The 53,707-nt window shown below is 44.9% G+C and overlaps 2 protein-coding genes, 1 non-coding gene and 1 pseudogene across 3 annotated transcripts; 2 read left to right on the plus strand and 2 right to left on the minus strand.

Moving 5' to 3' along the window:
* Positions 1 to 787: 787 nt before the first annotated feature.
* Positions 788 to 38,880, minus strand: AVL9 (AVL9 cell migration associated). The gene is made up of 16 exons (XM_040965146.1): positions 38,626 to 38,880; positions 27,052 to 27,172; positions 26,142 to 26,227; positions 24,400 to 24,471; positions 22,285 to 22,374; positions 21,464 to 21,530; positions 20,315 to 20,355; positions 19,236 to 19,274; positions 18,302 to 18,371; positions 17,475 to 18,010; positions 14,497 to 14,631; positions 13,152 to 13,371; positions 10,981 to 11,098; positions 8,486 to 8,539; positions 7,899 to 7,987; positions 788 to 4,952 (listed from the first exon to the last, which is right to left on the minus strand). Exons 1-16 carry the CDS (start codon positions 38,716 to 38,718, stop codon positions 4,837 to 4,839), a joined length of 1,947 nt encoding a protein of 648 aa, XP_040821080.1. The 5' UTR covers positions 38,719 to 38,880; the 3' UTR covers positions 788 to 4,836.
* On the plus strand, positions 22,621 to 22,982 carry LOC121145928 (annotated as a pseudogene).
* LOC121145943 lies at positions 32,366 to 32,506 on the minus strand. The gene has a single exon (XR_005882105.1). It is a non-coding gene; the product is annotated as a U4 spliceosomal RNA (small nuclear RNA).
* Positions 38,881 to 39,892: 1,012 nt separating the features above from the next.
* On the plus strand, positions 39,893 to 42,031 carry LSM5 (LSM5 homolog, U6 small nuclear RNA and mRNA degradation associated). The gene is made up of 5 exons (XM_040964710.1): positions 39,893 to 39,999; positions 40,402 to 40,497; positions 40,785 to 40,812; positions 41,244 to 41,316; positions 41,753 to 42,031. The coding sequence occupies exons 1-5, from the start codon at positions 39,954 to 39,956 to the stop codon at positions 41,783 to 41,785; spliced, it is 276 nt and encodes a 91-aa protein (XP_040820644.1). The 5' UTR covers positions 39,893 to 39,953; the 3' UTR covers positions 41,786 to 42,031.
* The last annotated feature ends 11,676 nt before the right edge of the window (positions 42,032 to 53,707 follow it).

Here is a 53,707-nt window from a genome sequence, read left to right on the forward strand (position 1 = left end):
CCGGCAGGTGCTGTGGCTTGGCCTCTCCCCTGCCCCCCATCCAGTTCCAGCTCACACTGGTGGGTGCTGCCTCCCAACCTGACCCAGCCAGCCCCCGGTCCTGGCCCTAATGTGACTGGATGGTGCTGTGGCCTGACTTGGCCTGTCTTGCACCCTGTCTGGTTCTCAGATCTGCCAGTGGGTGCTGGGACCTGGCCCAGAATGGCCCACCCCGAGACCTGAGCCACAGGAATGTCGGCAGGTACTGTAAAACCTGGCCTGGTCTGGGCTGCTCCTTATCTTGGTTCTTGTGTTCACCTGCAGGGACTGCGTCCCAATAAAGGAGCTCTCCAAGCCAGTGGCAGATCTCACACGGGTGGGTCCTTGGCCCAGGTTTAGTCCACTTCCTGTCCTGGCAGGAACAGTGGCCTTGCCCAATTGGCCCACACCCACTCTGGTTCTTACTGTTGGTTGTTACAGCCCAGCCACACCTGGTCCCCCTGACACAGCTCTTGTGTAGTTCAGTGGGAGCCGAGGCCCAATCCAGTTTGTCCTACACCCTCCCTGGCTCTCATAAGCACCAGTGGGTGTCAGAATCAAGCACAGTCAGAGTCCACACTCATGCCTAGGGACACTGCAGCCATGTCCAGCCCAGATTGCCCCCATTCCCAGACTCCTGGCAAGCCCACATCCCCAGCCTCTCCGAGTGTGCTGCTGGACGGCCCATCGCCAGGAATAAGCCACCCGTGTCAGATTACACGGTTGACATACATGCCTTGAGGACAGATCAGGCACAACTGCACGCAAGTCCAGCAGGGTAATTTTATTCTTTCCTTCTTAAAATAAAGATACAATAGAAGTTTTACAATTCATTGTGATTAGATGTGATTTATAACTTTAACACTTAAAAAAAGACACAACCCGAACTAGTACAAATTATAGGACTATTTAGCGCAAGGGGAAACTACCTTTCTGATCAAAACATGTGCCGCAGCTAAGCTAAACATTCTTAGAAAGGGTCTGTGGAAAACCTTTCATCTCAGGTAGTCACACTGTTTTTGTAACCATTAAATGCCTTCATCAAGTGAGTCAGATGCTTCCTAAACTTAGAAACCTATGCCCTGAAACACCTACATCTTCATCTTGTTTTTCCAGCCATAGAATATTAATAAGAAAGTACCTAAATATTTTCTAAGGACTGAAGCTTTCTGAAAACTTCAATTACCTTTCTTGGCTCAGTACCTGACTGAAATGTTCATACATTTATATTGCACAGAAAAAAATTTGAGCAGCATACTACGTGTGTGTTTAGGCTGATGGAAGATAAGATTGGACAAAAACCCTACGTGATGTTCCATTTACATGATTTAAATATATAGCCTCTATATCTTTAATTGGTAAGTAAAAAGGTAAGCACAGGAATACAAATGTACTTAGAATTTTACAAAATATATTCTACTCCTTAGAGACATGCACAAGCTTTTGATTTCAGATTTATCACCCAGGGAGCTAGTTCACCCTCCTTCATAAGGAAAGTAAGAAGGCATGTGTACAAAATCATTTATATGAAAAAAAGATCCACATTCCTTTTGTCTTAGACAAATATTTATGGAATACTCAAAATAATGGAAGGATTCCCACATGAGGAGGTCCAAAGACTTGGAATGAGTGGCACATTATGCTATGTGGAATGACAACACTCTTCATGTCATCAGGGCGACAGCCTGGCATGTTTCAAGGCTACCACAGGCTGGGTGCGAAAGCCCCACATGCCAGCCACCTTTGGTCAAGGGCCCAGAGCATGCCAGGGGGACGGCCCTCTGGAGCCCCAGTGACTCCCTGTCACAGCACAGGCTACAAGGAGCGGCTGCTTCCCTGCCTCCCCAGTGTTGAAGGGCGCCCTGACTCATCTCAAAGACCACTGGGCTACAACATGCACAGGATGGAAGAATGGCACAGACCTTCCTCCCACACACTGGGCTCTCACTGCCTTCTGAAACCTCCAACCCGTGGAGCAGGTGCCGCGCTTGGGACGCCTGCAGTCAGACTCGGACTTAAAGAGCCTTGATCCTCAGCTGGGCCTGTTACTTCTCTCTCTCATCCCAATCGGCCCCCCCTTCTACCTCCCCCTCGACTTTCCAAAGGCAATTCTTAGAGACAAAGCGTGCTCCCTCCAGCTCCTGGGAAGCCAGCCAAGGCTGGGTGGGGGATCTGCTTCCTAAAGCTCGCCTAGAGAAGTTCCTGAGGCCTTCGGGGCTGGTGATCCCATGGGATCTGGGGTCAGACTGCTAGTGCTGGTCACACACACAAATACTATGAGCAAGCCATTCTACCCATGGAGGCCAGGACTGGGAACTTCCACTTTCTCTTCCTTCCTTCCCCGTGCCACTGTCCTTACTGTGCTTAGGATGAAGTACAGTACACAAGGGCATCTTTCAAACACTCCTTTCCGGCCAGCTGGAAGCAGGGCCACTACCAGCCAGCTACAGCAGGAGTCTGTCACACCCTGGAAGAGGCCAGCTCACCCTCACTTCCTCAAGCCTCAGCCAGAGTGGCTGCTGACACTGCCACCACCCTTGTCATTAGCGATGTCACCGTGGAAGCTGGCCTGGAACCCATTAGCTCAACAAGTGTTGCTTGGAAGGGGACTGCTTCAGAGCTGGTCACCTGAGGTGCCTGGGATGTGAGCACCAGGTGTGTGGGCCCATAGGCCAAGGGGCAGGACTGCCCGTCCCCAATAGTGCTGTCACTTTGGGACCCCTGCCTACCATGGCATGTCCTCCCTGAAAACTCCAACAAACTCCAGGATGGGCAGAAAGAATAGGTACAGCCTTCCAACCCTTTCCAGGACCTAAATTTTAACTTCTGAAATTAGTCATTTTATGCTGAAGGCCAGTTGAGTGACCACTGAATAAGTCAACTAGAAACATTGAGACAGTTCACATGAAAATATATACTACATATTATATATGTCCAAATGGGGGACAAGAAATACTAAAGCAAAGGTGAATTTCATCTATTTTTATTTCAGTGGATTTCAAAGTATGGGTTGAGTGGATATTGAATAGTGAGAGATGGGAGCTTAACCAAACCGCACACCAGGGCCTGTTTCCCTAGCAGTGAGTACTTTGCTGCAAGGAAACGATGCTCCACGAACACACATCATGCTAACGATGTGCCACCAGGAGCCAAGAGGTCAGAATGGCTCCTTCGTGGTCTCAGCACATCTTTATAGTACTTTTTGAGGCTGTGCTGGTATCACTTCCTTTTCTTCAAATATGACTTCCCAAGGTTCACTTTCTTGGCAGCACTGAATTAATGGAGTTCTCTCATTAAACTCTCCAGTTGATCATCACTGAAATCTGATTGATATGCTCAAAGGAAAGTAAGCTTTTGCATTTCCTGCACTTGGGGGAGCCGAGGGTGTGTGGCTGTTGCTCTCTGTTCACTACACATGCCTTACAAGGATTAACTCCTTAGATACACGTCACAAGTGCTCAGTCAAGCATAACCAGCATCCGCTTAATCAAGCCTCTTATTTTCCCAGCACTCTTTCTAGCATTAGGCTCCCAATGTGTATATGTACGTACTTATTTTTAACCACGTGTCCTTTGTGACAGAAAAGACACTCTGTTCACCTTAAATTCTCCCTGAGAACACCCATCTAAAGTCCCCCTGGAAAGCAAACGGGAGCTGCTTATAGCAAACACATCAGGTCCAGCCATGTACAATCGTCAGTAGATGCCACACAAGAGCAGGTGGCTAATGTGAAACCAGACTTCGTCTACACCACAGATGACTGACGGGATGGCTGTGGGCTAAGCTGGGGTCTCCATGGAATACTTACAAATCATCTTGATTCTCTTTACGAGTGTAAAGGGACTGATTTCATATGGACAGGGGCTGATTATAGATGGGTTGGGGGCAGGGTGTTTTCAGTCTGAAGTAGGAAGGCCAAAAGCCTTGAAAAACTTTATGAAGACTACAAAGAAGAGTAGATGAGAAAACAAAAACAAAAAGAACCCTGTATATCTGACACACCGAAGGGAAACTGTTCAAAAGAAGAAACTGAAGGTGCATACATTCAGGGTTAAAAAATGCTGGTAAGAAACTGCAACATGACTGGAGTGGACAGTGACCTCTGAGAGGACGGCTGCACTGACCGGCCTGTGCGTCCCGTGGCTCCCACGCCCACGGACCCAGCTCTGCACCATCTCTGCACATCCACCCCACGGGCGGGGCGGGAAGGAACACAGCGACACTCCTCGATGCCTCCACACTGGCTTTTAAGGATTTGGAAAGAACAAATGAGAAATGTGAAACAGAGCAGTCTTGTCCTGCAGGATCACTGCCCCTGGCGGTCCCATGTCTGGAAAGAAATGAGTTGGCAACTTTTGTGGGTAGAAACAACAAAATCAGCTAATTCACGAAAATAACAAAGGTTGCACATTTTAGGGCCAACTTGAGAGAAATTAAAATAATAATAACTTAATTTTAGCAAATATAAATTACAATGACCGTGTAGCTATTCAAACAGCAAAACAGGATAAAATTCACATAAGTAAAAACCTTTCTAAAGTAAACAAATGTGTCACATCAGGATGTCAAATCCACTAGAAGGTTCAAGGTGTGTTTAATCAGGCTCAGAACGAAACAAAAGCAGTCCATCTCAACCCAAGCTGGACAGCCACTCGTGCTCCGGCTGTGATCCCATCGTTTCAGACAGGGCTCAACTGTCCGTGTAAACAGCTCGACATATTGGTCCCTTGCTCTGGACGCGCGGCCAGTGCACAGTCTGGGAGCAGCACACAGGGAACACTTCTACCTGGGACAGCAATGGCAGCCTGGCCACCTTGCTCAGGGCTTTCCATCCGGGGGCTCCGTCAGACTCTGTGGGGTGGAACTGGTGAAAGTCGAAAGCCACGAAGACATGGCAGTCCTCGCACTGGAAAAGGCGCCCCCAACAGACTGGCCTAGGAGGCAGAGAAAAGGGGAAACGTCTTCACTTGGTTAAGAGACAATGAAAGATCAATGTTGTTTAATACATGTTAACCCACTGGGACACTCCAATACATTCAGTTACTAAAATGCAACGGACATGTCTAGTTTCAAAATGATTCCTTTCCACAGAATATCTATGGGTCTAATTTCTTGGCATTTCTTGTCTATTCTAAGGATTTCGAAATTGCCACAGGGTTGGCAATCCTGGCTATTCATCAGCATCATTTGGAAAGTATAAACAGTAAATTCTGCTCTTCGTGTCTTCATTACCAAGCTGATCATCGGTAACCTCCCGTCTAACGTGACCCAGTGCTGTGAGTGGCACGCTGGAATCTCACACTGCCTGTCAGGACAGGAGCCAGCCTTCCAGGCAGCACACTCACACTGCCTGAGCTCTCGCAGCGTTATCAGCCTGGCTGTCCTGGGTCACAGGGTGGGCATTCAAGGAGCCCTTCTTGGACCTAATGATGGCCCTGCAGGGCAGAGTAGGGATGTTGGTGATTCAGACACACCAAAGATGGCCCATAGCGCCCCCTGCAGGGAAGGGCTGAAGTAAAGGAAGAGACTGTCCAGATAATTTTTATTATGGTATTTACAGTTGCTATTTTATTAATAGTAGTAGTTGTTAATCTCCTACAATGCCCAATTTATAAGTGGAACTTCATCATAGTTATGTTTGTATAGAAAGAAAGTATATATATAGGGTTTGGTATTAACTGTGGTTTCAGGCATCCACTATGGGTCTTGGAACTTATGCCCCCCTGTTTTAACAATTCATATTGTATAAGCATAAATGGAATTTTTATAAATAAAAATGGGTTCAAAATAAGTCAACAGATATTACAGCATGGAAATAAATGCTTACACACCAAATTTCATTACTTTGCAACAAAACAAGCTTCATGGTAGAGCTCCCATGTGTTCCACTGGTTCTAAATATGTGTCCGCCATTATCTGTTCCTCCTAGACCTACAGAATGTTGAAGGTTTAAGCACAGCCAGTCAGACAGCAGCGAGCCCCTGGGCTTCTGAATGGGTCAGTCAACCTATTTCAGGAAGTAGGTTCTATTTTGATATGTTTATGTGACTAAGAAAATGTAAATAACTGGTCAATCAGAGATAACTGTGAGCTCCTGGCACTACTGGCAATGTACTTCCTTAAAATTCTATCAAGGAGAATGGCCTAGAATTGCTCGGTGGGTTTTCGCTGAGCCAAAGTCCCTCTCACAGATTCGACCACTCTCTGAGATAGTGTCTGTGTAACTTGCCCCTTCCACCCAGTGTTAGTGCCACGCCTGAAAAGTTCCCGACTCTGGGACTTCCCTCTGGAGGCAATCGGGGACCTGCACTGAGCCACTCAGCACCCACATCCCCATTTCTGCTGCCAGCAACCATGGCCAAATAAAAGAGCATATAAGGAGACTATATTTTATGGTGTCCAACTGGAACTAAACACAAAGTAGGCATATCTTCAAGAAAAAGTCTCTACTAAGATTTTTCTTCTAAAAGCAATAAAAACAAATTTCCCAAATGCGCAAAAGTTGAGGAAGGAACACAAATGAAATATGATTAAGCATGGCAGAATCATTACCCTAAAGGAAACAAAACACATTAGTACCCAGCCATGACAGGAGACTGATGAAACACCTAAGAAAGAATTAGAAATAATGATTGTCAGGTTATTCAAAGGAACAGAGACACATACTGGCATAAAATGATGACATCAGTAAGGACAAAAGATGTGCAATTCAGCACACAGATAGCAAATGAAAACAAACTAAATGCAAACCAAAACTAGACAGAAATATTAGAAATGGAGAATGCAGTAGGTCAGATTAAAAAAACAAATAAAAACACTGGAAAGCCTTAATAGCAGACTTGATTAGCAGAAGAAAGAACCAAACCTTGAAGACAGATCTTTTGAAATATCTCAACAAGAGAAAACAGCTAAAGGGAACGCAGAGTTGGGGATCTCTGCCACGCTGTCAAATGCACTGATACTCAACTGAAGGAAGGGGGAAGAGTAACAGCTTAGAAAATCTATTCAGTGACATAGCAGTAGCAAACTGGCCCAGTTTGGAGAAAAATACAGACATTCAAGTACAGGAAGCCCTTAGGACCCCGACTAGGCATGATGAGGAAAGAACCTCACCCTGACACATCACAGTCAAACTCTGAACAACACAACACAGCTGATTTTGGAGTTTGCAAGAGAAAAGTGTGAGGTTACTACTTTTCAAAGATTTCTTGTTAGATTTACAGCAGAATCTTCCATAGATGCCTAATAGGCATGAGAAGAATGGAGAACTATAGTCCAGGTTTTGAATTTCTAGAATAGATTTTTTTACTTCTTGGTAATTTGAGTCAAAGAATTACATTTTTAAATCTGTAGGACTCTTATTTGTTTACCATATTCTATTATCCTTTTAATATCTGTGAGATCTATAGGGACATTCCTACTTTGACTCCCAATAGAATAATTTGCCATCTTTATCAATCTATAAAGGTTTTGTGAATATTGCTGATCTTTTCAAAATGTCAACTACTGCTTTTGTGCATTTTCTTCATGATATGATTCTACTTTGGAAGGCAGCAGCTCTTAATGAATGCTGATTCTGCTATTTATACAAATTATGGTCAGTGCAATGAATGGGGTAGAAGTTATCCAAAGAAGCCTAACTCCTAGGAAACAGAAAGATGTTATCAGGAAATTCTGTCACCCTCTGTCAGGTGTGGGAACATTTGTTGAGTTTTTGATATTTTGTGTCACAATTTAACAAACAAGTCAAAAATTTAAAAAACTCTTGAATTATGTGCTCTACAGATCTATATAACTTTGTTTTTTACCAATTACATGTTAAAACTACAAAATACTTCTGTTAGGAGTCCAATCTGTACCCAGCTAACAGCTTGCCTTACCTACAGCTTTTCCTGTTTGTACAACATTCCGGCTCGTTGAGACCATGACATTTCCAATTTTTTTGCCACGTTCACTGTTCTGGACAGAACTGAGTAAAGGAAAGAAGTGTTAAATACAATTAAAAACAAATCCTGCACACATACAACACACGCTGACCTGCTCTGTAGCCACCCCAAATTAGAACTATTAGGAAAAGAAGTTCAATGATTCATTACTTGTTATGAATGAATTAATTTATTCATCTTTCAAACATGTGAACTGTCAAAACATACTAAAGGGACATCCAGATGAACCAAAAAACGGCCAGGATGTAAGGCTGTTACATCTCCCCAGCAGACTCACTTTGTTAATCCTGTTGCTCGGGCCCACCGCTCTGCAGAATGGCGCTCTGTTGGCTTTAAGACACACGCACGCATGCGTGCGCACACACACACACACACACACACACACACACACCACTGAGCTGGAGCATGCTGTGCACGTGCTTGGTTAGTGGTTGAAGCCCAAGTGTGTAAGTAGAGAAGCACAACCCCCAGTTGGCACAACTTCAGACGAGACTCTTCCAGTATTTTCTCTAAGTACTCACTGTGAGAATCTTAACTTCATGTCTGACACGGAGTACTGGCCTTGAAATGGATGGCTGGGAAACAAAGAATAATAATTTTAAAAAGTTATTATCATAGGATACTATTAGGAAACCTCTCGGGGGTGACAGAGCTGGGAGGCAGCACTCTGCTAAAGCTCTCCGCTGGCAGCTGGGAGATGCCCGAGAAACCACTTAGCCCTCTGAGCTCCAGTCCCTTCACTTGAGAAACACAGTGTGTGCGTGTGCGGGGTGTGCTGCGGGAATGCTTCCTGTATTATTTGGTCTATGATGTGACCTAAACCTCAACATTTTTAAGGCTCCCCTGAGTGCTCAGGGCCAGACAGAATTACACTCCAGGCACAGATAGACCTGGTTCCCGGACACCTTGTAACTGTGTGTTACTTCATGATCACGGAGATTGCCGAGGGTCAGCCCACGTATTCTCTGTTAGAAATGCAGGCCTTTGCCTTTCTAAGAAAGTACCCCTTCCTTACTTCCCTATTTCCACAGTACAAATAAAAGCATATGAAAAACCTCAGGCAATGTGACCACAGTTACACTAATAAAAGAGAGGGTCAATAAACATCCCAGTCCTTGGTGCGCCCCGGGCTCCCGCTGTCCGGGTGGGGGAGGGGGAGGCGCTCCCTGCCTCAAACACTGTCTGTGGTTTTCTTAAAGGACAACAAAACTTCTCTGGCTGAAGTGAACAAGGTAACATTTCTTCCATGCCCTGGGTTCTAATCTCAGGGTTGAAAAGCTGCCAGGTGATCAAATCCTTCTCTATGGTTCTGGAAGGCTGTATTTAAGGAGTGCGACATGCCCGCCGTGTGTGAGGAGAGACAGCTGTCATTCCTGATGGTTTCACAATCACCATGCAAGCAGAATCTTTGTAAATGACACATAATAACCTTCAAAGGCTGCTGCTGCTTAGTTTCTATTTGGGGGAAATGTGGAAAATATGCTATCACACTGTTTCCCTACCTACAGGCACTTTCACTTTCTTTTCGATCTGAGTGACCGTAATTTCCTTACGCATCATCCTAAGTACTATTTTATGATCCTTTAAAACTCATCCTCACTGAGCATTTAAGGAGCTGCTTCAAGTCAAAAACCCAGAGGCAGGGCCTGGGAAGACAGCCGACAGTCAGTGCAGGGAAGCCTTCTGGACTTGAACTGGGGCTCAGGTGGGATGCTGATGCCACAGACTGCAGCTTTATCTACTAGGCCACACTGCTGGGCTCTCTGCCCTTCAAATCAATAGATAAGTAAATCAATCTCATAAACGCATTGGCCTAGTAGTGAAGATCCTGGCTGTGGGGTTGGTGTTGTGGTATAGCCAGTTAAACTGCCACCTGGGACACCAACAACCCTTGTTGGACTGCTGGCTGAGTCCTAGTCGCTCTTCCTCCAATCGAGCTCCTTGCTAAGCCTCCTGGGAAAACAGTAGTCGTTGGGTCCTTGCCGCTTGCATGGGAAAACAGAATGGAGTTCTAAGCTCCTGGCTTCGCCCCACCTTTGCCCACTATGGCCATGTGGCCAGTGAAGCAGATGGAAGCAAGATCTCTGCTTTTCAAGTAAATAAATCTTTTATTTTATTTTACTTTATTTTTTTGAGCTGCAAGAAGCCCATGTGGCCCAGGTGGGAGTACCTGGGCTTGAGCCCTGGCTCAGCTTCTGCTCTCACGCCCCTGGGAGGCAGCAGATGGCATCATGTAGTTGTCACTGCTAACCAGACTGGAGACCTTGACTGAGTTTCTGGTTCCTGGCTTTGGCCTGGTCCAGTCAGGGCTGTGGCAGGCATTTTGACAGAGAACCAGGAGATGGAAGCTCTTTTTAATAAATAATTAAAAATTTTAATCTAGAAAGTAATTTTCAGGGAGGGTATACACACTCTATCAGTCGATCTCCTTCAACTCTATCCCATGGTGCTCGCACACAGGTGTTACTCCAGCCCACAGCAAGTCTTCCATGCTCATGTGTATAAGCCCTTAGTCTGATTCAATGTGTCATATAGTTTTTTTTTTTAATTACAGAATCTAATGGGGAAACTTTGAACATACACTGAGGAGTTCATGTATCAATTTTAATTGTTTTTCCACACTTCCTGTCATAAAGCAAGCCTCTTAGCTTGACATGAGCATATTTCCTTCTAGGCTTCTATATTGCTTGGTCATTCTGTTGAAGGGCAAGTTCTGGCTCCAGGGAAAGGCAGAGAACCACCACGCCTGAGCAGCATAGGTGCCCTGCCCTGCCTCTCTGCAGCAAGCATGCATCTGAGAAACAACAGCCCTGCTTGTGCTGACAGGTGCTCCCCACGGGAGGACTCTGAACGGGAGAGCAGTTTCTAAGCTGCTTCTCTCTGTCTGGGAGCTTTATTGTAACCCTCATAAGGAGCCTCTTGAAGATGCAATATCAATGTTGGGGTATGCTTTTCTTTGTATACTTAGCGCACCATTTTATGTCCCAAGTGTCAATCTGCAGAGGGAAGTGCTTACTTCGGATTTATTTCAGCAAGTGCCGGATGCTTGTTGCTATTCCATACCCTATAGTTGTGAGTATTCTTCCACGCTGTAACAAAAGTGGTCCCATAGTCCGACAGTATCTTTTCATTATCTGTCAAGTAAATATATGAAAAAAGTTGAGCTGGACCATAGCCATCCAGAGATGTGAAGACTAACAAGCAAAAAGGGTAAAGGAATGGCTTCAGCCCCCCACCCTCCCACTCTTTTTTTGGGAGATAGCCTACCAGATGCCAGGAAACTTGGATCTAGTTCCAGAAATCCTGTTAAGAAGCTATGTGGCCTTTGGCAAGTCACTTAATCACTCAGAACTTCATTTTCCTAACTGGAAAATAAGAGGGTTGAGCCAGATATTTTCCAAGGTTCCTTATAACTCCAAAATATTTCCATGTTCTCCTTACATTATGAGGCTAGCATTATTTATTAAATAAAAACTATAGACTTGAAGGTGAATAAACAAACTCTTTGCACATATGGAGTGAGTAGGGTATCTTTCTATCTTTTTGTAAATGTAATTTTTTATGAAGAAACTGAGAACACATAAATTGGTTCTATTTTCTCTTCTTTGGGCTTTGTCTATTTAGTGTTTCTTTCTTGAGTTTCTAAGTATCTCAACTGTCAGAAGTACTTGAGATAACAATGGGAGATTTTTCACATTTAATGTAGAAAGTTTCTGGCTTTATCAAGACAATGGGAATGCTTCAATGTGGAATATCTCTCCCACTGTGAAGAACAGAGAAAGGTCTGGAGAACGGACTCCAGTGGGTCTTGCTTCACATTCTAACTGCGTGCCGTCTGCGCTGAAGGGGAACTGCAAGCACCTTGGCTGCTGAGGAAGGAAGAGAAGGAAATACACATCTCATGCAGGTGAAGCCCGAGGAACCTGGAGCTCTCTGGACCTTGTTAATTTAAGACTGTGGCTCTGAGCTGGACTGTTAGGGTTAAAATCTCAGCTCAGCCTCTTTGCTTCTGTAAAATGAAAATGCCTAGGTATCCACCTCCAGAACTGCTGTGAGGATGAAAGGAATTATTAGATGTCAAGGGCATGGACAGGATCCTTCACATGTTAAATGCTGAAAACAAAAAAAAGCAACAACCGAAAAAGGGAGCTCCTATTGTGCAGGACTTAAAGCCTCCTGGACTCCTGAAGCCACATGAATGGCGGAAGACAGGGTGTCCTTTCAAGATAACTCAACAAATCTGGGATTTAGAGGATTTAATTTTTATGTCTCCAGGATGACATTTGCAGAAACAATAAAAAATTTCAAGTGCCCTGTTAACAAATGAAGGCTGTTTGTTAGCTTTCCTTTACAAATGAAAAGCATGTCTGAAGCCTGGTGAGGCGCTAACATGGTGGAGGTAGTATTGATTAAAAAAACAAACTACTGATACAACAATGGGAGCATCCTCAGTGCCACTATGGCACTATGTATTTCACTGCAATAAAACACAGTAATAGAGACAGCTGATGAGGAAGGACACAAGCTCAACACTCTTAATGGCAAATCTACCTGATCCTGCCACATGTCCAGGCGGAAGAACTCATCACAGAGTTCCACTTTCACTTTTTATATATGTATTTTTTTTCTGGCAGGGCAGGGAATGACAGTTTTAGCATGTGGTAACTTTATGTTTACTTGCCCCACTTTAGCCATTTAGTAGGAATGATACTATCTCTTATAATAGCAAATAAGTTTCAATGGTTTCTATTTTTATTATTTCTTTTATTTCCCTTGATACATCCTGAAAATTCCCCCCAAAATATTTATAAACAGCCACAGAATGCTGATATCCCCTTACTGACAATGAACTACTAAGCAAGTGCATAAAGTCATAAGAACTGCATTTACTGACTTCAAATATGTTAATGTTTTCATTGTAAAGAAAAGGTAAATTTCACATGTATGATGGAATCTGTTTCTGTAGAAATACCATCCAAAACACGATAAAACTGGTCTAAAATATATGCACTGACATGTCTGGAAGGATATAAAGTGCTTGAAAAATCGGGATTAGCTATCCCCGTATGAGGCAGCAGCAGGGACTTTCTGTACTGCGTACGTAATTGTGCAACCCAAGCCACCAGAAGGGTAACGGAACGAAAAATGACGACACGAAATACCCGTGTGCTCGGCCTGGCTTCTTACCTAACTGCAGCGTGGCGGCCAGCAGGGCATGGATGTAGACTGCAAACTGGGCCCGGATCCACTCGTCACCTCCCTCCCAGCCCGTGCCATCCAGGAAGACGTCATCCCGGTTCTCAGTGACGTGCCTCACCAGGTAGTCTGCGAACCGGAGGTCGGCGGTGGTCGGGTTAAGCAGCTTCCTGAGTTCTGGGTCATGGATCTGGATCACAGCTTCTTCTACCTAGCGGGGTGCACCCAGGCACAAGTCAGGGGCTGGACAATCATGCAGATGCAGATCAGACATCACTCACGCCACGCCTTAAAGAATAACTACAGGGAAGGTGGCTTTGAAAGTAAAAAAACAGGAGTAAAACAGCATTCTTGACAGTTGAGTCTAAGGAAGGAACCGGTGTTGAATTAAAGTTTTTTTTTGGAACTAAAAAAATGTTCATTTTGGTTTTAGAAAATACATGCATAACTATGTAACTCTGAATTGTAAAAGTAATTCATGAAGGTTTTGGAAAATACAGAAATATAGGTATGGTTAAAAAAAATCATGGTTATCTTGCCATTAGAAATGAACACGCTCAAGTGAACTTCCTTAACATTTTTGCCTTTGAGTACAGATACTTCAGACTACTTTTATTATGAAACATTTTGCATACAAAGAAATTTATGTCACAGGTTAGTTCTGAAGTACAGTAATAAAATATATACTGGCAAGCCCACCAACCAGTTTCCAAACTAGACTATTGTCAAGGATGTCAAAACAATGTCGTGGCCTTCTCACCCACAGCTTTCTGTCCTGGATCGTGTGTGTGTGTGTGTGTGTATTTTTTTCTTCCTCAAAATTGTAATTATGTAAAATCTAGCTCTAAATCTTAAACTGCTCTTTTAGCATAGCCACTCTTCCCTGGAGCATATTCTGATGCTCTGTGTCAGAAACTACAGAAACCTTAGTGCAGTGGCAGTTTCTCTTAGGAATGATTTCACTTAATAAATGATTTAAATTTCTTATATATTGGACAAATTCCTTCAATTATCTAAAGAACGAACACATTTAATAAACCATGAGATCACAGTAGGCCAGACTGCTTGGGTTGGAATCCTAGATCACTCACTCAACTACCTGTTTAATATCATTCACATCATTCAATCTGGTTCCTTGGTTCTGCAGGTAAAAATGCAGGCACTGACAGTAACAGCACCTATCCCACAGGGTCGGCTCGAACACTAAATCTGTTAATATACGTAAAGTGGACAGACGTCTGGCGTACAGTAAGCATTGTCATCATTAATGCAGTTACGGACCGAAGCGGGAACAAAGGGAGCAACAAGCCAAGGACACACTCATACATGAACGTACTTCCACAATGGCATCACTGAGGTGTTTCTGTTGTCGAAAAAGGATGTTAGTAGCTCCAGCAACAAATCCCCGCACTGTGACATCAGACAGAAGATGATGCTGCTGTAATGCCATGTACGGCAAGCACAGATAGCCCTATGAATCGTAAGAGTAACAGACAATATTAGCAAAGTAGAAGGACAGCTACCTTGCTCTTTAAGCCCAGAAATCGAGGGGGGAGGGGACGCTCCCATCCCTAATCAGCTGTCCCTGCTCTGTCCCCAGTGCAGCTGGCCTTGACTTATTCTGCTCACAGTCCAGGGAGCTGCAGGGCTTGCTGCACTCAACTCAGTGACTGATTAGCTAAGCTTCTCCATAAACAGTAAAATCATGCATAGCAGTTTAACATGAAGGATATCTTCATTATTTTGTTCTTAGTTCAACTTAAAAGTCACTTCAGTAATTCATGAGTTGAACTTCTTAAGAAATACAGTATTAAGTGCATTGATAAAACACTGTTTAGTCGAAAGCTATTAAAATTTCAAGTCACAGGGCCTATGCCTATAGCACCACTATCCCATATGGGTGCCAGGTCTGATCCTGCTGCTCCACTTCCAAACCTGATCCCTACTGGTGGCCTGGCAAAGCAGCAGATGGCCTAATGCCTTTGGTCGCTGCACACATATGGGAGACCTGGAAGAAGCTCCTGGCTCCCAGCTTCAGACCTGCCCAGCTCTGGCCACTGGGGAATGAAATCAGTGTATGGAAGATCTCTCTCTGTTTCTCCCTCCATCCATGTAGCTCTAACTTTCAAGTAAAAGGAATACATTAAGAAATAAATAAATGAAGACAATCTAAAGTTGAATAAAAACAAAAAGCAGGGGTTAGCACAGTGGTGGAGGTGGCAAATTAGTGCCAGCATTCCATTTACACGGGCACAGGTTCATGTTCTGGCTGTTGTACTATCAATCCAGCTTCTTGCTAATGGACTCGGAAAGCAGTGGAGGACGGCCCAAGTCCGTGAGCTCCTGCACCCTTATGGGAGATTCGGAACAAACTCCTGGCTCCTGGTTTTGGATTGGCTCAACTCTGGCTGTTGCGGCCATTTGGGAAGTGAGTCAGTGTACAGAAGATCTCTATCTCCCTCTGTAAGTCTTACAAGTAAAATAAATAAATCTTCAAAACCAAACCAAGCCAAACCAAACCAAACCAAACCAAACACCCACCATATTTTATATGAAGGCATTTCATATTTTACAAAAGGTATTAACACAAGTCACTGAAGGCAACTCTGGGATTTCTGTTAAATAAATTTTTAAGAGGTGTCATTTGTATATGATGTCAGGCAGGGAGACTAACTGTGCCCCTGAGCTTATTTTAATCTCAAGTTTTTTGAAAAAAAATTTTTTTAAAGCTTCTCATGCTCCTTAAACACTGGCTTAGGATGATGCCTCTTGTTTCTATCATGAGACAGAGGAGAGGAGGAGCTATTCTTTCTGTAACTTCGTATTCTTCACAGCATCCAGGACAGAGTACTTTGTCCTAACGTAGCAAACTCTTGCACATTTAATAAATAAGAGGGAAGTTTGAAGAGTTGGAATAGAAGTCTAGTAACTGGATTTGATCCTTATTCTTGATGTCTTCACCAATTCAGAAAAACCCTAACGGGAGCAACAAAAACAAATCCATGTCTGCATCATAGAGATATAAGTGGGCAGTGCCTCAAGTCCCAGCTGCTCCTCTTCCTGTATGAACACCGTCCCTGCTAATGAGCCTGGGAGGGCAACAGAAGATGGCTCAAGTGCCTGGGAGACTGACACGGAATGCAGGCGTCTCCAATGGCTAAACACCTCCACCAACAATTTAGATTTTAATCAGTACACAGTAAGCATAGCATGAAAACCTAAACATAACTAACTGATAAATATACACTACACCTTTTAGTTGTTTTAACTTAGTAACATATAAAATCCCCTAGATTCCTCCATAGTTCATTTTCCTCCTGTTATTTCTATAGCACTAATAACTAGAGGGTGGAATCATACAACAGTAAAGGGCTCCAAAAGGCACAGGGAACCACGACAATCACAAAGTCCACAATCTGTGACTGTTTATCAACCTAGCATTCTAGGAAACCTGAGTTTTCCCCCAGGTTCTTAGATTCCACTAACATATCATTGGTTAAAAATTTTCCCTCCCATCTACTTGAAACACAGAGAGACAGAGATTTTCTATCTACTGGATCAATCTTCAAAGGCCCAGCCCTGCTAGGACTGGGTCAGGCAGAAGCCAGGAGTCCAGTATTCCATCCTGGTCTCCAACATGGGGGGCCATCACCTGGCACGTCCTGGGGTGGGCTGCAGGCAGAAGCAAAGCTGGGACTAGAACTCGGGCACAGTGATGGGGGGTGAGCATCCTGAGCAGCATCTTAACAGTGGTGCCAAATACCCGCTCCCTGCTTCCTGTTAAAGCTTTGGGACACATGGGACACTGAGATGGAATTCCTGGCTCCTGACTCTGGCCTGTTCCAGCCACTGCCATTGAGGCATTTAGGGAATGGACCAGTAAGCAGAAAATCTCTTTCTCTTGGCCTCTCTGTTGCTCTGCTTAAAAAAAAAAAAATCAAACCACGCAAAAACTAAAAAGTCATAGAAGGGCAATTAAAATAAGCTTATAAAAAAAGAAACAGTTTTAAAAATTAATATTTAAGGTATTAATTAAATACAATTAAGACTTGATTTCCTCAATCCATTTTTTTTAAAGAGAAATTTTAACAATTAAAAATGCCCAATATATTGGTTGGATATCTCATATCCACTGTTTTCAAAAATGTTTCTAATCAAACCCACTGAATTACCTCCTTATGGTCACACACTATGACTACAGATGCACTACATACTTGGTATGTATTTGGAAAACGTGCTTAACATGGAAATGTGAACCCTAAAAAGGTTTTGTCATGTTCTGTAAGGGACTCCGTGAAGGTCACGGTGCTTTACCTTTGTGAAGATGGCCAGGGGCATGCCGTACTGGTCCTCCTCCAAACCCGAAATGAGCCCTGGAATCAGGACCACTTGCCCTGTATTAGCCTGAGGCTGCACGGTGATTGGAGGGCTGTCGGAGGGCACGGGGTCCTTGGGAAGCAGGTCTGGCTGCTCTGCTCCCACCTGCTCCCTTTCTTTCAAGTTGGAGTCCTCGAGAACACTAGGATCCAACGTCTCCCAGTCACTTTCTGAAGACTCTGGAGAAGGGCGTGATGGAGGTTTCAAATAGTGACTGGTATCAACGATGGCTGGGCCTTTGCTGCGGGCATCTTCTGCTTGGAACAAAGGTACTTCAGTCTTGGCAGCAGTGTCTCCCCCGTGGCTTCCCATGCTCTTCCTGACAGTTCCCAAGTTGGTAACTGATACGTTAGAAGTGGACCCAGAAACAAAATCATCGGCAGGCGGGCTGCTTTCCTGAAGCCCAGCATCTTCTGACATACTCTTCCGGGGTCTGTACTGAGAACAGTCACTGAGACCATGCTCAATCATGCCTACAACATACAAGATTGGAGAACAATCTGGCATATAACGATGCGGGGAAAAAACACAAGCAGTACTCTTACATTTTATTCTATATGATGGCATTCTCCTACAAAGACTTTAAGAAGCTGTATTTACACACTTTTTTAACAGAAAAACAAGAAGAAAAAAAGAAACATGTACTGCCAAAGGAAAACACACCAGAGAAATGGAAATGTTCATCCTAACAAATTTATCCTTGAAAACTTCCATTACTGACATGTGAAGTTAAGAAAACTAAGTAGATACCACTGTCGTCTTACCTGGGAAAAGGGACAACACAGTCATCAGTGCACCCACCAGCTTATTCACTGGAGAAATATAAAAAAGAACCTGAAATGGATTCAACCAAAATCACATTAGAAGGTCCAGGAGCTAATACTAATACTACAAAGGGGGCAGGGGAAGGAGAGGACAAAGAAAAGTTCTTCATCACAGGAGAATAACAGGGAACGCTAAAGCAATGACAGAAAATTACATTTAGCATCCAACCATTATTTAGGTAAAAAGGAACAATGGATGGTAAAACTACTTGTGGAAGGCCGCTGGACAATATCTCCTCACGATCAGCCTCCTGCAGATTGCCTGCCATGGCATAGAAGGCTAAGCTTCCCGTGTGGTGCCAATATCCCATATAGGTGTCAGTTTGTGTTCCCTCTGTTCCCCCTATGATCCAGTTTCCTGCTTACAGCCCTGGAAAGCAGCAGAGGATGGCTTAAGTCCTTGGGCCCTGCACTCATGTGGGAGAGCTAGAGGTTCCTGGTTCCTGGCTTCAGCCTGCCCCGGCCTGGCCCTTGCAGCTGCTGGGGGAGCGAACCAGTGGATGGAAGATTTTCTCTCTTTCCTTCTGTCTCTGTAACTCTCTCGAATAGATTAAAAAAAATCTTTAAAAAAAGAAAGACGACATTATGATATCTGGAGAAATTTGAAACATACTATATATCATTCTGTGAATGATAAACTTCTTGAATGTGAGCTTCAAATTGGGTTTTACCTATGGCGAAAACCATCCAAAACATCAATGAATGTCAAATTGCCTCCAGAAAGACTACACATTTATACTTCCAGGGTAATGAAACAGAAAATGTGCTTCAGCTCGCCACAATCTGATAGGCAAGTCTTTAATACTTTACCATTAATTAAGTTCAACACAGAAGTTAAACAGCTCATCCTTCCTTTCATCTCTATAAATCTCACCTTTTTTTCAAGAAGAATTAATTTAAACAGGATCAAGACCTGAAAAAAGAAATCCTGTATTACCGTTAGCAAATCAACCCTATTATTCATTTACCTTTCCTCTCCTCAAACATAACCACATATCATTTATCAATAGTAAATGGTAGTGTTACAAAAACACATGAAAAGTTACAAAATTACACTCTGAAATTAACTATCTATGTGCTATAAAAACATGAGTATCATTTATATCTCTAAGTGAAAAGATCTTTCTTTTTGAGAGGGTTGGTGTCATTTCTGTTTAAAAGGTTTACAAGCTTTTAAAAAATGCAGTAAGTGTTCATTGATTTTTAGATGTCTAGAACTATCATATTGCAGGTCCTCAATAAAAGTGTTCAAGGAATGATCAATGTGTGTATGTCCTCGTCAAGTGTATGCTTTACATCAATGTAGGTGTTTTACTTCCATTCCACCAGGACATGTGTTAATATTCTATAAGTGGAGGGGGTTTGGTCCAGTGAGTGAGCTGTTACTTGAAATAAGCACATGCCACATCACAGTGCTTGATTCGAATCTTAACTCCTCTTATTCTAATCCAGCTTCCTGTTAAGGTACATCATGGGGGGCAGATGATGGGGGAGCAGTTAGGTTCCTGCCACTCCTGTGAGAGACCTGGAAGGAGTTCTGGTCATCCTGGCTAGAGTGTGACCCAACTTTGGCTGTGGTGTACATTTGGGGAGTCAATCAATGGATGGATCATCTCCCTCTTTCTGCCTTTCAAATAAGAGGAAAATAAACAAAAATTATACCAGATCAAAATGTTTCTTTGTGTTCTAATTTCACAATAGCCAAAATCCCAAAGAAGACAGACACAAAAAATCTGCACTGCAGACAAGTAAAAAGACATATCCATACGCTTGAACATATTTCTGCAACAAGCCACCAATATCTCACCTTTGTATAGTTAGGAGACCAAGTATTGTCTTAGAAGAAGAAAACATGGGTCATGCCACTTGATGTAGCACAATGAGTCACTCAGCTAAATGGACGCAAAACGTTTCCCATTTTAGAACATTCTCAAGTTAAGTAAGTTGTCATACCTTGTGTCGAAAATGAAGGACAAGATCTCGAGGAGACAGACCTACAATGTTAACAGAAATGCTAATCTGTGAGCACAAACTACTGTTTTGTTCAAAGTTTACTTTCCTTTCAAAGGAAAGAGATATATAAAAATGAAAGTAAGACTATGAAAATACTGTGCAAATACTAAAATAGAAGAGGTCTTCAACAGGCTCATGAAAAATGCTGATCAGTTGATTTTGCTTTTTCATATTTTTTTCTGAAGTGTCATAATATTTACATAATAGTTTGTTAAACACATATATGCTTAGAAATATCACTTTCTGATATAATTTCCTACAAGGATGACAGTGTTCTAAACATGTCCTATCCAACACAGTAGCCAAATATGACTTACTGAATACCTGAAATATGGTAAATACAATAGAGAAATATTTACATTTTACTTAATCTGTGTTCACTTAACATCTAAATGTAGATGCTACATGTGGCCATCGGCTATTGTTTTAGACAGTGTTGGCTTAATACTTCCCTCTAGTCTGTAACGCTAAACTACACAAGTTTAGAAATTATCAAGTTCATACTACAGTGACAATCAATCATTTAAATAGTTTTTGGTCATTGAACTTTATGTTAGTGTTTGTGAATCTCAGCCTTCTTTCTCATGTGCCTCCAACATAACAGTAGGGGAGAAGGGAAAGATACATCCTTGGCTTCTCCCTCTCTGTAACTCTGCCTTTCAAATCAATAAAATTAATCATAAAAAGAAAGGAGACAGTATAAATGAAACCAAATCTCCAACTTGTAGAATGTTAGAATAAGGAAAAACTGAGAAACACTCTCTCTCCTACTCTCCTTCTCTGATAAGACAGAGAACTGAACTGGCCAGCCTAAATATAAGGGAAAAAAGCCAACCAATCATTATTATTTTGAAAAACAGAAATCCACCTTGTATAATTACAGTGGTAAACCCAGCTATGAGCATGTTATGATAAGCCTTCTCAGTGTGAATCCTGGTGAAGAAAATATTTCAGGAAGATACAACAGCAAACACTGAAGGCCTCAGGTCCCATACGGAGGGTTAATTCTGATCATGAAGTTTTACATGCAACTCAATCTGCCAAACAAGAAAAGAGGTTATCTGTTCTAATTGTAAAAAAGTCTCTTACCAAGATACACTTGGGATCCTTCTAATGAAGTTCCTCCCAGGGAACTATTCATATGCTCATAGAGCTCCTATAAAACACAGGATGCATTTACAATATTGTACTATCATTTTAGACAGTGAATTAGAAATATCAGAAAAATGCTGCTTCCTCAACACTGGCATTCAACTTGGAAATAACACATTGCCGAAATCTTGTCCATTTCCAGCACTCACTCCTTCTCTTCCACAAATGAGCAATATCAGAAGAGATCTGGGCAGAAAGCGTGCAAAGCTACTCAGAGTATTCGTTTTCTTCACATTTCAGAGTCTGAATCATCTGCGTGGTGATATAAATTATAAGGACAAAAGCCCTTAGGGTTATTTTGTTTTCTGGCTGAATACCTAGCTGTCTTAACCTTCCCAGGCTGCAGGAGACACATGTCCAAGCATTGAGGGCAGGCTTGAGAAAAACACACTATCCATTTCAACAAAATAACCATGTCTTTTTCTGGCTTATATCATTGCAAGGTAAGAACCAGAGCCTGGTATATAAATATATCATGACGTTTATTAATAAGATAAGCAAATTTACAGAAGCAATGTAAAAGGACTATTGTCCATTAAGAGAAACATTTATGTTTGTTATTTGCAACTACTGCTTCATAAAAAATACAGGTTTGGCTAAATTTACTACATATTCTTTCAATGTCTCAATGCAAATACCTTCTCAAAGAACGCTTTTCTTAAGCTAATAAATGATTATATCCCACGTATTATAGATAAGATTTACTTGATTTAGGACTTTAAAAGTCTTTACCCAAACACACTGTAAAGGGTAGTTACCTTTAGAATGGAAATCTGGGAAAAATCCTTCTCTTCAAAATACGCATGTGTAATAAGCTGAAGCTTTGCTTGAAGTAAGCCATAGAGAGGCTTAAAGAAAAAAAAAAGATAAATGATCATTAGGCTGACAACAGTATGTGTATGAGTGTGTATTGTTATATAAACATGTAAGTACATGCGCACACACACAATCCTCCCAAAGCTTTAAATTTGAACAGGGACAAAAAAAGCAACAAACTTCAGTGCCACAGTTCTCTCTGGTTGCAGGCGTGAGGCGGCTTAAGCACTGACTATCCAGCAGTTAGCAGGATGGGACCGGGAAATGCGAGTTCTAGCTCTCTGTTTGCTTAGGTGCCCGAGCTACTGAGGGTCTAAGTCTGGGCACTCCACGAGGGTGGTTAGCAAGATGAACAAAGATGCACAGATGAGAGCAGCGATTAACCAAAAGTTGATAGAAACTGGAGAACAAGAACATCTCAAAGAGCTGCTGCGAGCTAAATGAACTGGATGTGGTGGCAAAGGATCAACTGACGGCTCACTATAAAGAGGTAATCAAAGAAAAAGGACTCAAACACGCTGCTGTTGATGACTTGGTGGCTGAAATTACTCCAAAAGGCACAGCCCTGGCACCTGACAGTGCACAGAAGGAACTCGTTCAGAGAATAAGGACATTTCTTGCTTAGCATGTCAGCCTTTAAGACTGAATTAGATTGTGGTATTCTGTGATTTTCTTTTTGAAAATAAAACTTGGCATAAATTAGAGGTCATTTTCCAAAAATAAAATATTTTTGTGTATAATGGCAAGATAAAACAAAAACAGTATGGGAATATACTTGCTGGGCCGGTCTAGCTCCAAAACTCCAGGCACTGCACTGCTCTACATCTGCTTGCTCGTCTGCATGTGGGTATACACACACAAACAGTACACTCTTCCAGAAACTGTACAGTGCTGTGGGGGGTTAAGCCACTGCCTATGATGCCATCATTCCACATGATGCAGTTTGAACTTCAGCTGTTCCACTTCTGATCTGGCTTCTGGGTACGGCAACTATTCGGACACTGGCTACCCATGTGGAAGCCACACATGGAGTGTTAGGCTCCAGGTTTTGGCCTGCCCAGTCTCGGCCACTGCGACCATTCAAGGAGCAAGTATCAGATGGAAGACTCTCCTTTTTTCCTCTCTCTAACTCTGCTTCTGAAATAAATCTTTAAAAACATTTCTGCTCGTCAAAATCTTAACTGAGGGGGCCAGCACTGCAGTGTATTGGGTGAAGGCATCGTGACACCAGGATCCCAAATGGGAAAAGGTTTGAATCCCATCTGCTCCACTTCTGATCCAGCTCCCTGTTAACAGCCAAGGAAAAGCAGCGAAAGATGGCCCAGGTGCTTGGGTCCCTGTACTCTCACGAGAGACCCAGAAGCAGCTCTGGTTGTGGCCCTGGCTGTTGTGGACATTTGAAGAGTAAACCAGTGGACGGAAGATTTCTTATTCTTTTTCTTTCTCTCTTTCTTTCAAATAAATTAATAAGTCTTTACAAAAACTTACTAATGCCTACAGTATTATCAGATCTCCTTCCTCTTACCTGGGTTATATTTGTGTGTGTGTGTGTGTGTGTGTGTGTGTGTGTGTAATTTATTTGAAAGGCAGATTTATAGAGAGGAAAAGACAGAAAGGAAGGTCTTCCATCCACTGGTTTACTCCCTAAATGGCCACAACAGCCAGGCCTGGGCCATGCTGAAGCCAGAAGCCAAGAACTTCTGGGTCTCCTACACAAGCACAGGTGCCCCCTTCCACTGCTTTCCGAGATACATTGGCAGGGAGCTGGGTTAAAAGCGGAGCAGAGGGGACCCATATGGGATGTGCGCATCTTAGGGGGTGGCTCAGCTGTGACTCCGTAATGCTGGCCCCCTTACCTAGTATGGAAAACAGGTGCAAATGAGAGAACAGCTACTGAAAAGTAAAGAAAAAGATGCAAGAGCATAGATAGTTAGCTCCTAATTTTAACATATTATTGCTTTCATTCACAAATTTGTATTTTAATAATGTCTTACTCTGAGATTAAAATCTGAGATGAAAGCTTAACATTCACACAAACAAATTACTAGTTTACTTACCAGCTTGCTTAGGACACAGACACTTTTCTGAACAGTCTCTCTGGTAACATCTGCTTGTCTTACTTTCAATGCCTATTACAAAAAATCATTATTAGAAATATTTCACAGCAATAATTTAAAAACTATTTCTTCAACACAAAAGTAGCAATTAAACAGGAGTTTCTCATATTTAGCTAATTCAAAAATGTACTTTTTGAGCATCTCAGAAACATGTGTTGAAATAATAAGGGTCAGTCTAGGTGCTATGTTTCTATTAAAGAATTTGGTTTGGGTGAGATGATGTGTTTATTTCTTTTTATTGGAAAGGCAGAGAAAGGAGAGACAGAGAGAAAGATCCTCCATTTGCCAAGTGGCCGCAACAGCTGGAGCTGGACCAATCTGAAGGCAGGAACCAGGAGCTTCTTTGAGATCTTCCATGCAGGTATAGGGTCCCAAGGCTTTGGGCCATCCTTAGTACTCGACTACTTTCCCAGGTCTCAAGCAGGGAGCAGCCAGGATATGAGCCAGTGCCCAGAGGGATCCTGGTTCCTGGTGCATGCAAAGCGAGGTCTTTAGCCACTAGGCTATGGTGCCAGGCCCAAATAAATAAAAATTTTTAGAGAGAGAGATTTTTTTACTCATAAACAAAAACAGTGCTACATATAAGCAAACTAGAAAGTGGGGTCACTCATCCTGGTCTAGTTTAATTTACTTCTCAGAGCTAGTATAATAATATGTCAGGCATGAGGTGGCAGCTAGTTTAAAATCAACTGAAGTCTTAGAGTATCTTCTAAGTGTCTGAAAATCACTGTAAGTTAATTCTACTTTCTCAATAACACTGATTAAGCAAACAAAATACATAATGACACTCCATTTTTGTAAATTATGTACCAAACACTAGAAATAGGAAATTCAAAAAAAACTATGAAATTTAAATATATATATACTTTTAAATATAAACAACATTTTGTTTATCTAAAGGCAGATAAAGGGAGAAAAACGGGGAAAGAAGGAGCAGTGAGGGAAACCTCCCCAGCAGTAAGCTCAGTCCCTACTGCCTATACAAATGCTGTTCTCACAAAAAAGTGGAATTTCCAAACATGTATAAGCAACAGACTAATTTTTCTTTTTTTATTGGAAAGGCTGACTGACAGAGAGAACGTGAAAGAAAAATATCTCCCATCTGCTGGTTCATGTCCCAAGGGTTAGAACAGCTGCAGCTTTGCCAGTCCGAAGCCAGGACCTTATTCCAGGTCTCCCACACAGATGTAGAGTCCCAAGGTACTGGGTGGGCCATGCTGTACTCATTTCTCAGACCACCAGCAGGGAGCTGGAAGAGCAATGGAGCAGCCAAGACATGAACTGGCGCCGCTATGTGATCCCGGAGCTGGCACAGCAAGGCTTTAGCACTGAGCCTTCATGCCAGGCTCTCAGGTAATTAATTTAAAAGAACAGAGATGGTGCCAACATTGAAATATAGTATTTCGAATAAAAATGGGTAATTTAGGATTTACTTTCTAAAACCAACACACCAAATATTATGATGCAAACATGATTAAAGCCACCAACATAAACTTAAAATTTTGGTGTGTATTAATTGGTACTACCAGAAAAATAACCAAAAGTTGCATATAAAAATCTAAGACAGCAGTACAGGTACCACATGAAAGATAAAGATTATGTATTTCTATAAGAGACCAAAATCTAAGAAAAACTTTTGGAGACTTTCCCGCTTTTTGTTTACCATTACTTATCTATCATACCTTGGCTTCAATTTGTCGATAGCAAGAAATACCATATACCGTGGCTCCATTTCCATTTCTGGGTGGTAAGTGAAAAAACACAGTATCTAAGGCATAGAAAAATACAAACACCAAGATGAAACACTTTCATCAATAATGACATTTGAAGTCATCACAATGCAGTCATTAATAAAAAAATGGTAACCGGAATTCATGTCATACTTATTTCCAACATATATTCACCACAAAAAGCCCGGAGGTTGAATTATAACAGGTCAAACTGAGATACCATTACAGAAAATACTGTATAAGGAACTGCTCCAGATGAAAAGAAAGTAGTTATAAAAACCAACAACACCGGGGCTGGCCTTGTGGTGCAGTGGGTAAAGGCTGGCTGTGGGGGCATTTGGGGTGTGAACTGGAGATGGGATCTCTCTGTTTTTCTATGCCTCTTAAACTGAATTTTATATATAATACAGGTAATCAAACCAGGTTTAATTTGGTGGAGCTTCAATACCATGTAGTCATGGAGAGTGTGGTTAATTAGCTGGTTTAATTAGCACTCGTTCCTAGGGGGTACAAACAAGTCCTGCATGCAACAAGGGGGCTTGACAGTGCAGCACTGTGACAGTAACAGCTCCAGGGGCAGGAAACCAACATTTCAGCGCTTTCCTGAGTTCTAACCCAGTAAGTCTGTGGCTAGGTGCCTAGCAAGCTGAGCCCCTTGGTGTCCCTCTGAGAGGAGTCTGGAGTCTAAGTGCAGGAAGTGCTCCCAGCGTCAGCCTCTCCGCTCTGGCTCATCACTCACTCAACCACAGCTCCAGCAGGACGGTGGACGTCACCGGCCACTGAGGGCCTCCAGTGCAGGACTAGTCATCTCCAGCACAGCACAACTGCCCAAAGGACTTCTACTAATGCTTCCATCACATACCTTCCTGGTAGTTGTGTGCACCATCTGGTAAGGCAAGGAAGGGCAAATATTTCCATTCTTCTGGTAAAATGTGGCTGTCATGTCCATCTCCCGGAATCAAGGGAGGATAGGAGAATTCAACCTAAAAGGGTAAGCAAAGTTAGCGAAAAGGTGGCTGATCAGAGTGAGCTGAACCGACACAAGTGTGGATAACTCACACCCGTTGATAACACCTGACACTGTCAATAGGCCTCAGGCATGGAAGAAGTAGCAATAGGAGGAAGCCCTGTAAGCCTTTCCCCCTCTGCCATCAATGGCTTTCAGATGTCAAAGTACAGGAGCAGAGGCACAGGGGAGCAGTGGTGATAACTGGACTGGAGAGTGAGATTTGAGAACTGTCATCAAACAGTAACTGGACCAACAGGGCCCTGAGGAGAACAGCACCCAACTGAACAAGTAAAGCCAGCAGGAGAGCCTGGCTGGGCTGCTGCTTGACTCACAAGGGAGCTAACTGTAAAAGGCCTTGCCAATGACAAGTTTTAAAGAACCCCCAAGAAAGGAATGTATGAAGTATAGTCCCCAATCAAACTTCTCGCTATCTTCTCTGTATGTTTATCATGCAGCTATTATACTGTGCTTTGCCAAACAGTGTGAGGGAAGCACTACGTGGCAATGCAGTAATATACACACATTTTCTAAGCTGATGTTATGCAGCTCTTTTGATAATTATCAAAAAAAAGGTCTCCGGCTGGCACTATAGCCACCTGTAGTGTGGGCATCCCATATGAATGCTGGTTGGAGTCCTGGCCATTCCTCTACTGATCCAGCTCCCTACTAACAGCCTGGGAAAGCACAGAAGACAGCCAAAGGGGTTGGGTCCCTGCACCAAAGTTCCTGCCCCTAACTTCAGCCTGGCATAGCCCCAGCTGTTGCAACCATTTGAGGGAACCAGGGAACAGAAGATCTCTCCTTTCGTTTCTTCCCTTTCTGTCTTTCAAATGAATAAATTAAATGATTTTTTAAAAAAATCCCAACTTAGATTTCTCAATTTAACAGTAAAAAACAAACAGGAAAACACATCATCATGTGTTATACAACATCAAGACCCCAATATATAATACTTACTCTAAATGCTCACAATAATTATCACTACTGTTAGAAACTGTAAGATTTTTTTTAAAAAGATTTATTTTTATTGCAAAGTCAGATATACAGAGAGGAGGAGAGACTGACAGGAAGATCTTCCAACTGTTGATTCACTCCCCAAGTGGCCACAATGGCCAGAGCTGAGCAGATCCAAATCCAGGAGCCAGTAGCCTCTTCCACGTCTCCCACCCAGGCGCAAGATCCCAAGGCTTTGGGTCATCCTCGATTGCTTTCCCAGGTCACAAGCATGAAGCTGGATGGGAAGCGGGACTTCCGGGTTTAGAACCATATAGAATCCAGGTGCCTGCAGGGCAAGGACTTCAACCACTAGGCTACTGTGCCAGGCCCTAGAAACTATCAGATTTAATGTATAAATATGTATTTAAAATGCACCTAGGAGGGGCTGGCGCAGTGGTATAATAAACTAATCCTCCGTCTGCAGCACTGGCATCAAATGTGGGTGCTGGTTCAAGTCCTAGCTGTTCTACTTCTGATCCTTCCGATCCAGCTCTCTGCTGATGGGCTGGGAAAGCAGCAGAGGACAGCCCAAGTGCTGGAGACTGCATCCACATGAGACACCTGAAGAAGCTTCTGGATCTTGGGTTCAGACCAGACTAACTTTAGCTGTTGAGGCCATTTGGCGAATGAAACAGCAGATGGAAGGTTCTCTCTATCTCTCCTAACTGCCTTTCCACAACAAAATCTTAAAAATAAAATAAAATATACTTGGCAAAGAAATGGTTTTTAAATAAATGTACAACTTCATGGACCCAAATTCTTATGAATATATCATGAAATACATTGCTCTTGAACAAACATCGCTCAACTTTATTTTTAATTGTGATGATGTAATTTGAACTAGTGAATTTTCACTTATCTGCAGAGTAACATTAAAAAGATCATTAATGTTTGGACATCAGTGTGAGAAAACAAGCATGACTATGTCACTGAAAACTGGTACAAGTTAGAGGAAATTTGTCAGCATTAGAAGGACAACAACATATTCATCTGCTGCTAACCTGGCGCCACCCTGTAAGCAAGTGTCTCCACTTAAGCAAACAGACACCTAACATAAGGTTGAAAAGAAAACGGAGTTCAAGTTCAGTCCATCACGGGGTGCCAACTAAGCATGAGATTGTTTCGCAGTACCACCAAGTTACTCCCGTCAAGTTCTAAAGCCTCAGATGACTTTTTGCTCCTTTCCTACCCCTACTCATTCAGTGCAGTTCCAGCTACTTCTGGCTCGGAACCACCTGCTTCATGCGGCGTTATTTGCTCAAGTAATGCTTTAAAAGTAGAACTGCCAACGTTTATATTTTAATACCTTTGGCTCAGCGTTCAGTTCTACAAATTTATCTCATAGATACTCTTACGTATTCACAAAGGAATGTCCACAAATGTTTAATGCACTGTTCCATAAATACTGGAAAGCTAAATACTTCAAAACCATGAGCCAAAACAAACCTCCTTCCTTCCCCAGGAGCTCGTCTCAGGTATTTGCTCTGGTGATGAAAAGGTTACTAATGCACACACAGGTGCAAAAGGCACTTTGCAGCATGACAAAAGGATCTTAGCTCCAGATGATCCCGGTGGGTCCAAAGTAAGTTGAAAGGGTCTTCATAAGAGACAAGCAGAGAGACAGATGAAGATCATGTGCTATTGTCTTCAAAGATGGAAACATGAAACCATGCATACAGGTGACCTCTAGATGCTGGAGAAGACCAGAACATCCACGCTCCCCATTCCAGAAGAAATGGAATCCGGTAAACACCTTGATTTCTAGGTCAATAAAATTGATTTCCAAACTGTACACTTTGGAATGCTAATAAATGTGTGTTAGTTTAAGTCACCGATCAGGATAATCTGCTACAACAGCAATAGAAAATATATACTTTTCAGTTTACAACTTACAAAGCAAGTAGGATATCAATAAATACAGTATAGATCTTATTTAGATTCCATTTGAGCAAAACAGACTTTTTGTAAGTGAATCTTTAAAATGTGCTTGAGAAAACACAAGTTACGGGCCAGCATCATGGTATAGTAGCCTAAACCTCTCTCTCTTGTGCTAGCATCCCATGTGGGCACCATTTGTGTCCAGACTGTTCCACTTTGATCCAGCTCCCTAATTATTGTCTGGGAAAGCAGCAGATGGCTCAAACTCTTGGGACCCTGTACCCCCATAGGAGACCCGGGAGAGCTCCTGGCTTTGGATCAACTCAGCTCCAGCCATCACAGCCATTTTAATACACACACACACACACACACACACACACACACACACAGGTCTACCTCTTCTGCAAGAAGGCAATCAGTTTTGCAGTAATTTTAGTTAGCTGGAAGTCAAGATACAGTAAATCATAAATTTTTTTTTAAAGATTTATTTTTTATTTTTATTGGAAAGGCGGATATACAGAGAGGAGAGACAGAGAGGAAGATCTTCCGTCCGATGATTTACTCCCCAGGCGGGCGCAACGGCTGGAGCTGAGCCAATCTGAAGCCAGGAGCCTCTTCTAGGTCTCCCACGCGGGAGCATGGTCCCAAAGCTTTGGGCCGTCTTTGACTGCTTTCCTGGGCCACAGACAGGGAGCTGGATGGGAAGTGGGGCTGCCAGGATTAGAACCGGTGCCCATATGGGATCCCAGGTGTGCAGGGTGAGGACCTTAACCAGTGCACCATCGCGCCGAGCCTAGTAAATCATAAATTGTTACACATACAAAATAAGTGGAGATTTTGCATACATTTCATGGGTAAATTAAAGCTGTTCTAGCTGATTGAAATGTGTTTAGAATTTCATAGCTATCTTTCAGAACACAACTCATTCATAAATTGTAAACTCTCTGCAGTGTGCTGGCAGCTCTCCAGAATTCCTTTCTCCTCCTGGTAGATTCGCTGCCAAAAAATACTTGCAATGGCTTTAAGTTCAAAATAGTTACACAGTAGGTGTTGGTGGTATAGTGGTAAGCATAGCTGCCTTCCAAAGCAGTTACACAAGCTGCTTTACAGGTCCCCATGGAAAATATGTTGAACATGCTATATTTATTAATTAATTAAACTTCTGGCTATTGACAAACTTGCCAGCTAAATCTTCAGAAGACACGCAAGTACATCTCCCCTTAATTCTGTCAGAATTTTTTTCACAAATTAGGAAGTGCTTGTGGTCATCTTTTATATATAACAAATATCAATTTTAAGCGCTATATGGTATTATTTGTTTAATCAACTCTCTATTACTTCCTGACCATAGCTTTTTAAAATTAGTAAACGGTTTTTATTACATTACTACAGTGTTCAATAGTATTCAAGCGGTTTAAGCTAAACATAATAACAATCTGCGCTTTGTTTCCAACGTCCAAAAGTGCCTAACGTCTTCTAGAACTTTCTAAGTGATAAGCGTACCTGTCACTGTAAGTCTCACACCAAAGCTTACAAAGATTACGTGAATCTTGGTGGGAACTTCAGAGAGTTTCAGGATTAGGGATGGTTACCCACAAAGACCAAACCTTGATTACAAAATAAAACTTTTACCCCTCACCCCTTGACTTCCAGGGAGGGGTATCAAAGATGGTGTCAGTAGGGCATTCACATTTTCAATACACGACAGATCTAGCAAATACGTCCCCACAGTATTCTTCAACTGTACAAATTACAAATATCTATCTATATGTAACCTACATTCATGTGATCAAATCTTCAGATCTGGGTTACAGTAATACTTTATAAGTTGGCATGATTGTAAATGGAGAAGAGGATCCTGGCTGCCTACTCTAAGGTGGAATCAACAAAAGGCACTTTTTCTAATTCTGAATGAACTATTGAGAAAGGGAGACACACGACTGTCTTCCCAGATTAGCAAAAATAATCAAATGACTCTTTGCACAGGCCAAAAATCAAACTGGTGTCCTTGAGTCAGATTCTGTTGACCACATCCTCAGAAAAAAAAGACTGAGAAAACAACAAAGAAACCCCACAAAACCAAAGAACATAGCATTCTACTGTGAACTCTGAGTACTTTGGCGGTTTAAAGATTTATTTCTATTTGAAAGGCAAATTTACAGAGACACAAGGAGAGGCAGAGAGAAATTTCTAACAGCCACAAGGGCCAAAGCTGAAACAGGAGACTCCTCAGGGTCTCCCACATGGGGGCAGAGGCCCAAGGACTCAGGTCATCCTTTGCTGCTTTCCCAAGCCACATGCAGAGAGCTAAACCGTTCACAATGCCAACTATATTTCAAGCTGTCACAGTGGGGTATTGGGAAAAGTTTTCAATTAACAATAATCGCACCTCAGATAAACCTCATTGGTTACCATACTGCCACTGCGCAAAGCTGACCAAGTATTTAAATGAATAAACCTTTGAAATGGAGGTAAACGTGGAATTTCAGTTCCAACCTGAGAGACATTGAAGAAGTCACATCTCTCAATTTCCTCATTAATAAAAGAGAGTTAATAAACTGCTGCAACTGTTAAATAAATAAAATGTATAGAAGGCAGTGGAATAGGTCCAAGAGATCAAACCAAACCAGACTGTAGTCACTCGTGCTAGATGAGTGATCCAAAAGCTCTCTGGAGCCAGTCTCTCCCTCTCTCGGTCTCTGGAGCCGGTTTCTCTCTTTTTCTCTCTCTGTCTCTCACACACACACACGCACACACTTTGCAGCAACCAGTCGAAAGGGGATTAGTGTGCCTGAGCTAGCCTGATAAGTAAATCCTTCTATTTTTAGCCCAAAGAGCAAAAATTGTGAGGAAGCCAACCTGCTCTCTGTCCCCTGCCTCTGCCCTGCCCAGCAGCCCATCTGGCAAGCCTGGCTCAACAAGTCCTTCTCCAAGCCCTCACATGAGGTGCCCCTCTACGCATGAATCACTAGGAAAAGCCCTGATCAATGACTTTCTTTAAAGGGCTCATGTTAGGGAACACTTTATGGGGTTTACAATCTTCGCTATAATTTGTTGAGTAAATGTGAAGAAAACCACTTCATAAAATTTTTGTTCTCAGTACCTTAGTTATCACATTTAAATGCGATCTGGGTTTCTATATTAAATTGACTTTCATGTCTCTGAAGATACCAACCTTATTTAGAACACTTTGTGAAGACAGAGCATTAAAGATGACCACACTTGGGCAGCACAGCCAGTAACGCTGCTGTCTGGAAACCTGGCATCCCATATCAGAAGGCAGGCTGAGTTCTGGCTGTTCCATTTCCTTTCTTTTTCTTTCAAAAATTTATTTGTTTTTATTTGAGAGGCCGATTTACATGCAGAAGGAGAGACAGAGAGAAAAGCATCCAGCCCTGGCCCACTCTTCAAACGGCTGTACCCACTGGGGCCAGCCAATCCCAACCCAGGAGCCACAGAGGTGCAGGGTCCCAGGGACTTGAGCCATCCTCCCCTGCTTTCCATACACAGGGAGGTAGGTTGCGAGTGCAGCAGTGGAACACGGACCACTGCCCATGTGGGACTCTGGCACTTGAAGGAGGAGAATTAGCCTGTTGAGGCCCATGCTGGCAATGGCTGTTCCACTCCTGATCCAGCTTCTTGATATTGTACCTGCGAAAATGGCAGAAGATGGGCCAGTGTTTGGGTCCTTGCCACTAGTGAGAGAACTGGATGGAGCTCCTGGCTCCTGGCTTCAGTCTGCTCTAGCTCTGGCTGGTGTGGTCATTTAGAGAGTGAACCAGCAAATAGAAAACCTCTGCCTCTCACTTGCTGTCACTCTGCCTTCCAAATAAATAGAACAAATCATTATTAACAACAACAAAAATCGCAGCTACTATTTAAGTGATTTCTTCCATTTAAAATAGAGTTGTAAGTCCCACAATTTTTTAATATTTATTTTTATTGGCAAGTCAGATTTACAGAGAGGAAGATCTTCTATCCACTAGCTTACTCTCCAAGCAGCCGCAATGGCAGGAGCTGAGCTGATCCGAAGAAAAGAGCCCGGAGCCTCCTCTGGCTCTCCCACGCAGGTGCAGGGTCCCAAGGATCTGGCCCAACCTTGGCTGCTTTCCCAGCCCACAAGCAGGAAGCTGGAAGGGAAGTGGAGCAGCCAGGATATGAACCAGCAGTAAGGCCCAAAACTTAAAGAACACTAGTGGACAATTATTCCTCAGTCCCAGATCTGCACACAGAATTAACAATTTAAAGAAAGGAAATTGTATGAATAAAATATAACTTCTGAAAAAGCTTTTCTGAAAATACTGGATGTTGTGGAATTTTGTGACTTGTTGCACAGCAGAAAGATTTGATTTTTAAATTGCTTAAATGTTTATTTTCATCTATGTTTAATACAAAGTCACACATACACAGTCTTCCACTTGCTGGTTCACTTCCCACATAGGCAGCAATAACAAAGGCTGGGCCAGCCTGAGGTTGTGAACCCAGACCTCTTCCCTGGTCTCCCACATTCTGGCAGGGCCCCCAGGACCACGGCCATCACCTGCGGCCTGCCAGCAGGTGCGTTAGCAGGAAGCTGCGTCACAGGCAGAGCAGCTGGACTGGAGCCAAGCACTCCCCCGTGGGATGTGGGCATCTCAGGCGGTGATCTACCTGCTAAGCCAAACACTCTCCACCAATTTATTTTTAACACTGAGCTTACATGAAGCAAAACTAACTCTAATTTGTAGGAGTGTACCATTCTCCACAGAGCCTAATGAATTCCTAATTTCACCAGTGAAGGCTGCAGGGTTATTATTAGCCCCTAATAATGGGGTGCAGAATTGTGACACAGCACATTAAGCCAGCACCTTCAGTGCTACATCCAGCAAGCATCCAGTTTCAGAGTGTAGGTTTGAGTCCCAGCTGCCTCTGATCCAGCTCCCTCCTGATGTCCCTGGGAAGGCAACAAAAGATGGCCCAAGTATCTGGACCCCTACTGCCAATGTGGGAGATCAGGATGGGGTTCCTGGCTTCTGACTTTAGCCCGATCCAGACCTAAAAGTTGTGGCCATCTGGAGAGTGGCCCAGCAGATGAAAGATCTCTGTCACACTGTCTGTCAAATCAAATCAAATCAAATCAAATCAATCTTAAAAAAAAAAAAAAGACAAAACAAACAAAAAACCCCAACAAACCCAGTAGCCATTTCTCAGTATAAACACAGCATAGCTGGGAACAATGAGCATGGTGAGTGAACAAATGCAAGTGCAGGGGCTGGTGTGAAGGCATAGATTGCTAATCCTCTGCCTGCAGTGCAGGCAGCCCACGTGGGTGCCAGTCTGCATCCCAGCTGCTCCATTTCTGATCAGGCTCCTGCTAATAACCTGGGAAAGGAACAAGGGATGGCTCAAGGCCTTGGGCCCCTTCATCCATGAGCGAGACCTGGAGGAAGTCCCTGGCACCTTCAGGCCAGCCCAGACCTGACTGTTGTGGTTACTTCGGGAGCGAACCAGCAAATGAAAGATCTTCATCTCTTTCTTCTGTCTCTCCCTCTCTCTCTTTTTCTGAACTCCAATATTCAAGTGAAATAAATAAATCTTTTAAAAATACAAGTGCAGCCAATCTGAAGCCAGGAGCCTCTTCCAGGTCTCTTTCAAGGCTTTGGGCCGTCCTCGACTGCTTTCCCAGGCCACAAGCAGGGAGCTGGATGGGAAGCGGGGCACCCAGGAATATGAACCGGCACCCATATGGGATCCGGCATGTGCAAGGAGAGGACTTTAGCCACCAGGCTACTGCACTGGGCCCTCCAAACTCCATTTGTAAGAAATGACTCAAAACAGAGACCCTGAGACTGACCCCACCAGCCTGGACACAGGGCCCACTTGATTGCCTGCTTACCTAGTACCACCTTAACTCTCCTAGGTCTTCCCCCTGAAGGCTCACTTGCCCAAGTAAGCTTAGAGACGGCGGGTTCAAACAATGCCCTGAGGCATGTATCCCTGGTGTCTAATTCCCTGATCAGGCACTCCCCATTCCCCCCAGCACATTCCCCTCTTCTCTCCTCTTCTCCTTGTCCTCCACTCCACTCTTCCATCTATCTCCACTCCTGCTTTCTCCCTGCCCCACAGCTACTTCCTCTGCGGAAATAAGGACCTCTGGCGTGGCTCGCTCGCTCTGTTTGGCGTCTTGGGTTTTTGGAAAAAAGCTAACACCATTAAGGAAAAACAAGAAACTAACAGAATTACTAGTGAGTTATAGTTTTCCAGACAAAACCTAGTAATTCCATTAAAATCACAAAATTTTAGCTCTTGAAAAAGCAACAGAACACAACAAATCTAAAAATTGTTTATTGGGCCTAGCACAGTAGCCTAGCATCTAAAGTTCTCCTCCTTGCATGCGCTGGGATCCCATATGGGACTGGCTGCTCTGCTTCCCATCCAGCTCCCTGCTTGTGGCCCGGGAAAGCAGTCGAGGACAGCTCAATGCTTTGGGATCCTGCACCCGTGTGGGAGACCTGGAGGAGGCTCCTGGTTTCTGGCTCCGGATCAGCATAGCACCGGCCGTTGCGCTCACTTGGGGAGTGAATCATAGGACAGAAGATATTTCTATCTCTCCTCCTCTCTATATATCTGACTTTGTAATAAAAATAATTAAATCTTTAAAAAAAAAAAAAAAGAACGTGGGAGAAGGAAAGGAGACGGTCAAGCATAGTTATGCAACCTGGACTTGGTCACGGGGCTGTGATGACAAGTCCCAGTCCTCCCGAGTCCCAGCTGGTCTCCATTTCAGAAAACCAGTTGCGTTACCTCAGGGCGCACACCGAGACCAAGGCAGAGGCCACACACTCACAGGGCTGCTTCCGCCCAATGTGCCTCTTGCATCACGTTTCTAGGCAGCTTTACATTTTTGTCTGACATATCTTTTCTTTTTTTTTCCTTCCTTTAGTACAATTTATGGAAACTAGTTTCACCAACAAAACAGCAACCTTGACTTCGGGTGACAGCAAAAATTAAGAGATTTGATTCTGTCACTATCCATCTAGATTTCTCTTTTCTTATCCAAAGCACCATATACCACATTTTTGCCCTGAAAAACTGCCGAAAGGCCAGAGCAGAATGAATACCTATAGTACAGGATGCAATTCTAGGTCTTTCTCCAGGTCTGCTTGGCAGCATGACCTTGGCAAGGTCATTCCACCTCCTCAAAAGTGTCAATTACTCCCTGGACATGTACAAAAAATTGCATGGCAATTACTACATTGAAGCATTTGGAGTTTTAACATACGTTCACATACTGAAATATCTGCTGCTGATGGACACCACCTTTGCATATTATGGACAATCTGAAATCACTCTCTGTCCACGATCACGCCTGGCACTGCAACACAGCACGTAACGCCACTGCCCATGATGCCAGCATCCCATATGGGTGCCAGTCAGTGTCCTTCCTGAGAAAAGCAGCGCAAGATGGCCCAAGCATTTGGTCCCTGTCAACCACAAGGGAGACCCGGATGAAGCTACTGGCATTGTTGTCAGCATCTGGGGAGTGAAACAGCAGACAGAAGCTCTCTCTCTCTCTTCCAAAACAAATAAATCTTCAATCTTCATTAAAAAAATAAAGACTTGGATTTACTGTTCTGGGATAGAATTCCTTTCAAAGCACACTGAGCAACACTACTTCCTCCTTGGCATCTTTTTACATCATCGTTATGCAATGAACGAGGAATATAAAGTTTTAAAGTGAAGCAGTCTTTAAAACACACGACGCAGCCCTCTGTCCACTCCCTTCACCACTTTTGCTAAAGTTCACTTTAATGAACTTAACTCCTGCCAATATCCTTTCTAAAATATTAGTATTTCTGTGTGTGTGTGAGTGTGAAGGGCAAGTTGAAAAGTATTATTACCAATGGTGGAAATCAATATTTTTGAATTCTTTAAAAAATTTTTAAATTTACTGTTCATTAGCAGATCATGACATCATTGCCTTCCGGTGTTAACTCGCCTGTGACAGAAGTCCCGTTTCTGTCTTGTTGCTTTGCCTGCAAGTCCTGCGCAACGAATGTTCCATTTCAGACCCTGGATTCAAGGGTTTGCAAAGTTAGGCCGAACAACACCTTTCTATTTGCACATTGTGCTTGGTAAATACACTTGCCATTATCGCAACTGCTGGGGGGGAGGTCCATCGCCCCACAAGCGCCAGCTCCGGCCTTGATCCTACAGCACACCCCAAGGCCCAAGGGGGACGGGTCCACGCCAGCCATCCCAGGACGGGCGCTCAGCCCTCCAGCCCATCCACAACGCAAGTCCACCTCCCCGGAGGTGCACTCCACCTGCCGCAGCGGACGCTCACGACACTCGCTATAAAGTGACAACAGGGTGCAGGCACTCTTTCTCAAGATTTCCATTTGCAAGGGACGAGTTGGGGGGAAAGAAAGGCCCGTCTTGGCGTCCCTCGCTCTCACGCCCCCCTCCCCCCTCCGCTGCCCGTCTCAGTGTCCAGGGGCAGAAGAAAGAAAAGAAGGGCTTGTGGGGAGGAGGAGGGCAGGTAGCGCCGCGGGGGACGGGCCCCTTCCTCACCTGGCAGCCCTTCTTGTGGTGAAAGCCCACCACCACGATGTGCAGGACGGGCCCCCGGGGGCTGCCATCGCTGCCCCTCCCGGCCGTCTCCATGGGGAGCCACCGCGGGCCCTCACCGCGACGGCCCTCACCGCTGAAGGCTGCGGGCCGACGGACCTCGCGGCCCCCGGAGGACGCAGCGCGGAGGGCGGCAGGTGTCAGCGAGGGCGCCTCCTGAGGGCCGCGCACCCGGGGCCTGCGGCCGCACTTCCTCCATCCGCTTCCGTAGCTTCCGGGCTGTCACCTGACTCGTAGCCGCCAGCGGCGTGGAGGGCGGGGTCTGCCTACGTGGGCGGGGCTGACGGAGACCAGGACCAATGGGAAGGGGGCTACAGGACGGGGCGGGGCTTGCGAGGTTTCCCTTGCACCTGCTCTCTTTGAGTTGGATGGCTAAGGTCTTTGACTTCTCTTAAATTTCGTTCCTTTCACTTCTTTCTTTTAAATGACTCTCTGGTTCATTCTCCATTCCCTTCCTCGCCTTAGCGTCTCTGGCCTAGAGTCTCTGCCTTGACTCACGTATCTAATAACACACAGCAGCTTCTTAATTTGTTATTCAATCTTGGATTGCTTACCTGAGCTTTATTGTGTTTCAATTGTTCTTTCTTTTCATTTGAATATGTACAGCAGTTGGGTGCAAGTTAAGACCTGAAGCAGGATATTGTTGACAATAAAGAAAGCTTACATGGAAACATTGTAAAGTTATTTTAGCGCTGCACTTTTTAAAATTGTTTACATTCTGTCTAATATTCTGCAAAATATATGAGCTCTGTTATCAGAAGGGTTTAGATATCACTTTACTGATTGCACTACATGTTTTAACTCGATGCAGTAAATCTCATATCATTTTAAAGGGAATACTAGCAAATTAAGCAAGTTTTATCCAGTGCAGTTTTGTAACAAATTGAAGGATAGAGCTTCAACTAGAACTTGATATTATTACCATAACTGACTATGAAATTCCCTTAACTAGTTGAACATCCCTTAGTTTAGGTAATCTTAACATTTATTTTTCATTTCTGGTCTTGAGATGTAACTTCCATTCTGTCCTAAGCATAACTGAAAATAACAGTAGACTTTCTAAGTCAAGCGTAGCTTCTATGATTCAGTAGAATTGTTCTTTTGGTAAGATTGATGTTTGGAAGGCGGCGTCGAGCGAACACCGGCCTGGAACCCTGCTCGGCTTGCGATTGGTCGGGTCTGCCGGGTTGGGTAGCGCCGCAAGGCGCAGGCGCGCTCGTTTAAAGTCGCCGTCGGTCGCCACCGGACGCAGGCCCCCTTCCGGCGTCGCCATGGCGGCTAACGCTACGACCAACCCGTCGCAGCTGCTGCCGCTGGGTAACGGGGGGCCGGGGGCGGGAGGCTGCACTCGGGGGGCGCCGGCCGCGGGGCATGGTGGGGGAGCGCCTCGCGGCTCGGCTCGGCTGGGCTTCCGCGTCCCTGCCGCCGCGCGTGGACGGGAGAGTGCCGGGACGCCCGGAGCCGAGTCGAAGGCGGGAAAGGGCGCTCGGAAGCCGGCGTTGTTAGGGAGGTCCGCCCTGTGGGGTGTCGGGCTGGGCGAGAAGGCCGCGCGTCCCGTTTGCCATTCCCTCCGCCTTCCCTTCACTGAACGAGCAGTGTCCGGCTTGTCCGGCAGTCTGCTTCGATTAGCATCTCGTGCGTGTTCTGCTCCCAGTAGGCGAGCAGCAGGTGCCCCTATGTGTGTATGTGTGTAATCCCACTCCGCTCCCCTTGACACAGAGCTGGTGGATAAATGCATAGGCTCCAGAATCCACATCGTGATGAAGAGCGATAAAGAAATTGTCGGCACGCTCCTGGGTTTTGATGACTTTGTCAGTATCCTTTTCCAAACTTGGCCGCTGTGGTTGTGTTTCGTTTTGCTTTGTTTTGTTGTTTTGTTTTGCCTTCCCCTTACCCGTCTCCCAGCCTAGCATCCTAGTTGGCCAGCGTGTTGCTGAGGGTTTGTGATAAACACCAGCTCATTTCCAGAGCGCTGGCAGTAGTATTTGCAGAGGTGCCAACAGCCGGCCTGCTGCGTTTGAGCCACTTTGGGTTCAAGATTGCATCCAGAGTCCGTTTTGCACCTGCTGGGATTTGTATATCCTTAACGCTGCCTCTCTCAGATATGGTATTAGAAGATGTCACTGAATTGTGAGTCGTGGTAAAAAGAAAGAACACAACACCAGTGGGGGGAGTGTCTCTGTTTAAGGAAATCGGTGTGGGTAAAAACTGGGGATTTTAAGACATCATTTCAAGGGTGTGCCCATGTTGGCACTGACCTGTATCATATACCGTGCCAGTGAGGACTGTTGGTGTGACCACGTCTGCTTTCACACTTGGCATTGGTTACACACCGGCTTAGGTCTTAAAGCCGCCAGGCCCCTCTGTTACCCACAAATTCTTGTGGTAAAGAATTTGCCCATGGGAAACTTTTATCTCTGAAGCTTACCTGTACAATTGCTGAGGTTCAATTTCTAAGCAGAAATGAGTTTTTTTAAGAGCGGAAAGGGAGCCCCCAAATGCTCCCCACACCCCGCCCTGGATGCCACTGTTAATGCTTTTGTTCTGTTTTTAATCTGTAGTGAAATCACACCAGAAGGAAGAAGGATCACTAAATTAGATCAAATTTTGCTAAATGGAAATAATATAACAATGGTAAGATGCCCCCCACTTAAAGCTGTTTTATTTAGATGCTGATGTGTCATGATCGAGGGGCAGGAATTACAGAGCCAGCTGGGGGAGCTGTGACTGACCTCCAGTGGCTCCTAGGATGGGGAGATGCCCTGAGGGCAGGGCCCCAAAGCATACTCTTAGGCACTGTTGTTGAGACACTGAGTGTTGTTGGGTACCAGCAGCTCATCTTGATGACTGGGGACAGAGTGGGAGAGGCATGGTGGCCCTGATGATTGGGGACAGACGGGGAGAGGCACGGTGGCCCTGATGAGTGGGGACGGAGGGGGAGAGGCACAGTGGCCCTGGTGACTGGGGACAGACGGGGAGAGGCACGGTGGCCTTGCTCGCTGAGGAGCAGTTGGCAGGTCTGTAGGTGCAGTGTTGTTTTTATTGATCAGTCTTTTTCTTCCCTGCGCAGCTGGTGCCCGGAGGAGAAGGGCCTGAAGTGTGAGCGCCTGCCTTGCTTTCCACTGGCTCCTGTGCTGTCGTAGGATGGCAACAACACAACTGTTATTGCATTTGTTTTGTTTTGTTTTTTAACTTTTTAATGTTTCTATCCTGGAAAGCTGAGTTTCCCGTTAAAGGGAAATGCTTTTAAGATATATTGTGTGTCCATTTTTTGTAAGTTAATCATGATTATTTTGGAAAAAGGTTATTTTTTTTGAAGACTAAAAAAATAAAGGTGTTTTTTGGTGAATCGTTAACTTTATTTGTTATATTGCAATATGAAGATAACCAAGATAATTGTCTTGCCACTTCCTTATCTATCAGTTAATATGTCTGCCTTCTCATTTACATGACCACTTGGTTTTAAAGCAGGAATTACTCCAAGTGAAATGATGAGCTGTGGTTTTCTTCGTTAGCTCCTATTATAAACACACACGCACAGATAGTAAATGGGTGGGGGCCAGGATGGGATGCAGGCCTGGTAGGGCCAGGCTTCAGTACTCGTCAGTGAGAGTTGGGATTAAGGCCAGGTCAGGCCAGGCTGCAGCATCTGATGACAAGGGCCAAGATGGGGGACGAGCCATGCCAGGCTGGGTTGGAGCAACCACTGGCACAAGACAGAAATGTGGCTGGGAGCGGGCTTGATCCAAGAGTTAAGGGAACTCTGCCAGGCTGTGGTTCCCACTGGTGAGTGCAAGAGCCAGAGGAGGGGGTGGCAATTTGGGCTGGATATGGCTGCAGCATTTCTCGGTGCAAATGTGGACTGGATCTGGGGGGGTGTGCCAGATTGCGCTAGGCTCCAGTACCTGTTGGTGCCTCACAGAAGCCAAAAGTAGGTGTGGGATGGGCTAGGTCTCAGCACCCACTGAACCACATGCAGACCAGGGCTGGGCTGTAGCACTACCTAAGAGCTGGAATGGGTGTGGGCTGGTTGGGCAAGGCCACTGTGCCTGCCCGTGAATGCCACAGGAGGTAGCCCAAGTCAGGTTGGGTCAAGCAGCTTCCAGTGTGCAGGAGATCTGCAACTGGGCCAAGCTTTGAGTATCTGGGCAAGTGGAGATTCTAAGGTGGACTGTCAGGCTCTGGAGCTTGGAGGGGTTTCCTCAACCGTGGAGCAGTGAAATCAACAGCAACCCAGAACTGTTGAAACCACCTCAGCAGCACCCTCAGAACATGCTCCGGATCAGGGATCCTCAGATGCCATCGGAGACTGTTCCACGTCCCTGGTACAGATGTGTTCAGGCGGCTCTCCCCTTTCTGCCCCTCCCTCCCCAATACAGGAAGAAAAAAAAAAAAATGGAAGCAATTATCTCAGCCATTTTCCCCCACACCTTAACCCTGCCCACTCTAATCTGATCTACATGGACATACATACTGCTCAACTATGTAAACACCAAAAATAATTTTTTATTGGGAAGTCAGATATACAGAGAGGAGGAGAGACAGAAAGGAAGATCTTCTGTCCGCTGATTTGTTCCCCAAGCGGGCGCAACAGCTGGAGCTGAGCTGATCTGAAGCAAAGAGCTAGGAGACTTTTCCGGGTCTCCCATGCAGGTGCAGCACACAAGGCTTTAACTCATTATCTACTGCTTTTCCCCAAGCTACAAGCAGGGAGCTGGATGGGAAGTGAGGCTGCAGGGATACTAACCGGTGCCTATATGAGATCCTGGGCATTGAAGGCAAGATGTCAGCCACAAGCCTACTGCGCCAGGCCCAAATTAAGAAAAAAAAAAAAAAAGGCAAATGGGGCAGCTGGCATTCTAACTGGTGCTCATATATGGTGCTGTTTCTGCAGACAGAGGCTTAACATGCTACCATGGGTGTAGTGTTGAAATTGGACATTTGGCTATCAGGAGGAAAGATCTGAGGCAGAAGCTCCAGGGTGCCCTGAAATTGATTCCACAATTGGAAAACAGATCCCTGGCTGGTATTTAACTGGTGGAGCTAGGGAGCTAGGGCTGGAGCACAGGCTGGCCTGACTACCGGCTCATGCTCTGCCTACTCCAGTCCGTAGGAATGTGAGGTCACCGGGTAGAAGCCGAGAACAGAGACTGGCCAGAACATAGACCTGACCAGCTTTATTGAAGTCTGATCCCAAACGGAATTGGTTATTAAAAATGCATGGCATTGATTGGCCACCAGAGGGCACTGTGATATCAGGAAGCTGATTGCCAAAGCCAAGGCCGTTTTGTCTACAGCCTCTTCAGAATTCAGGCTCACTCTGCCATACTTGAGGGAACTTGAAATGTTAGTGGGGAAATGGATTTAAGACAGATAAGTTTATTCTGGTGCAGAAGACATGTGAAATTCCATGCAGTTTTTTCATAATACACATTTCCTGTGAGCATTTTCAAGGTCCGTTTGTGTGCACTCATTTCAAAATTTTTTTGAACCAAAATAATCATCTCATGTGAGAGACCATCCATTGGTTCACTCCTCCAGCGGCCACAATGGCCAGAGCTGAGCCTATCTGAAGCCGGGAGCCAGGAGCCAAGAGCCTCTTCCAGGTCTCCCACGTGGGCGCAGGGTCCCGAGGCTTTGGGCCGTCCTCTACTGCTTTCCTAGGCCATAAGCACGGAGCTGGAAGGGAAGTGGAGCTGCAGAACCCATATGGGATGCCGGTGCTTGCAAGGTGAGGAGTTTAGCCACTAGGCTACCATGCCAGGCCCTCAGATTTTGAAGATCAACAAGTTTAAAGTATTTAATAGATGCTCAATATATCGTAATACCCATTACTATTATTTACTTTTGTTTTTGTAGAAGGACAGAGAGAGAAGACATGTCTTCCACCTATTGGTTCACTCTCTGAATGCCTACCACAGCTTGCTGTAGGCCAGGCCATGTAACCAGGAGCCTGAACTTCACTGGGGGTCTCCCTGCAGGAGTGACGGGAACCCAAGTGCTTGAGCCACCAATGGCTGCTGCCCAGAACGCATTAGCCGGGGCTAGACTGCAAGTGCAGGCGGACTCCAACTCAGGATGCTGGCATCACACGTGGTGCCCTCATGGCCACGCCAGATACCTCCCAGTTATGAGTCTCAGGATTAATACAGCCTTTGCTGTCTTAGTACTTGGTTACCAACAAGCAAAGCTACCTGACGCTTAGTGTATAACATTGCCAGGAACAGTCGAGTCCCTTGTCATCTTTAACCCATCCAGCACTTGAAACATTATTCTCAGGGGATAAAGTAATAATTGTTTAACTAAATAGTGATAGTAGAACCCCCCCACCCTACATTTTTCAAAAGATAAGACAGGAAATGGTCTTTATTTATCATCAAAGAGTAAGTTACAAAGCACTTATTATCTTTTTAAAGTATACAGTTTTGTGTGTATTTACATTTTTTTTCAGGAAAGATACACATAGGTTTCTTGTTTGTTTTATTTTTGTTTTTGAGATTTATTTATTTGAAAGGCAGAGTTACAGAGAAAGAGAGAGTGAAAGACAGGAGTCTTCTAACCCGCCCAGCCCTGGCCATTGTGGGGGATCCAACCCAAGAGCTTTCACCCAGGTCTCCCACATGGCTGCAGGTGCCCAGATACCTGGGCCATCCTCCGTTGCTTTCTCAGATCATAAACAGGGAGCTGGATAAGAAGAGCAAACAGGACTCTAACCAGCGCTCCTATGGGATGCCAGCACCAAAGTTGGCAGCTTTATGTGCAATGCCACAGCACTGATCCAAAGTACTAAACCTGAGGAGGTCATAATGAAAAGTAAATGAAAGAGGCAGAGATTTCAGCATGGCCCTAATTTGTTAATAAAGCCGTCACTTACGGAGCGCCTGCCCTGCAAAAGCTAGCTGCCCAGTGGGTGGATGTGGCTCTCCCCTGGGATAGGGAATGACTCAGTTTCCCAGCTATAAGGAGGGAATCAGAGAAGGCAGCTGTGCTCTTCTCGGTCTGCCCCTCACCTTCCCCTGCACAGTCCATTCTGAGCTCAGCTCAGCTGCTTAGGGCCTGGGGTGCTCAAGCTGCCTCTGGCCTTGCCTCTCCTCCTCTGGCCCTTAGTGCCTGGGAGGGTTCCTCCCCAGTGAGGGAACAGCAGGAGTTCAGAGCGCAGACGGGGGGGGGGGGTGGCACTTGGTTGCCACCAACTTCCCTCCTTCAGGATGGTGGCCGTGACTCCACTTGACTGAAGCTGTCACAGGCCTAGGGGGGTAGCTTCTCCCCTTGTCCTGCGCTGTCGCTACTGTCTGCGTTTTCTGTCCTTGGACCACTCTGCCTTTTGCCTGTGGGTACTCTTCTTACTAAGTGAATTCTCTTTATCTGGGACCCAGAGGAAGAGCACCCTAGGAAGAGGAGGGAGGTACCAGAGGTGGGGCTTGGTGAATGACATCTCTCCTGCAGAGAGGCAGGAGAAGAGGAGCAGCCAGGGAGATGGGAACCGTTTGGCTTTGGGGCTGGGATGGTTGCTGCAGGGTAGCATTCGCTGGGTCAGACTCAGCCTTTGGTAACTCTCATCTGGAGGTGGAGCGAAGACAGGCCCTTCTCCCACTTCTGTCTCCCCGGTGCTGTCTGGGTTACAAGGATGTGAAGTGTTGTGGAAGTTGCAGCTTCAGTCCTATTGAGGCTGACCTAATGGATGTGAGCAGAGCCCTGTGAGAGCCAGGTTGGAGGGAAGCCTCTTCATAGTTTTGAGATTTTAGCACAGATGTAATGAAGAAGCTTCAGGGACAAGCAGGGGAATCGGGAAGGAGGAACATCCCAGGGCAGCAAGTAACGAATCTGACATCTCTCCTGGAATCACACATCCCAGAGCAGGGAGACGCTGACCAACCCCTCCACCAACCAACCAACCACACAGCCACCAAAATCAAGCCAAAACCCAAAGCAAACCCCTGGGAAGAGCTACCGTCTCACACTGAACACCTTGGGGCATTTCCCCTTGGTCTAAGTCCTGTATCATCGTCATCAACTCGGTCACACATGGGCCAAGTGGTTTGGAAAAAGTAGTAGAACAGCATCAGGAAGCTGTGTTCATCATCAGGTGACTGTGCAGGCTGGGACGAGTTGTTGCTGTGCTACTGGGCTTCAGTGTTCTCACCCATCAAACAGGAACTAAATGCAGTGTGTGGGCTCCCTTCCAGCCCCTGACCCTCTGCCTCTGGTAGTCTCAGAGAGGAGACAGAAAAAGATCTTCCATCTGCTGACTCACTCCCCAAATGGCTACAATGGCCAGAGCTGAGCTTCTTCTGGGTCTCCCACATGCGTGCAGGGTCCCAAGGTTTTGGGCCATCCTCTACTGCTTTCCCAGGTCACAAGTAGGGAGCTGGATGGGAAATGAACCACGCCATACCGGATCCCAGCACATGCAAGGCAAGGATTTAGCCACAAGGCTATCGCATAGGGCGCTATTTCCTCGTCTTTTGAACCAGGGCAAGAACTTCACACAGGTGTTTCTGCATCGTTATTCTGAAAATCCGGCAGGGAGCGGGAGAACTCAGAGGAAGTATGTTAACCTGGGTGTCTGTCCATTAAGACATGAGGGCCAACTCGACTCCCTTTCCCTTCACCAATGGGACACCAAGTGGTCACATCCCAGTTGGCTTTTAAATCTCTACCCTGCCATGATAACAAGCCTGATGACAGATAACAAGCATGGCCTAAATAACTGGTCATTCCATTTCTTGTAAGATAGAGGGATGCACTGGCTGAGAGGATCATGAGCACAGAGTGCGGTGAGTCACCCACGTGGGGCTCCCCTGCTGGGCTGCTCTGTTTACTTCCTGTGCAGCGTTTCCTTTTGTCTCATAATTGGAGTCCTAGGCCCAATTAACACCTTCTCATGGAAGCTCTGTTACTTGTTGTTAGTTTTAGCCAACTGCACAAAGTCAAGTGTCCCAGGAGGGTAGTAAGAAATGAAAAGGAACTTATGTATTTATTTTCCTTCCCTGAATTGCCTGGAGAGCATCTGGACAGCTGGACGGGTAACATTTAATTTAGGGGGGAAATGGAGGCAGTCCAAGACGCAGCCTGGACCAGTAGGAGGGTGAGCAAAGACTGGGGAGGAGGCACTATGCCCAGTGGGGGCAGGTTGGCCCAAGTTTTCTCCTGGTCCCAGATTTGGTGACTGTGACAAAGTGCCCGAGGCAGCCTAACTTACTAAATGACAGAGATGTTCCGGAGTGATAAGGACCAGCGGCCTCCTCTGGTGGTGGCCTTGTAGCTTTCCAAGACGACACAGAACATGCCATGGCCAGACAGGGAGCGTGAGCTGTACTCTCCAACTCTCTCCTTATAAAGCTGCCAGCATTCAGTCTCGGGGCTCCAGTCTGACAACCACATCCAGTCCAGTCACTCCTGCAAGGCCTCAGCTCTGCTCGCTGTAACTCCGGTTAGTACCATCTATGTGTGGCTTTGAGCCTCAGCTCCGTCATTGGGCAGGGGACAGATTCCAACCAGTCAGTGGGCAGTCTTCACGGGTGGGGAGCTCAGAAGCTTGAAGCATCCTCTTTATTGAAGATTTATTTATCTTTATTGGAGAGAGAGAGAGACAGAGAGGTATCTTCCATTCACTGATTTACTCCACAAACTGCCTGTACTCAACCTGTGGAAAAGGAACACAGCCTGCAACAGAACACAGCCTGCAGAGCAGCCAGCTCCAGCACCTGAACCGGGGCTCCTGGTCTCACATCCTCACTTGGACTTCCAGACAAATGATAACTGATTCCCTGTTTGTTTCCGTTAACACTTTCTTATTGGGGATTTCTTGGATATTTTCTCCCAACTAAAGAAAAGAAGAGCTGGGATCAAAAGTAGCTGGAATCAGCACAGAAACTGTGATTGAATGACAGAATCACCTGAGGTAAAAACAAAGCAAATGTCCACCAGTACACGAAATAAACAAGTCATGGTATATTCATTCAATGGAATATTATTCAACAAAGGAAAGGGAAGTATTGATGCCTGCTATAATTTGCACAGACACAGAAGTTATTACATTACAAAAGATGCCAGACAAAAAAAGGCTTTTGTATGACATATCAGAAGAGAAAAATCCATAGAGAAAGAAAGTAGATTAGGGGCTGGCTTTATGGGTCAACAGGCTAATCCTCTACCCTCAAGCACTGGCATACCGTATAGGGGCTGGTTCATGTCCCAGCTGCTCTACTTCTTGTTCAGTCCCCTTCTTACGGCCTGGGAAAGCAGTGGAGGATGGTCCCAGTCCTTGGGATCCTGCACCCATGTGGGAGACCTGGTAGAGGCTCCTGGCTCCCTGCTTTGGATTAGCTCAGCTCTGGGTGTTGCAGCCACTTGGAGAATGAACTAGTGGATGGATGATCTTTCTATCCCTCCTTTTTGTAAATCTGCTTTTCCAATAAAAATTTTTAACGTTTGAAAAATAAAGCTTAAAAATGTCACGTAACATACAATTAACCATTTTAAAATGTCTGCAGTGGTCAGAGCTGAGCCAATCTGAAGCCAGGAGCCAGGAGCTTGTTTGGGTCTCCCACGTACGGTGCAGGGTCCCAAGGCTTTGGGCCGTCCTCTACTGATTTCCCAGGCCACAAACAGAGAGCTGGATGAGGAGTGGAGCAGGTAGGACATGAACTAGCACCACAATGGGATCTTGATACATGCAAGGCAAAGATTTAGACATGGAGCCATCACGCTGGGCTGTTATGTGATTTTCAACTCAGTAATAACAGTAATAATAAAAAGAGCTGAGAAGGTTTTTTTTTTTTTAAAGCGTGAGCTCCTCCCATCCCTACTGTACATTCCGGATTGCCTCCTAGCGATTGCATGGATTCGCAGACTTGTTTAATAAGCTCAGTGAGGTTGAGCAGCCTAGCCAGGGAACCCTTTTACCGTCCTCTGCAGCCTGCCATGTCGCCATCCTCCCACTGATGTGTGTCCATTGCCTGATATTCTGTGGATCCATCTTCAGCTCCAAGCCAGGAACAAGGAACACCCAGATCCTAAGTGTAAAAGATCCCTACTTCCCTGTGAAAGACTCCCGATTTGCATGCATCCCTGGAGAGCCCCCAATGACAGATTTGTGATGGTGCTAGTTTAGTGTGCAAAACAAGCAAAGAAAAAAAAAACAGTAATCTCTGTTGGAACATCAGTCCGCAAAGTGAAGTGTCATGGGCCAAGGGGAAGGGATGAACCGGAGCTCTGGGCTGAGTGTGGACACAGCGGTCCCACCCAGGGACCTAACAAAAACTCTCCTCGTTGAACCTGATGATGGAACCTCTTCCCACAGTTGCTGTCTCCCTTGTGTCTCCCCAGTAAACCTCTGGGTTGTCAGTTTCCACTTTCAAGGAGCCCCAGAACCTGGGCTCAGCATGGAGGTGACTGCCTGGCTTTGAATGACTCATCATCGTGAATTAAACGAATCAGAGACTTGAGCGCAGTGCATTCTGGTTGATTTGCTAATTCCTTCGAGCACTCCTAATGCGGAGCCCTGTGGGTAGCAAGAAATAGGGTGTGATTAGAGCAGAAGCAATTACTCTTAGAAAAGCCTCATCAATTCCAGAAGCTCTTGTCCTGAGCTCTGTGGTTAAGTGGAGACAAATTAGGGTGCTGTCTGGAGGAGAGTCTTGGGGATGGAAGGGAAGGTTCATCTATTCCAAGCAGTTAATCTTCCGTGGCGGAGAGCCGGGGCAATCGGCAGGCTTGGGCGAGGTGGGGGCAAGGAAATTGCTTCTAGGTGGCTTAGGGCTAGACTCAGTCGTGCCCTCTAGTGGTTAAGGCGCTAGGTGGTGTTGTCTCCCCCACTGTACAAAGGAGTGATGCATGCTTTCCATTTGTCCCCATCACAGAGCCTTTCTGGGAGGCCTGACTTCGGGGTCTGTTCTTGAGCTGCATTGTCCACCCGCAAGTCTTCCCCTTGCTCTTCAGTGAAGTAAATCAAAGCAAATACAGGTCTCGGGGTTCCTAGCTCTGGCCGATGTGGCCATTTGGGGAGTGAACCAGCAGACGGAAGGTCTCTCCCTCTGTCTCTCCATCTCTTTCTGTATTACCTTTCAAATAAAAATAAAGCTTAAAAATATAGCAAAAACTTCCGAACTCCAATCCAAATTCAATAGCCATGGAATGCCACAGGAGTATGTTAAGATTATCCATATGCTCCATATGATTATCCATATTATCCATATGATCACCTCAAATGGTAATTTCTCTCTCTCTTCTCTTTCTCTCTTTATGTCTCTTTAAAATAACATACGGGGGAAGGCACTTAGCCTAATGCTTAAGCTAGCAAAGGAAGCCATTCAGGGGCAGCAGATTCTAGGGGAACACCAGTAACTGTCCATGTCAGACAAATGCCTCTAAGACCGGTTTCACCCTGGCAAACTCTCCAGGGCTTTAGAGCATTTGGTCCATTTGGCTAATTCATCTTGATATTTAATATGCACCCACACATATGCCTGTACAGGAAAAGATTTGAACTTGAAATTAGAGCCAATGAAAGTAAGATACAGAAATCTGAAGTACCTTTATCTTATTCTTGGTTTACGAAGGTGTATTTTTTTAATCTCGCAAGACAGGAATTTTGATTGTGAAAGTTAGCTGGCCTTGGGTGATCTATAAAATGAGTACTTAGGAGCAGGTGTTTATTCAAGTAATGAAGACACTGGTTGAGATATTCGTGTCCCAGGTCGGACTGCCCATCATGGAACCGTCTTGTGTTCTAGTTCCCACACTGCCGGAGAATCATGAGTTCTTCTGTCAGAGACCAGGCAACGTGAAAGCATCTGAAGAATATGCCATTTGCCTCGCCCTCCTGAAGGTTATATTGTCCCTGGACCCTCAGTGGCTGCTGTGACCCAAACCCCTCCTTATGTCCCAGAACTGATGACTCACTCTGCGGTTTCCAGGCCATGACTTGACAGTCTGTCGTGACCTCCCCATGTCCCATTTGAATCAATGGACAAACTATTTAAACAAAAAAAGTTTTTCATGAGTTAAAAAAAATTAGGCTAACAGAATATATGCACTCAGATCCAAAGTAATGCTGTCATCTTCTAAGTGCTGCAGACTTGATAAAGGGTGGGAGGTGAGCTAGCGCAGTGGTTAAGAACATGCGTGGGGCTGAGTCAGGAAGACCTGGGTTTGAACCTGCATCAACTTGGACAGATAGCTTCATCTTCTGGAACTTGCTTCCTTATCTGTAAGAGGGGTTAATGCTGCACTCACCTCATTGCTATACCAATGACCTGTGTCCTTAATGGACAAGGACGTGGCTGGGGTTGGCCCAAAAGCAGCAGCCTGAGAGTTTCCCCAAAAAAAGGGATGGCCTTAAACCTTTAGGAAGAAGCACTAACATGAAAACGAGCCATCCAAAGCATTTATTGTAGGAGCTTAATGGAGAGCATCCCAGCTGTCCTTTGACCATGGACAAGAGACCAGGTGTTCCCTCCAGGTGTGTCTGCAGGGTGCAGGGTGCAGGGTGCATGTGAGGGCTTCAGAAAGCTGGCTCAGGGCTGGTGTTTATCAGCGCCTGGGAATACACAGGGCCTCAGCACCACTTCAGGATTGCAGGGGAAAACAGGCAGCTGGCTGGGTCCCAGCACAAGCCAGGCGCTCTCTGGTTTTCAGTTAAGACAGAAGAAACTGGGGAACCCCACAATGTGAGATGATGTGTGTTAACGTTTGTTCATATTTACAATGGATCCGGATTTTAAACATTCAGTGAGTTAGTTGAAAGGTAGGAAGAGAGAGAGAGAGACAGAACTTCGATCTGTCATTCACTCCCCAAATGCTTGCAGCAGCCTCAGGCAAAGTTGGGGACCAGGAATTCAGCCCGGGTCTCTCACGTGGATGGCAGGGATCCAGCCACTTCAGCCATCACTTGCTCTCTGCCTCCCAGGGTCGGCATTAGCAGGAAGTTTGAGAGAGGGAGCAAAACAGAGACTCAAACCCAAGTACTCTGAGCTGGGATGCAGGTGTCTTAACACCTTAGCTACCCCTGGAGTAGTACTTGATACACAGAGTTCAGCAGCAAACCTCTCATTACCCGCATCTGTGTTACAGCTGGAGAACTTGAAGGATTCTCCCAGCACCAAGCGGCAGTACATCATGATGCAAGCTTTGAATCCAGAGTATTTGTCATCAGAAGGGCTGTTTTGAACAAGTCAGTTGCTGCATAGAACGTTCTTTCTGGCATGCAGGAAGTACTCCAGCAAGACTGCCCGTGAATAATACTGGCTATTAGTGCACATTGAGTCTGAAGAACCATTAGATGGCAAAATTAATATAACACAAATTAGACAATACTCGTTTTTAAGTTTTAGTTCCAATCATTTAAGAGTCACTGTGGTCACACAGAGCCGAGGACCTTCTTCCTGGGTCCCTGTGTGTGTCACCTTCCATGGACCCTTCCTTCCTTCCTTCCTGCTTTTCTTCTTATCCATTCTTTCCTTCCTTCCTTTCAAGATTTGATCCTTTTTATTTGAGAGGCAGATTTACATATATATATATATATATATATATATATCTATAATGCTGGCTGGAGCTGAGACAATCTGAAACCTGAAGCTTTTTTTTTTCTGGGTCTGCCCCGTGGGTGCAGGTGCCCAAGAACATGAGCCATACTCCATTGCCATCCCGGATCATAAGCAAGCATCCAGGACTAGAACTGGTGCCCACATGGGATGCCAGCACCAAAGACAGGACCAGCTTGCAACGCCAGCCACCACACCAGCCCTGTAGACATTAGGTTTTTTTCTCTCATCTTATTTCCTACCAACAGCAGTGACAACTGAGAGAGATTGCAACATGCTGCTAACAGCCTTTAGACTTCCGTCACTGCACAACCACAGTGAAGCCCATGAAACCTTGCTGGCAAATCTGCTACATGCTTGCCTCTCCTCCTTACCACTGTCTTTGACAGGCATTTTTAATCCATCCCTCTTCTCTGTCCTACTTCCCCTGGTGGTGACTCCAGGAAGCTGCAGAGCTAAAGGTAGGCACTAGCAATCAT

Source organism: Ochotona curzoniae, unplaced genomic scaffold, assembly GCF_017591425.1.
Source record: "Ochotona curzoniae isolate NIBS_2020 unplaced genomic scaffold, NIBS_Ocur_1.0 scaffold_3835, whole genome shotgun sequence".
In the NCBI taxonomy this organism is placed as follows: Eukaryota; Metazoa; Chordata; class Mammalia; order Lagomorpha; family Ochotonidae; genus Ochotona; species Ochotona curzoniae.

Excerpts from the sequence above, each read along its gene's own strand:
- AVL9 (XM_040965146.1), bottom strand. The coding sequence starts at position 38,718 with ATGGAGACGGCCGGGAGGGGCAGCGATGGCAGCCCCCGGGGGCCCGTC. Across the intron at positions 22,375-24,399 it reads TCTGTGTCCTAAGCAAGCTG|CCTCTCTATGGCTTACTTCA; the intron begins GTAAGTAAACTA and ends TTTTTCTTTAAG. Across the intron at positions 18,372-19,235 it reads TAATTCTTCTTGAAAAAAAG|GTTCTTTTTTATATTTCTCC; the intron begins GTGAGATTTATA and ends AATCCATTTCAG.
- LSM5 (XM_040964710.1), top strand. The coding sequence starts at position 39,954 with ATGGCGGCTAACGCTACGACCAACCCGTCGCAGCTGCTGCCGCTGG. Across the intron at positions 40,000-40,401 it reads GTCGCAGCTGCTGCCGCTGG|AGCTGGTGGATAAATGCATA; the intron begins GTAACGGGGGGC and ends CCCTTGACACAG. Across the intron at positions 40,813-41,243 it reads TTAGAAGATGTCACTGAATT|TGAAATCACACCAGAAGGAA; the intron begins GTGAGTCGTGGT and ends TTTAATCTGTAG.